The following is a 60,948-nucleotide window of genomic DNA, read 5'->3' on the forward strand; positions in this document are numbered from 1 at the left end:
AGTGGTTCCTTCCGGAGACCTCAATATGTTCTGGTTTTTAAATTATTCTTCTAATACTGTCTCTGAAACTTTCATCGCGGTTGGCAGACTATCGTAAGGTGCATTACCGCTCCTACTAAGCACACCAAATATTTTTCTGACTTCAAGTCTGCCACCACCTTTCACATCCGTAACTTCACGTAGTACAATTAGCATTAAAAATCCCCTGAGCATTGTTAGCTAGCAAACTTCTAGCATTCCGTTGTAAAATAAGAAGAAAAAAAAAACATTAATAACACAAGAGCTACTCAGCAGGCCAGGCGTCATCTATGGAAAAAAGTAAACAGTCAATGTTTTGGGCTGATATTGGGACCGAAAAATAAAGACAAATTAGACATTAATAATCCTTTCCTGATCATTAGCTCCAAACGTCTAGCATTCTATTGCTAGAAAAAAAGGATAATGAAAAACCATTAACAATGCTTTTTTGAAGTCTGAATATTACTTACCACTCATTGTAAAGCACGTTTAATACCTTTTGCAGTTATGTTTTTATCTCTAGATTTTTGCTGCAGTTTTAAACATAATTTTAATTTTTTCTGTCCTACTTTTACTTTGTGCTGTACTATTTACCACATCTGCATGAAAGTAACAGATTTTAGTTTATCAATAATCAACAAACCCTTTGTTATAAAATCATGCACTTTACACACTGACTTTGATCTATGTGTATTCTGGATATTAACAGGTCCCATTGACACAGTCTTCTGTACTTTCTGAAGAGCCTCTGCATATGAAATGCCCATTTCTACCTGAACATACTTCCACAGCTTTCTTACATATAGAACACCCAGCATAAGCAGAACTATGTTTCCCTCCACAATTGCTATATTTTTGCCTAATGTCTTCTCCCTAACTGCCTTAATCATGTTCTCCACTACATCTACAACACCCCTTTTTACCCCGACACACAGCTGCTTCACGACCAAACCTTTGGCACTGAAAACATATCAGAGGGAGTGGCAGATGGACTCGAACCATTTGACTCGTATAACCTGAGTTAACACTTCCTGGCAGCTTTTTCCCATCAAATTTAATCAGCACCAATAAGACATCTCTTCTTACTCCACCAGAAAACTCTTTTAAATGTTTTGCGTCTACAACTTTTCCCCCGACTAAATTATTTTTAACTTTGTCCTTGGATACATCTAGAGGCACTCCTGTAATTACTTCCCAAAGCCAGCGCCATTCAACATAAACAACAGGAATTCTGCAGATGCTGGAAATTCAAGCAACACACATCAAAGTTGCTGGTGAACGCAGCAGGCCAGGCAACATCTGTAGGAAGAGGTGCAGTCGACGTTTCAGGCCGAGACCCTTCGTCAGGACTAACTGAAGGAAGAGTGAGTAAGGTGCTGCCTGGCCTGCTGCGTTCACCAGCAACTTTGATGTGTGTTGCCATTCAACATAATTCCTTGGTGTTACTTTCCTTCCTCCCACAGCTTTTAACCCAAAAGCCTTCCCATGTTGCTTAATATCTTTATAAAACACTAAGATAGGTTTTGGTCCCGCAATACTGTATCTCCTAATGCTTTTTCACATACTTAGTTAATTTAATTGGATTGATATCAGAAACAGGTCCACATTCAAAGCTGAGCACTATCTTAAACTCTTCCTTCTCTTGCTTATATCCTATCTACTGCCTTCATCATTGGATGATAAGGCACTACAGTCCTCAATTCGCTACTTATTTTTCCATTTCCCGGAAACCTGCTGTTCACCTTCTTCCATTTGGCTCCTATCATCCAATACCATCTCCTATTCACTTCCCCCACCTTCTTCGTCACTTCCTGAGATCTGTACTCCCCTTCTTGCCTCAACTTCCAGCCTAGCCTGTGGCAACACCCAAACCAATTCCTCTCTTCCCTGGTCCAGCTCTCAACCTGGTCTTTCAAAATCAAATACATTTATTATCGAAGCATGTATGCAGCATACAACCCTGAAATTTGTCTTCCTCACAGACAGCTATGAAACAAAGGACCATGGAATCATCCCGTTCAAAGACAAACATCACCCCCCCCCCCGCCGTGTCAACCATTTTAACTCCGTACTTTAATTTGCTTTTAATTTTGAAATTCATTTGGACTGTGTCAGGAGGGCAGCTATTTTGTTTTTTAGTAAAACTTTTCATCCAGACGAAAGAACGTATACTTAATCCTGCATTGTCTTTCTTTTGTTTGTGGCATCAAAATTGTCATCTGTAGGTATTGTTTTAGTTCATAAAGGAGAATGCTATCTGAGCAATATTTTGCATTGCTATTATATAAAAGTTTATCCCTAATTATTGGTATAGTGTTTTACCAGCCTTAGTAATTTAATGAATGTTTACATGATATTAATCTTCTCGCCTACTTTAAAATTTTGTTTACTTGTGTTGTGTATAATTTCTGGGTATTTAACATAAGGTTCAGGCACTAATTCAGGCACCACCAGATGAACCTCTTCTATACACTTTCCAAGGCCTCCACATCCTATAATAAGTTAATATTCCATATGTGGCCTAACAAATTTTTATACACCTGCAACAAGACTTTCTGACTTTTATATTCAGCATCAAATAATGAAAGCAGGCATGCCATATGCCTTTTGTACCACCCTATGTACTTGTGTGGCCACTTTCAGGGAGTCATGATATAGGATCCCAAGATGCCTCTGTACATCTTTGTTGTTAAGGAGTCCTGTCATTCACTATATCCTCTCCTCTCCCTACACTCTTGCCTACCTGGATTAAACTCCATCTGCTATTTTGTTGCTTATGTCTGTAATTGATTTATATCTGGCTGAATCCTTCAGAATCATAGAAAAGTACAGCACAGAATCAGACCCTTCAGCCCATCTAGTCCATGTTGAACCATTTAAAATGCTTACTCCCATTGACCTGGAGGGACCATAACCCTTCATACCCCTACCAACCATGTATCTATCCACACTTCTCATAAACATTGAAATCGAGCTTGCATGCACCATTTGCGCTGGTAGCTTGTTCCACACTCTCACAACCCTCCGTGAAGAAGTTTCCCCTCATGTTCCCCTTAAACTTCTCACCTTCACCCTTAACCCATGACTTGTAGATGTAGTCCCACCCAACCTCAGTGGAAAAAGCCTGCTTACATTTACCCTGTCTATACCCCTCTAAAGTTTGTATACCTCTATCAAATCTCCTCTCAATCTTCTATGGTCCGAGCTTTGACAAACTTCTTCAGTTATATTTTTGTCCAAGTTATTTTTATCACAAACAACAGAGGTCCCAACAAGTATCTCTGGTTACAGACCTCCAGTCAGAATAATACCTCTCCACCTTGACCTTCTATCTCATATGGAAAGCCAGTTTTGAATCTAGTCCACCATGGATACCATGCACCTTAATAACTTGGATAATCCTACCTTGAAGGACCTTGTCAAATGTCTTACTGAAGTCCATGTAGACAAATTTTGTTTGACAACATTCATGTAAAATATGGTCCATTCTGAGCAAAGTCATATTAACTATCTCTAATACACCAAATGCTTTTTCAAACACGAGTAATTTCTATTCCTAAGAGTCCTCTCCAGTAGCTTCCCGCCTACCAATGGTTAGAGAGCGTACAAGGACTTTGTCAAAGCTCCAACAATCTCCTCTCTTGTTTGCCTCAACAACATAGATAGATCCCACTAGGACCTGGGCACTTATCCACTCTATTGTTCTTCAGTATTTACAATACCACCTCTTCTTTGATCTCAAGATACCCTACATTATTAGCAATTCCAAAGAGCTGATTGTAGATTTCAGAAAGCATAAAACAAGGGAATACAAACTAATCCTCATAGAGGGATCAGAAGTGAAGAGAGTAAGTAATTTCAAGTTACTGAGTGTCAATACTTCTGAGGACCTAAGCTGGATGCAACATACTGAAGCAGCTATAAAGGAGGGAAGACAGCGGCTACACTTCATTCAGAATTTGAGGAGATTTGGTTTATTTACCAAAAACACCCGAAAACTTCTATAAATGTAGCATGGAGAGCATTTTGACTGGCTGTATCACCATCTGGTATGGGGGGGCAGGGTGCCGGGGGAGGGGCTACTTCACAAGATCGAAGTAAGTTTTGGGAACTTGTAAAATTGGTCAGCTCCATCATGGATACTACCCTGATTCTGATACCCCATAATGATCTCATTATCAGCCATTTCATTCTTTAGTACCTCACTCATATTCTCTGGCTCCAGGCATAAATTTGCTCTTTATTAGATTAGATTAGATTAGATTAGATCCAACTTTATTGTCATTGTGCTGAGTACAGATACAAAGCCAATGAAAAGCAGTTAGCATCTAACCAGAAATGCAAAGAATAGTGTTATTTACAAAATAACTGCGAATGAAAAGTAAGTGCTAGAGCCCACAAATATAGAAGTACTGAGACAGTAAAATATGGGTGCAATACTGCTTAGCGCTGTGATGTGAGGTTCAGCAGGGTCACAGCCTCAGGGAAGAAGCTCTTCCTGTGCCTGCTGGTGCGGGAGCGGAGGCTCCTGTAGCGCCTACTGGATGGGAGGAGAGTAAGAAGTCCATAGTTAAGGTGAGATGCATCCCTGATAATGCTTTTCACCCTGCCCAGGCAGCGTTTATGGTAGATGTTCTCAATGGTGGGCAATTGGGTGCCGATAATCTGCTGGGCAGTTTTCACCACACGCTGGAGTGCTTTGTGCTCCGATACGGGACAATTGCCATACCACACTGAGATGCAGTGAGTATGCTCTCAGTGGTAAAGCGGTAAAAGTCCGTCAGTATCCAGGGACAGAGATGAGCTTTCTTGAGGTTCCACAGGAAATAAAGGCACTGTTGCGCCTTTTTGATCAGGATGGAGGAGTTCAGGGACTAGGTACGACCCTCGGAAATGTGGACACCAAGGGGTTTGAAGCTTGATACACGCTCCACTACAGCTCCATTGATATAGATGGGGATATGAGTGTGGCTCCTAGCATGCCTGAAGTCCACAATGATCTCCTTGGCCTTCTGGGTGTTAAGGGCCAGGTTGCTGTCAGCACATTCACTGATTTGTAGATTGTAGTTATTTCTGGCCACCATGATGAATGTAGCAGAGGGCTGTAAAACTTAATTATGGTTGGAGAAGAGATGAGAAGGAATAAATGCTTTTGGGAGCATGATCTTTCAGAGGAGACCAGCAATAGCATCAGTAACTAGGTCTGTGGCACAACAACTGACTCTGATGCACAGAAGGGGAGGGCTGAGACAAGGAGAACAGTAGTGTTGGAGACAGACAGGCAGCTCTGTGGCTGTGAATGAGACTCTAGGATGGTATGTTGTCTTCCTGGTGCCAGGATCAAGAAAGTCTCCAAGCAGAACATTTCCAAGGGAAGGTTGAGGCAGTTAGAGATGCCAACAACATAGGCGGAAAAGGAGATGCTGTCCTGAGGCGTGAATGTTGAGAGCTTGGCAGACGTTAAACAGAAGGACACCTAATGCCATGTGCTTTTGAGGGTGGGAATGGGAGGATAGAGCAGAAGAATATGTGCCTCAGAAACTAGTGCAAGAGAAAGGGATTCATGTTCATGAATCATTGAGGTCTTTTCTAGGTCAGAAAAGATCCTAATGGAGTACACGATGGAAGAGTTGCACATGAATTGGAGGAGGACCATTTTCCTGAAGCATGCTAGAAATGCTTAGGGGTTTAAACGAGTCTGGCAGGAGTGGGACCCATTGTAGTATGGTAGGCCTTAAGTCAAACACAGAAATCAAAGTGAACAAATTCAGTAGGCAGAACAGAGAGCGAGAAAGATCTGATAGGCTAAGTTGCATTTATTTTAATGCAAGAAGTCTCACAAGTGAGTTTGGGGCATTAGCTTTTGTTATGTTTATTACAGAAACATGGTTGAGGGATAGAAAAGGTTGGCAGCTCTTGCTCTGAGCTAAAGATACCGCCACATTTATTATCTGTCATAAGAGATAAGAGGCTGTTGTGTATTTGATTACTGTTGGATCTGTTGTCCAGACTGAGTTGAATTAAACTGACTTTATTTCTTACATCCTTAACATACCAACAGGCACCAAGACCTCGCCTGGCTGGCGGTGAGAGGGGCCCTCCCAGTCAGAGCCCTCCTGTACGCCCGGAACGTCGTCTCCGCACCCCACTGCCCACGGGAGGACTGCAGTGAGGAGGAGTCTGTGACCCACCTCTTTGCACACTGCCAGTTCGCAAAGAGGGTGTGGAGGAGGATGGACGGGCTAGTGTCACGTTTCATCCCCAGCAGCTGCGTGACAGAGGACTCTCTGATCTACGGGCTGTTCCCGGGGACGCACACGGAGACCAACATCCGGTGCTGCTGGCAGATCATCAACTCGGTGAAAGACGCACTTTGGTCAGCCCGAAACTTGATGATCTACCAGCACATGGAGATGTCCGTGGGAGAATGCTGCCGACTGGCACACTCTCGGCTGCAGGAGTACGTGCTGAGGGACGCACTGAAACTTGGTGCAGCCACCGCAAGGGCCCGGTGGGGAAGGACCACAGTATAGGTTTCTCCACCCGTGGGAGTGGGAGGGGTCGGTGGGCGAGGAGTATACCCCTCAACAATGAGATGCTAAGCTGAACTACTGGAGTGCCACGTGGGTGGCTATAAACACGGGTATTTTACTGAGTATAATGGAAACATATGTAAAGGATGAAAAGTGATTGAATGGTTTATTGTATATATTTATTTTTGAATAAAGTATATTTTGAAATAAAAAAAAAAAAAAAAACATACATAAGGAGCACATGGAGATGTCCGTGGGAGAATGCTGCCGACTGGCACACTCTCGGCTGCAGGAGTACGTGCTGAGGGACGCACTGAAACTTGGTGCAGCCACCGCAAGGGCCCGGTGGGGAAGGACCACAGTATAGGTTTCTCCACCCGTGGGAGTGGGAGGGGTCGGTGGGCGAGGAGTATACCCCTCAACAATGAGATGCTAAGCTGAACTACTGGAGTGCCACGTGGGTGGCTATAAACACGGGTATTTTACTGAGTATAATGGAAACGTATGTAAAGGATGAAAAGTTATTGAATGGTTTACTGTATATATTTATTTTTGAATAAAGTATATTTTGAAATAAAAAAACATACATAAGGAGTAAAAATCTTTATGTTTCGTCACCATCTAATGGGCAATGTGATGTAATTTATAATAAATAGAACAGTCAATGTAGCATAGAAATACACTCAAATCAGCGTGTTAATCAGTTTGATGGCCTGGTGGAAGAAGCTGTCCAGGAGCCTATTGGTCCTGGCTTTTATGCTGTGGTACTGTATGGTAGCAGCTGGAATAGATTGTGGTTGGGGTGACTCAGGTCCCCAATGATCCTTCGGGCCCTTTTTTCACACCTGTCTTTGTAAATGTCCTGAATTCACAACTACAGATGCGCTGGACTGTCCACACCACTCTCTGCAGAATCCTGCGATTAAGGGAGGTACATTTCCCATACCAGGCAGTGATACAGCCAGATAGGATGCTCTCAATTGTGCCCCTGCAGAAAGTTCTTAAGATTTTGTGGCCCATCCCAAACTTCCTCAACCGTCTGAGGTAAAAGAGGTGCTGTTGTACCTTTTTCATCATACAGCTGGTGTGTACAGACCACGCAAGGTCCTCGGTGATGTGGATGCTAAGGAACTTAAAGCTGTTTACCCTCTTAACGCCATTAATGTCAATAGGGGTTAGCCCGTCTCCATTCCTCTAGTAATCCACAACCATCTCCTTTGTTTTTGCGACATTGTGGGAGAGGTTGCTTTCTTGACACCACTGTGTCAGAGAGATGACTTTCTCCCTGGAGGCCACCTTGTTATTATTTGAGATAAGGCCAATCAATGTAGTGTTGTCAGCAAATTTAATTAGCAGATTAGAGCTGTGGGTGGCAACACAGTCATGGGTATACAGGAGGTAAAGGAGGGGACTTAGTACAGAGCCCTGAAGGGCTCCTGCGTTGAGAGTCAGAGGGGTGGAGGTGAGAGAGCCCACTCTTACCACCTGTTGGTGATCTGACAGGAAGTCCAGGATCCAACTGCACAAGGCAGGGTCAAAGCCGAGGTCTCTAAGTTTCCTGTTGAGCCTGGATGGAATTATGGTGTTGAATGCTGAACTGTAGTCCAAGAACAGCATTCTCACATAAGCATCCTTCTTTGTTCTTTGAAAGTCAAGAGTGAGGTACAAACATTGTGGTTGCAGCTATTTTATTATGACAAAGAAATAACAGTAAATTTCAGTGAAGAACTAACAGTAAATTTCAGTGAAGAAATAAATAACAGAGCAGCAGGTAAACAACTCTTAACTATAACCTACTCCCTCTAACAAAGATTCTGACTTATGGTCTTCCTTTAGACTGAAAACTGGTTCAAGATGGACAGGTAAGGGATTATTCGCTGAGAACAACCTGCTAGAGAAGAACAGTCTTAATTTATGCTGCTATATATATTTAAATTAAATAAGTAGTGCAAAAAGAGAAGTAGTGAGGTAGTGTTCATGGGTTCATTGTCCATTCAGAAATCTGATGTCAGAGGGAAAGAAGCTTTATAGACAAACCAATGATTCCACAAGCGTGTAAACAAACATAAAGTTATGCTTTGCATCAACTTAGACTCTATTGCAACATTCCCCCCTCCCCTCCGCCCCCCCCATACACCACTACACACACTCATACACATTAGAGAAGTTGTGTATTTGCTTAGGGAGATCATCAGGGCAGCACTACAAGTGGGTATTCCAGGGAGATTATCTAATGAAGCTATACTATACGAAGGAGTTGATCAATTTGGGGCTATACCCCCATAGTTAGTGAGAATAAAAGAGTTGTAATAGTAGGTGATCTTAACTTCTCCAGTATTGACTGGGATTGCCAAAGTGCTAAGGGATTAGATCAGGCAGTATTTATTACATGTCTAGAAAAGTTTTGTCAAGCCATATGTAGATGCCCTAAACAGAGAGGCGGCAACATTCAGCGTCACGGGAAGTAAGGCTGGGTATGTGACTGTAATTTTATCGGGTTTGAAATGGTTAAGGGAAAAGATGGGACACTACTTAAAGTCTTAAATTGGGACAAGGCTAGTTTTCTTTAGACAGGAACTTGCAAAGGTTAGTTGGAAGAGCTTTATGATAGATGAAGGGATATCTGAAAAGCAGGAACCTTTTAAAAGTGAGATGAGGAGAATTCGGGGCAGATGTGTTCCTGTTAAAATGAAGAGCAAGGCTAGCAGGATTAGGGAGCCCTGAATGATGAAGGATATTGAGACTCTTGTCAGGAAAAAGGTGGAATATGTCCAGTCTGAGCAGCTGCGATCAAGTGAATCTCCTGCCTTGAGGGGCCTAATTGATGTAGAAAGAGATCAGGAAGACAAAAAAAGGGACATGAGATTTCCTTTGCAAATAAGGTAAAGGGGAATCTTAAAAGACTCTATACTGTAAGTATTTTAAGAGCAAACGTGTAACCAGAGAGATAATAGATCTCATTAAACATCAGCGTGGAGCCATGGGGATGTGCGAGATCTTAAATACTGTTCATCTGTATTTACCATGGAGAAGGTTATGGAAGCTAAGGAATTCAGTGATGTCCTGAAACATCAGTATTACTTTAGCGGTTATAGTGATCTTGATGTATAAAGGTGGATAGGTTAGGTTCCTGGGGCCTGCTGAAGTGTATCCCAGGACATTGTGGGAAGCAAGGGAAGAAATTTTTGTATCATCCGAACCATGAATGATGTACAGGAAAACTAGAAAATGGCTAATGTTTTGCCTTTTTGGAAGGGCTGCAAAGACAAGCTGGGGAACTACAGGCCAGTGATAGGTAAGTTACTGGAGGTGATTCTTTGAGACCACAGTAGTAGTTTTGTGTGCATTTCTGGTTGCCACACTATAAGAAAGATGCAATTTAAGTAAAGAGGGTACGGAAAAAACTTAGAAGGATGTAGCTGGGACTGGAGGTCTTGAGTTATATGGAGGGACTGAATAGGCTGAAGGAGATTGAGGGGTGACCTTATGGAGACAATATAAAATTGAGTGGAGCATTAATAAGGTGGGTGGTCACAATATTATTCCCCGACAGGGTTGTCTAAAACCAGAAGCCAGTGAGTTTAAGTTAAGAGGAGAAAGTTTTAAAGAAGACCTGAAGTGCACATTTTTCCAATATGGTGGGTGCATGGAATGAGCATCCAGAGGAGGTGTTAAAGGTGTGTATAATTACAGTATTTAAACAGTTCATGGATAAGAAAGGTTCTGAGGCATATGAGTCAAATTCAGACAAATGGGACAGCTCAGGAAGGCATATTGTCCAGCATAGACAAGGGCATGTTTTCAGGCTACATAACTGTGACTCTTAAGTGTTTGTTCTTCCTTGCCCTGTGAAATGTCCTAACCAGCCACTCATTTCACAGTATCTAGGTATGGGCTTAAGTGCCAGACTATCTGACAATGACTGAATAAAGCAATTCCACTGGTATAAATTTTCATAATCACAAAGTATTCAATTGATGGGAATGGATCAGTGCAGGAAAAAAGCCACAGTTGGCAAATGAATCAAAACTGATCAAAATTAATTTTTATTACAAAACAATGTTTATTATCTACAACATTTGTGCTTCTGTTTATACATCTCCTCCATCACTTTCTTAAGATGCTTTAGTGAGTTCTGCAAAATGCCATGTGAAAAACTCAGCTTGCTGTGATACCAACAACTATGCAAAACAAAACCTGCCTCATGTTAATAAACCCTTAAACTTTAGTGAATATAAATGAAGGCATGATCCCTGAAGCAGGAAGTCTTTTGAAGGCTACAGAATATTGTTTAGTTCAAATAAATTTATAATCAGGTTTCAGAGAACTAAATTAACTCAGCCCTTGATTACATTACTTCAGTTTTAGGTGTCTGACCCAGTGACGGTATTTGTTTGCATTGATATAGAGATCTGAAAATATCACCTAATCCTCTTCCTCTTCTATTACTGCACATTCTGAAACTGAGGCAGTATTATTTCACTAATTCTTTAACACATTTTCACATAAGCTTAGGAGAGGAGCTATGAGAAAATGTTGATCCTTATGAGATGTCAAAGAAGTCTGCGATGAAGGATCTTTGTGATTAGGGGACAGTAAATACAAGGTTTATAGTTTGGCTCGCCTCATAGACTATTCTGCTTTATAGTGATTGGAAGCACATGTGGCAAAGTGTGTGCTTCTGTTTGATATTTCATTAAATGGGCTTTCATTAGTTACATGCAAGGGTATTATAAGACCATAAGATAGAGGAGCAGAAATAGGCCATTTGACCCATCGAGTGTGCTCTGCCATTTCATCATGGCTAATCCATTCCCCTTTCAGCTCTAATCTCCTGCCTTCTTCCTGTACCCCTCCATGTCCTCATTCCCTGACTAATCAAGAATCTATCAACCTCTGCCTTAAATATACCCAATGACCTGGCCTCCACAGCCACCCATCACAGCAAATTCCGCATATTCACCACTCTCTGGTTAAACAAGTTCTTCCTCATCTCCATTCTAATTGGATGTCCCTCTATTCTGAGGCTCTGTCCTCCGGTCTTAGACTCCCCCACCATAAGAAGCATCCTCTCCACATCCACTCTATCGAGGTCTTTCAACATTTGATTATGGAGGGATTGCTAGACTAACTAACCAATTAGTAAAACAATTTTGTAAACAAGTTGCATATTATGCTGTTGTCTTTTGCAGATACTAAAGGATGTGTTCTGTTCCAATGAAGACTGAGAACTGGAAACTACTGCCTGTCATCCTAAATGTCTCACTGTTAACAGCATTGCTCATCACTGGATGGACAGTCATTGATAGTGATCATGTGCTAGTTTTCTCAGGTCTGCAAATTATCCGATTTAGACTCCATTTTCTAGACTAATATGCATTTACACATTTGTATTTGTATGTGTTCAGTAAACGTAAGGAGATACTTTAGTCAGACAGCATCTGTGGATAGAAAACAATAAATATATCAGATCAATGACCTTGTGACAGAACAGGAAAAGTGAATATTTATGCTGTGGCAGGGAAAGGAAAGGGAACAATAGAATGTCTATGATAGCGTGTGGATCAAGGGCGAGGATGTAGCTGAAGCTGTTAATAATGCAATTGTAGATTTGAGCGAGCTGATAGGCACGTGAGGAGAAGAGGTAAGAGGAGAGCCAGAATGGGGAATGGAAGAAATTACCAAGTTAGAGAAATCAATGTTCATGCCATCTGGTTGGAAGCTACATAGACGGAATATGCCATGCTGAACCCACACTAACCTGAGAGCAGTCTCGCTGTGGCAGTAGAGGTCATGGACTGACATGTCAGCAGAATATTGTATCAAATGGTAAGATTATTATTTGGATGTAAAAAGAGTGTATGTTAATTTGAGGCTGTGAAATTATTTCATTTCTGCCCAAGGCCAGTGACAAAACCTTGTATCACACACCAATTGTGATAGGAAAATGGATTCATCAAAATAGGAAAATGAATTTTAAAAATCTATACTTTAATTACATCAATGAATGAAATAAAATACATGATGGACTGGGGTTCCCACAGTGTGCAAAGGACACTTTTCTAATACTGAAGAGTTCGAAAGTGTACAAACTACTGAACAAGCGGGCCAGACCAGTTCTAAAGGTGGTGAAAACTTGGCCTGAGGGGCCAATCTCAGCATTGCAGGACTGGAGAAGCACTGAACATTGAGGAATATGTGGATTCTGTGACCAACTACATAGATGAGTGCACTGAGGATGAGACCATCATGAAACATATCCAACAGAGGGCAAATCAGAAGCCATGGCTTACTTCCGAGGGCCATGCACAGCTGAGGGATTGTGATGGTGCCTTTAGATAGGAGGATGTGACTTCTTTCAGAGAAGCAAGAACTGTGCTTTCCTGCTTCGTCAGGTAGGAGAAACGGGAGCATTCTCAGAGAATATACAACCACTTCTGTGATTCCGGTGACGCAAGACGATATAGCAGGGAATTCTAAGGATTATGGATTACAAGTCTATCCTGCATGTCAGTGACCAGGGTGCCTCACTCCCCGACAGGCTGAATGTCTTTTTACACCCAGTTTGATGCACAGAACCAAGAACGGGGTCAAACCACACAAAGCTGCGGGGTCTGATAATATTCCAGGTTGGGTTCTGAAAAACTGCATAGCTAACAGATATATTCAACATCTCTCTGGACCAGCCCATTGTCCCCTTAGTTTTCAAAAAATGCTTTGAGTGGCTGATCATGGAGCACATTAAAGGCTTACTCCTGGCTACATTGAACCCTTTCTAGCTCACTTATCACTCAACTTGATCCACTGATGATGCAATAGCCTCTACTTTCCATTCTGTCCTGTCCCACCTGGAAAATGGGGTCTCATATGCCAGGCTTCTGTTTTTGGACTTCAGTGTTTAGCACCATCATACTCAGAAAACTGTGGGGAAGCTGTCCTCACAAGGTCTCAACATCTCTCTGTGTAACTGGATCCTGGACGTCTTAACAGAAAGGCCACAGTTGGTCCATGTGGCAGCACCATTTCTAGTCCTATTACGCTGAGCACTGGCACTCCCCAGGGCCACAGGATTCATCTCAAACCATGTCATAAAGTTTACGGATTACACAACAGTGGTTGGCCTCAGCAACAACAATGATGAGTCTGAGTACAGAGAGGAAGTGGAGCAGCTGGTGGACTGGTATGAGAAGAACAACTGGTCTGAACATGGAGAAGACCAAGGATATCATTGTCGGCTTCAGAGAGGTGTAGGTGAACCAACCCCATCGTGAGTACATCGCTCCTCCACAGAGAGAGTTAAGTGCATCAAGTTCCTGGGAGTTCACATCATGGATGACCGCACATAGTCCCTCAACATCACCTATCTGAACAAGGAGATTGAGGCGAAAGATGCTCCTTGACCCCCCCCCCCCACCCCATCTTAACTGAATTTTTCAGGAACACCATTGAGAGCATTCTGACAAGCTGCATCTCCATCTGATATGGGAGCAGCCGAGCATCAGACCAGAAGTTCCTAAAAAGGACAGTGAGAACAGCTGAGAGGATCATAGAGGTCTCCCTACCATCCACTGGGGACATTTATCAGGAGCACTGAGTACGGAGGGCCCTTAGTATTATCAAGGATCCCACCCATCCATCCAGCATTCTCTTTGACTTTCTACCATCAGATAGGAGATTCTGATGCATAAAATGGGGAACAGTTTCTTCCCTCAGGCCATTAGGCTTCTGAACTACCTGCCAGATTGCATTCGAAATCTGTTCTGCACCTTACAATATTTAATTTATGCACTTTACTTTGTTTATTTATGCATAATTAATCTGTAGATTTTATTCTTACTTTCCCAAGTTATTGTGTACTTTACATCCTGGTTCGGAGAATTGTTGACAACACACACAAAATGCTGGAGGAACTCAGCAGACCAGGCAGCGTCTGTGGAAAAGAGTAAATTGCCCACCATTGAGAACATCTACCATAAACACTACCTAGGCAGGGCAATAAGCATTATCAAGGATGCATCTCACCCTAACCATGGACTTTTTACTCTCCTCCCATCCGGTAGGCGCTACAGGAGCCTCTGCCCCCGCACCAGCAGGCACAGGAAGAGCTTCTTCCCTGAGGCTGTGACCCTGCTGAACCTTTCATCACAGCGCTAAGCAGTATTGCATCCGTATTGTAGTGTCTCAGTACTTCTATATTTGTGTGCTGTAGCACTTACTTTTTACTCGCAGTTATTTTGTAAATAACACTATTCTTTGCATTTCTGGTCAGATGCTAACTGCATTTCATTGGCTTTGTATCTGTACTCGGCACAATGACAATAAAGTTGAACCTAACCTAATCTAAACAGTCGACGTTTCTGGTCAAGACCTTACATCAGCAGAAATCTTGTCTCATTTGATGGTATACATGTGTATAGTTAAATGAGAATAAACTTGACTTGACCTGACTTGATATCTGTTTATGGTCCAGCTTTGGAAAGTTGTATGTGTCATAGCTAGAAAGGATGAAGTTGAATATGTGGAAATGTTACAAACCTTAGTGGGTTAGAGTTAGAACAATACTGTTTAGATGCTATGAATAGGATTACATAGCATCTGAAATTGGATAGTTTATTTTTGGTAAGAGCTTATTAAGAGAATATATCCCTACATTGTGTGCATCTGGATGTTGAAGCGTGTAATTATTAATAAGCAGAACATATTAATATCTTGCCAGTATCCAAGGTACACAGAATCAAGGTGGTAAGAATACAGCTTTGATAAGAAACATAAGATAGACAGAAAATGCAGGATGGTGAAGTCCGCTTGTCAAATATCAGAACAACACAGTTCACAAGGCACTTCTTGTTTGACCTTTTGTCATTCTCCTGCAGGAAATGTGAAGAATCATGTGTGGAGCAGGAGGTGGCATGGACTGAAATCTATCACTAACCGAATAGAGCCAAAACAAAGAAATGGGTAAGCAGTTAAATGGATGCAGAGCTTCTGTTACTGTGCATTTGGATGATATTTTTACATTGGATAGTCACATTCACATTAGTCTAAAATGACTTGCCCTTTATTTTGGACCTGTGCCCATAATTCTTGACTTCTAAGTCAGGGGAAGTATCCTCCCTGCTTCTACCTTGTTGAGTCTCCTAAGAATATGATATTTTGCAGTGAGTTCACCCTTCATTTAGAGGAAAAAATGCTTGGCTTTCTCAAATTCTCCTCAGATGACGCATTTGTGCCAAGAACTAGTCTGCTGAATCTTTCTTACACTTCCTTTATGACAAGTACAGATACCTGTCTTTAGGACATGTGTCCTTAATTTACAAAGCTTTTCTTGCTTTCTCTCCAGTGTATTAATTACTGCCAATAATCCATTTTGCACTTCCATCCATGCCATTTTGTCTTCCATAAAATCCTCAATTTTGTGGCTCTGCTCTTTATTTTTATTTGGTGATGGTAGGAGTCAAAGGGTTTTTTCCTAGATTGGAGGCCTATGACTATTTGGATGGGTAAGTTTGAGAAATACGAGTCAAATGTAGGCAAATGGGAACAGCTTAGATCAGCATCTTGGTCAGCATGGACCAGATGGGCGAAATGATCTGTTTCTAGGGTGTACAACTCTGCTTCCATGCCTAACAGTGCTTTACAGGGATCATTGCTTGATCCACTTTAGTTCATCATTTATATTACTAATTTGGATGAGAATAGGGTGGCATGGTAGTGTAGTGGTTAGCAAAATGCTTTACAGTATTAGCGACCCAGGTTCATTTCCTGCCACTGTCTCTAAGGAGTATATATGTTTTCCTCATGATTGAATGGGTTTCCTCTGGGTGCTCTGGTTTCCTCCCACAGTCTGAATGACCAACTAACTGACCAACCAGTACATCTTGGGACTGTGGGAGAAAACCACAGCAGATTATCCAAGGTTACAACTGGATCTTGATCAACTGGGCTAGTGGGCTGAGAAATGGCAGTTTGGTGTATAATCAGATAAATATGAAATGGTACGGTCTTGAGGAGTATTGTAGAACAGAGGGATCTAGGGGTGCAAGTACAAAGTTCACTGACGGTAGCAACATTAGTAAATAGAATGATAAAGAAGGCATGTGGCATGTGTAATGTGTTCTGTCTTGATTCAGCAGGATGAGGTATTTGCAGACAAAGGAGGCACTGTACGTGTGTTAAGGCCATAAGGAATTACTTTATTAGAGTGATATAAAACATGCAGGATAGAAAGAAATGAATGATTAATAAAGTAGTAGTAAAGAAAACAAAAATAATACTTACCTTCCACTTAGTGAGCTGATCTGCACAGCACTAGAGGGAACCACAGATCTGCCAACCTTTGATGCAGCCTTCTTTTTATCTCCTACTCTTAGAACTAGCGCTAGTTGTGACCAGGCCTAAGAGACAATTCCCCCCTTTGCTCAAAGAAATTGCCCCTCTTTATACCCTTCAAGATCCCTTTTTATCTGTCAGAATCTTTAGCTTACACACAACTTAAAAATAGAAACTGCAGGCATCTAAGGAGGAAAACGTTCTTCACTGGTATCTAATCTTAACAATGCTCATTGAAAATGGAGGTAAAATATTGGTCAATTAAGGGAACTGGGGTGTAGTGGAAACAGGCCATTGCCATATTTCAAGCTGACACCATTTTCTTTCAAATTTCCATTTTATTTTAGCAAACACCAAGAAGGAATCAAATGTAACTCTTCCCTTACAGCATGCTTGCTTTCGTCAGTCAGAATGTTGACTACAGCAGCTGAGAAGTCATAATGCGGTTGTACAAGACATTGGGAAAACCGCATTTGGAGTACTGCGTACAGCCATGGGCACCCTTCCATAGGAAAGATGTCATTAAGCTGGAGAGAATGCAAAGAAGATTCGAGGATGTCACCAGGACTTGGAGGGCTTTGGTTATAAGGAGATGCTGGATGGGGTTGGATATTCTTTCCCTGGATAATAGGAGGCTGAGGAGCGACCTTACAGAAATGTATAAAATCTTGAGAGGCATAGATAAGGTGAACAGCAAACTCTTTTCCTTTGGACAGACCAATGCAAAACTAGCAGGTGTAGTGAGAGTGGAAAGATTTTAAAAGGACCTGAGAGGCAACCTTTTCACACAGGTAGCGAATAAGTGGGACAAGTTGCTAGAGGATGTGGTGGAGGCAAAATCAATTTACATGTTAGAGGTGTTTGGACAGGTATGAGGACAGGAAAAGTTGTTGGGGATATGGCTGCAGGTAAATGGGTCTAGCTCAGTTAGGCATGCTGATTATCATGGGTGACATAGGACAAAGAGCCTGTTACCATCTATGACTCCATGTGGGGTTTTTCAGGAAGTGGATGCCCTCCCACATATTCATCTTGAGGGATGAAAAAACCACTCCAGTCTTCAGGGAGAACTCCTCTTGGAAGCAATACAGAGAGTTACTCTAACTTAAACCTATCTCAGTCTACCACTCAGAGCACCCAAAGACTCTGAGCAATACTCAAAGATCGTTGTCCCAGTTATGTGCAAATGCAACACTGCTCTTTTAAAATTATATCTTATTATTTTTCTTAGCTTTATCAAACAATATTGTGCAGATAAAACGTAAACTGCAGAGCCTTGTTCACTCACAATGCTCCTGCAAATTTGTTTGACCACAAGGATGTGGTTGTTAACATGCAGGCAGTGATTTCAGTGTTACAGGATGCTGTTATGTTCAAGGCCGACTACCTGCAGCATGAAATGAGGCATATCATTTTGGAGAAGAGCAACAGCAACAAACTCACTATTCAGATATGGATGACATTTTGACCAGAATGTGTGCTTGGCTCCCATGGATTTATGAACCTGAACGTTCATTGAGAAGACATTGCAGATTGGCAAATTTGATGGAGCACATCAGGAATGATGAGGAAAGGTTATTGGAATTGAATGCTAAAGAGTTTACAAAGGATTGAGAAACCACAACGTAGCTCCCATTGCAACCAAACTATCATGGCACAGAAGCTTTCCTCATTGATTTTATGAAAGTGATAGTTGTCTTCAATTATGACAGTCCTATGTTCTGCAGCACCAGCTTTTGTTATACAGTAGAAAATGCTGTGTTTTATTGTAAAGGCTTTTGTTGGATGTAAAAAAAGAGAGCTGTCCATCTTTCCAACATCTTACCTTAGCTTTGTTCATTAACCACCCAGGAGCAATTACAGGAGGAAGCCTCCACATCAACATGGCCAACTCCATCAACTTCAGTGTCACCGCTACCATCAGCTGAACACCAGTGACAATTCTGTCTCCCATCTGTCTTGCTACTGCCTTAGCTTAAACGTGCCCCTACCACTTGTGTACAAGGATATTACTTAGGAGCAGGAGTAGATACTTTGGCTCCTTAAATTTAATCCATCTTCAAAAAGTCATTGTAAACTGCTTCGATTTATTACCTCAATTCCCTACATACTCGCAGTAACTATTCATCCTCTTACTTATCAAGAACTTGCCTTACTGGAGAAGTTGTTTCCACAGGCCTTTTGAGATATCTAAAGACTCTCAGCCCTTCAACAGAAAACATTTTGCCTCCCCTTGTCTTAAATAAGTGACCCCGTATTGTGGGGAATTAACTGTTAGTTCCACGTTCTTCCATGAAATAGAAGCATCCTCTCCATGTTGCCTTGTCAAAACCCTCTCAGTATTTTATCACTTGGAATGCACATTATATCATTATATTTTTAACAATTAAATTTAAAGTTGATATCATTTCAGATGCTTCAAATGTATTTTTAAGTGTTTAACGATTTGTTTTGACCAGAGTTCTTGTGCTTTGGAATACAGCTTGAGTTTTTGAGTCCAGTGGGAAAAGTCTACTTGCTTTATGTATTTTTGCTTAAGGAAGTATTTTACTTTTATGAACAAAAATAAATGCCTGAATATCCTATCTTGGGTAAGGAGAAGAAAACTCAGGTCTCATCAAGATCCTGTAGAAGTGTAATAAGATATATTTCATTGTCTGAAGTATTATCACTGTGTATTTTTTGTTCCTTCTGATTAAGCAACTGAGTGGCTTTTATTTTCTCTTTTAATTATCAATCTTTGGTGAGTCAGTATATTAAAATTTAACAAATGAATGACAATCTGGAATTATTAAAACATTCTTAATAATAATATTACTCTGAAATAGGACAATAATTCTTTATTTTTTAATTAGTGCTGATATCTATGGGAAAGAAAGAATGGGAGGTGGTAGGATATCATTGTTTTAGCAAACATTAATGGAACAAGTTGAAAACAAAATAAGAAACTGTAGAATTAAAAAGAGTACAGAATAAATTAAAGGGAATAAATTCAAAGTATAAGAGAAAAGGAGCGAGGTAGTGACATTGAGCTATTTTTTCTTTTGGAAGATTGGGCTGAACTGTGCCATTCATGGGTGGTGCAGTTATTGGAGCATCTCACTGAAAAACAAATTGACTCTGTTTCTCTTTTTGTTTCACAGGGATCAACAGATGATCCAAATTTCAGCTGGTGTGGAAAAGCTAAAGGTGGTAGCCCCAGCTCTACATTTTTTGTTCTTTGTCATCTCGATTGTTGCCAATATAAAATACCAAGAAAACCATGAAGATCACAGCTCACTTTTTTCAGGTTTATGATTTCTTCCATGTATTTCAGAAGACTTTGTTTAACTAGTATAATTGTTTTATGAGTTGGTAGTGTGAGTGTGGAATGAGCTGCCAGCACAAGAGGCGGATGCAAGGTCAATTTAAACGTTTGGATAGGTACATGGATGGAGGGGTATGGAGGACTATGGTCTCGGTACAGGTCGATGGGATTAGGCAAATTAATGGTTCGGCACGTGCTAGAAGGGCCAAAGGGCCTGTCTCTGTTCTGTAGTGTTCTATGACTTTGATTATCACAGTATGTGTTTAATGAAATAAATCTATTTGTTAATAATGGTTCATGTCCTGTTAGTTTCACTTTGATAGTAGTTAGATTTGTATCTCATTTCTGATTGAAGCTTTGTCCAACTTTTTCAATCGCAGACATTTGTTTAGCTTTCTAGCAACTTCAATCTTAACAATATCAAAATTAATTCACAATGAGGCCAACACTGGCCACAAAGGAACAGTTGGCACTGTGGCACTGAGGATAGTGCAGTTATCTCCCATTTCTAGTGGCCCTGGTTCCAATCGGACCACCACTCTAGCCTGTGTGCAGTTTGCATGTTCTGTCTGCGATCTAATTTACCCCTCGGTGCTCCTGCTTTCTCCCAAAGACATGATAGTTGTTAGGTTAATCAGCCACTGAAAGTTATTCCTGGTGTAGATGGCTGGGGAGAAGTGGAGTGATAAAAAGGGGCTTTATAGGTGGTAGTGTAAAATTTCGGGGGAAGTGTTTGGGGGAGTAGGATTGATGGTTTGTGGGCATACCAGGCAGAGCCGGCATTGACTGCCCACCTAAAAATCCTAGAGGAAGTGACGAATGGTTAGTCAGTGTTCTTGAACCATCAGGCAGAAACTAAATCTACAACAAGCAATCTACTGAATGAACCCAGCAGCTTAAGTAACATCTTTGAGGGGAAAGGAACTGTCATTTCACGTTGAAAGCCTGAACATGCAGCATCTGAGGCCAAGATCAAACGCTGGTCACTGGAGCTTTGCAAATAATGATTCACCAACTGCACTACACTGTCATTTTTAATTATATTTTGTTATTTCTTTCCTTGCCTGTTTTTCTCCCAAACCAGAAAACCAACATACAGCACTGGTCATACACATTTGACACAATTGAGATGCGATAGGGGTTCACAGTAGACTAGGTCTGTACCCTGAGAGATGATCTCAATGAACTTCAAAGTTCACAGTTTTCAACAGGGCCCAAGCAGGAGTCTAGAAGCACGTCCTACTGTCTACAATAAGAGATGGTCCACTTAGGACTGAAATGAAGAGAAATTTTTTTACTTCAAAAGTATGGCGAATCTTTGGAATTCTATATCCTGAATCACTCTGGGATTTTCATCATGGCGTTCATTCACAAGAAATATGTACATGATGTCCATTTGGATAGCCAATATGCTCTGGCACCAGTCCATTTTCTAATTCATTGGCAAGCACGGTTGTCTAATTGACCTTGTTGGGTCTTCTTTCATCAGTCAAGATAATTGATGACCAATAATAGCAGTGATTAAGTGTTAACATTTACATTGTTGAGCCATTTAAATCTTTTGAACAATTTGCAGAATTCATACGCCATTAATGCTGCTGATTGACCTACAAGAATTCAGGATTGGGGATTCAGTAAAACCTAAATCAAATTTGAAACAAGATTGTTTGACTAATTAAAACATAATTCTGGAATTACTGCTTATCTGTGGAAAGAGAAATAGTTAATGTTTCAGGCCAGTGTAAACATCAGAACACAGTAAACTTTCTTCATATACTGAAATAGGTAAAATTATGCATTAACAATGGACATTATATTTAATGTTTTAAAAATGAATCATCATGTGTCTGAGGAATCTAGGATAAGCAAAATTATAATTCAATGGCTGAGGCTTCAGAAGAGTTGGAGAATTAGAAGGACTATTAATCTAGTGCTTCATCGTTCAATTCCCTAGCAAATGTGACATAGCAAATGTATGTCAGTTCTGAAGATTCCTCAGAGAATATATATTTACATTTATTCTTTTGTTTTCAGGTACTAAAGCTGAAGAGTTCAAAATGGTAAGACTACAATATACTCAATCATCATTGCCCTGTAGGGGAAACTAACATTTCAGATAATTGAGCAAAATTGGGGTGCACGGTAGTATAGTGCTGAGCACAATGCTTTACAAGGTATGAGAACAAGTCAAGTCAAGTCAAGTCAAATTTATTTATATAGCACATTTAAAAACAACCCACGTTGACCAAAGTGCTGTACAGATCAGAGCAGATAGCTAAAATCATGAATACCAAGAAACATAGACATAACCACAAGGCAAGCAGCTTATAGGCACAAAAGAAACAACACAAAGGCCTAGGCACAAGTCAATAATCAGCCGCGTCAGGAGGATTCAAACGCTAGTGAATAGAAGTAAGTTTTGAGCCTGGATTTAAAAGAGTCGATGGAGGGGGCAGATCTGATAGGGAGGGGAATGCTGTTCTACAGTCTAGGGGCTACAGTAGCAAGGGTGCAGTCACCCCTGAGCTTAAGTTTAGATCACGGGACAGCCAGGAGCTCCAAGTTAGCCGAACTGAGGGACCTGGAAGTAGAATAAGGGGTTAGAAGGTCTGTGATATAAAGGGGGGCAGCCCATTTAGGGCTTTATAAACAAACAGGAGAACCTTAAAATCAATTCTGAACTGTACTGGCAGCCAGTGGAGGGAGGCCAGGATAGGAGTAATATGGTCCCTCTTCTGGGCACCTGTCAGGAGCCTGGCTGCGGCATTCTGGACCAGTTGCAGACGGGGCAGGAACGACTGACTAATCCCAGTATACAGGGAATTGGAGTAGTCCAAGTGGGAGAATATAAGGGCGTGGATGACTTTCTTGAGATCTTTGAAAGAGAAACTGCTTGATTTTGGCAATAGTACGAAGCTGGAAAAAACTGGCTTTTACTACTGCAATAACTTGGCTTGTCAAACTTCAAGGTGGAATCAAATATCACACCAAGGGATTTAACATGGGGATTGACAAGGGTGGACAAGTTACCAAGATTGTTGGCAATCACCTTGATGGAGTCGGCGGGGGGGGGGGGAGGGGGGAGGAATAGGACAACTTCAGACTTGCCCTCATTTAGCTGTAAGAAGTTTTGTGCCATCCAGCACTTTATGTCCTCAAGGCAGTTCATGAGTCTGGCTAGATTTGACTGGTCGTTTGGTTTTGGGGGAGATAAAGCTGTGTGCCGTCAGCATAACAGTGGAAAGAAATGTTGTATTTTTGAATGATTTGGCCGACGGGAAGCATATATATAGAGAAAAGAAACCAGCAAATTTCCCTCACAGTTCCAGCAACCCAAGTTCAATTTCTGCTGCTGCTTGTAAGGAGTTTGTATGTTCTCTCTGTGACTGTGTGGGTTTCCTCCGGGTGCTCTGGTTTCCTCCTACAGTCGTAAGAAGCACTGATTGGTAGGTTAATTAGTCATTATAAATTGTCCCATGATTAAGCAAGGATTAAATTGGAGGTTGTTGGGTGGTAGTCTCAAAGGGCTGGAAGGGCCTATTCCCCGCTGTATCTCAATAAATAAAAGAAGTAATAAATAAAATGGCAATTGCTCTCAATTTTATACTGTGCTAGTGTTAATAATGGTTTCCTTTTAAATGAATGGACTAAATTTGTCAATAACTAAATTTGTCAGGGACAAAACTGCCCAGCAATGGTCTTACTTCCTGTCAATTTATAATGTAAGACTACTGTTGCTCCAAATCCACAAGCATGGGGGAAGTGTTAGTGAAGGAGCTGCAGCCTGGAAATTCCATTGTGCTGTGCCGAGTGCTGTGAGATTGTTGTTATGATGTAACTCACTTGTTCAGGGATAGTGTGGCTGCAGAAAAGGAGGAAGTCATGGAGGGATTGTCTACTGAGTCAGTGTGGGTGGAAGTCAGAAACAGGAAGGAGGCAATAACTCTACTGGGGTTCTTTTTATAGACCCCCCAATAATAACAGAGACATCAAGGAGCAGATGGGGAGGCAGATTCTGGAATGGTGCAAGAGTAATAGGGTTGTTGTGATGGGTGATTTTTAACTTTTGTAATATTGACTGGCATCTCCTTAGAGCAAGGGGTTTGGATGGGGTGAACTTTGCTAGCTGTGTTCAGGAAGGCTTCCTGATGCAATAAGTAGATAAGCCAACTAGAGGAGAGGCTATACTTGATCTGGTATTGGGAAATGAACCTAGTCAGGTGTCAAACCTCTCGGTGGAAGAGCATTTTGGAGGCAGTGATCACAACTCTATCTCTTTTACCATAGCACTCGAGAGGGATAGGAGCAGACAATTTAGGAAAATGTTTAATTGGGGTAGAGGGAAATATAATGCTATTAGATAGAAACTTGGGAGCATTAATTGGGAGCAGATGTTCTCAGGAAAATGCACGGCAGAAAGGTAAATGATCAGGGAACATTTGCCTGGTGTTCTGCATAGGTATGTTCCATTGAGGCAGGGAGAGGATGGTAGTGTAAAGGAACCATGGTGTACAAAGGATGTAGAAAACCTAGTTAAGAAGAAAAGAAAAGCTTACGAAAGTTTCAAAAAACTAGGTACCGCTAGAGCTCCAGAAAATTACAAGGTTGCCAGGGAGAAACTTAAGAAAGAAATTTGGAGAGTAGAACTGGCCATGAGAAGGCATTGGTGAGCAGGATTAAGGTAAACCCCAAGGCATTCTGCAAGTATGTGAAGAACAAGAGGATGAGCCATGTGAGAATAAGACCAATCAGGTTCAATAGTGGATAGTGGGAAAAGGACCTTGGCAATTGTGGGAATGACCTACAGCGGACTGAAATGCTTGAGCTTATAGACATTAAGAAAGAGGATGTGCTGGAGATTTTGAAAGGCATTAAGTTAGATAAGTTGCCAGGTCCAGATGAAATGTACCCCAGTCTACTATGGGAAGCAAGAAGGAGATTGCTGAGCCTCTGGCAATGATCCTTGTATCATCAATAGGGATGGGAGAAGTGCCAGAGGATTAGAGGGTTGCAAATGTTGTTCCCTTGTTCAAGAAAGGGAGTAGAGATAACCCAGGAAATTATAGACCAGTGAGTCCTACTTCAGTAGTGGGAAAGTTGTTGGAGAAGATCCTGAGAGGCGGAATTTATGAGCATTTGGAGAGACATAATCTGTTTAGGGATAGTCAGCATGGCTTTGTCAAGGGCAGGTCATGCCTTATGGTCCTGATTGAATTATTTGAGGATGTTTCAAAACACTTTGATGAAGGTAGAGCAGTGGATGTAGTGTATATGGATTTCAGTAAGGCATTTGATAAGATTCCCCATGAAAGGCTCATTCAGAAAGTAAGGAAGTATGGGATCAAAGGAGACCTTGCTTTGTGGATTCAGAATTGGCTTGCCTATAGAGGGCAAAGGGTAGTTGTAGATGGTTTGTATTCTGCATGGAAGCTGGTGACCAGTGGAGTTCCACAGTGATCTGTTCTGGGACCCCTCCTCTTCGTGATTTTTATAAATGACCTGGATGAAGAAGTAGAAAGTATTTCTAGGAAGAGGTACAGTTGATGTGTCAGGCCAAGCCCCTTCGTCAGGACTAACTGAAGGAAGAGTTAGTAAGAGATTTGAAAGTGGGAGGGAGAGGGTGAGATCCAAAATGATAGGAGAAGACAGGAGGGGGAGGGATGGAGCCAAGAGCTGGACAGGTGATTGGCGAAGGGCATATGAGAGGGTCATGGGACAGGAGGTCCGGGGAGAAAGACAAGGGGAGGAGGGAACCAGAGGATGGGCAAGGAGTATAGTCAGAGGGACAGAGGGAGAAAAAGGAGAGTGAGAGAAAGAATGTGTGTATAAAAACAAATAACGGATGGGGTACGAGGGGGAGGTGGGGCATTAGCGGAAGTTAGAGAAGTCAATGTTCATGCCATCAGGTTGGAGGCTACCCAGACGGAATATAAGGTGTTGTTCCTCCAACCTAAGTGTGGCTTCATCTTTACAGTAGAGGAGGCCATGGATAGACATATCAGAATGGGAATGGGATATGGAATTAAAATGTGTGGCCACTGGCAGATCCTGCTTTCTCTGGCGGACAGAGCGTAGATGTTCAGCAAAGCGGTCTCCCAGTCTGCGTCAGGTCTCGCCAATATATAGAAGGCCACATCGGGAGCACCGGATGCAGTATATCACCCCAGCCGACTCACAGGTGAAGTGTCGCCTCACCTGGAAGGACTGTCTGGGGCCCTGAATGGTGGCAAGGGAGGAAGTGTAAGGGCATGTGTAGCACAAGACCATGGATTTGTGCCTTGGAAGGTTTCCAGGGTGCAGGCCTGGGCAAGGTTGTATGGAAGACCAGCAGTTGCCCATGCTGCAAGTCTCCCCTCTCCACGCCACCGATGTTGCCCAAGGGAAAGGCATTAGGACCCATACAGCTTGGGACTGGTGTTGTCGCAGAGCAATGTATGGTTTTGCTCAAGGGCACACACGCTGCCTCAGCCAAGGCTCGAACTAGCGACCTTCAAATCATTAGATGAACGCCTTAACCATTTGGCCGTGCGCCACGAAGAACTCATAAAGCAAACATAATAAATTCCTCAATTCTCAGTTGAACTTGAGATAAGCACACACTGATTTCATCTTCAACTGAAATGAGACAATTTCTATCCTTGCTCTTGATGCTTGTTAAAGAAGAAAAGCTTGCTCACATATGTAAGAAGTTGAAAACTGCAGCAAAATGTTCATTGCTTTCCTATGAATGGCAGGATACTTTTCTTTCACAGAAATCCAAAACATCTCTAGGTGCAGGTCAGTAAATCTTATCATGAATGCATGATTAGACTGCAGCTCATAAAGTCCTTCCTCTTCTCTTAAAGTCCAGTTCTCAGGCTGAGCAGAAAATTCACAGAAAGGGTCCCTCATTCAGTTATACACTTGTTTTGAAAGGGAGGGAAATTACTGTTCAATTTTGTTTTGCAGTTCTTCCAGGTGGTTTTCAATAAGACTCAAGATTTTCTGATATCCTTCCTCACTTTCAAGCCCAAGCAGCTGTGGAAACATTTCAAGATTTCCTTTTGCAACGTGATTTTTTCCAAAGATTCAGTTCCTTTTTAAATCTAAAAATCTTGACGTCAGAACGTTTTCTCCAGGGCCTTGCAGGGACGTGTTCAACTGGATCATGTGATGAAAAATGTTTGTTAAGTAGGCTAGTTTCTGCAGCCATTCTTCATCTTCAAAGCACTTAGCAAAATCTAGCCTACTATTTTCTTGAAAGTACTCCTGCAATTCAGTTTTCAGCTCAAACACCCTGTTGAGAACTCTTCCTCTGCTTAACAACTGGGTTTCTGTATGTAGCAGGAGATTGGTATGCTTCTTGTCCAGGTTTTCACAGTTTTTTAAACATTCTTGAGTGAATGAGTCTTAAAGCTACTAAATAACTTTTTCAAAAGTTTTAATCTGTTTGTTTTGAGATTCCAATAGTTGTTCAAAATAATCAGCACTTTTACGTGTCATATGGCTGTGATTTGTAGTTAAGAGTCTTTTCAATTTTGCTGGAGCTATTGATACATTTGTAAGTTGTTTACCACAGACTGGGCACAATGGAATAGGACAACTTGGACCACCAGTCCATGTAAAACCCATTGATAAGTAGCTTTCATTGTGAGGACCACCGTTTTTTTGTGCCCACTGTTGCGCTGTTGCTGTCTAAGTTGCATGCCATCTTGGTCAATGTCTCCCATCCACTACATAATGTACTGGGTGGGCACAGGAGTACATTCAGCCAGAGACTCATTCCACCGAGATGTAGCACAGAGGGTCATAGGAAGTCATTCCTGCCTGTGGCCATCAAACTTTACAACTCCTCCCTTGGAGGGTCAGACACCCTGAGCCAATAGGCTGGTTCTGGACTTATTTCCTGTCATAATTTACATATTACTATTTAATTATTTATGGTTTTATTACTATTTAATTATTTATGGTGCAACTGTAATGAAAACCAATTTTCCCCGGGATCAATAAAGTATGACTATGACTAGAGCATGAAATGACTCTGAAGATTGTAATTCTTCATCATTAACCCTATCAGAATTACATGTAAGCCTAGGCCTAGAATCCTCCTCTTCCATCTCACACCTCCTCTTCAAAAATCGCCATAGTGGACCATCTTTAGAATGAATATTTGCCTCCAATTTTCTCCTACACTGTTATTTTGTTTGCTCCCATATGTCAGTTGGTGGCACGTAAGGGGAAGTTGTGGGAGGTAATCGGGAGGGAGAGGCTGATGTCAAAGCCCAAGTTGGGTGAGTCCATTCAATGTTTAGAAAACCCATTTCAGCTCCTCAACAGCCTACTGTCTTCCCCTCCATGCAATACAATGCTCACCCATTATCAACAGCTTCCTTATCTTGTGTCAAAAACTGAGAATAGACTCAACCAAATAAACTCGGTCCAACTGTGCACTGCCATACTGGATTGAGATTGCTAATGGGGCTGCTCGGTCACTGCCCCCCACTGCGAGTGCTAGCATTGCAAGTTGCACGAAGTTCAAAAAAACAATGTTTATTTTTTTTTAAATCACAATCTCTCACAGAACCCCGGTTGAGAAACCCTGCCCTAACATGTAGAAGACTGAGAGGAGATTTGATAGCGATATACAAAATTATGAGGGGTATAGATAGGGTAAATGGATGCAGACTTTTTCTACTGAGGTTTGGTGAGACTAGGACTCGAGGTCATGGGTTAAGAGTGAAAGATGAAATGGTTAAGGGAAGTATGAGGGGGAATTTCTTCACTCAGAGGATGGTGAGGGGCGTGTGGAATGAGTTGCTAGTGGAAATAATGGATGTGGGTTTGATTTCAACACGAGAAATTTGGATAAGTACATGGATGGGAAGGATATGTAGGGTGTAGGTTGATAGGACAAGCCAGATTAATATTTTGGCATGGACTAGATGGGCTGAAAGACCAGTTTCTGTGCTGTAGTGTTCTATGACTCTATGACTGCTAGCAATGGAAACACTGCCCTGCTCAGATAGCACATTGGTAGGTGTTGGAAGTCTATGCTACTTGAACACCACTGAATCCAACAGATATTTTAAAACATAACAAAGTTATTTTACAAAATCATCATGAAATACAGTGGATTCTGGTTAATTGGAATTCATCGGGACCAGTACATTTTGGGTCAATTAAGTGGCTGCCCCAATTTCATGGTTTCATGGAAAAGATAAAAAGGTATAACAAAAGACAAACTACTGCTTAACAGAGTAACAAATTATCTGTGAAATACAAAACAAATTACAGCGCTATTAATATTACTATAGTACTGGAAAACTGTATTAGTTCCAAGTTAACAGTAATATCCTCCAGTGCCTGACTGGCCTTTTTTATGAGACCGAGTTGCTAGCTGGACACTCAACTCCGGATGGATGGAAAACATGCGAGGAGCCGGCTAGATTTGAACCTGGGACCGTGCGCTCCAAAGTTCAGTGCTGATGCCACTATACCACTGGCTGAATCCTAATAGCTATTGGCAGAGGAACTCATCCAGTGTACACAGCTCTTTTGACTGGCTATAAATAAACAAAATCAGCACTGACACCTAAAGTTGATAATGGACTGCCTTCATACAATGCTAACGGCAATTACAACATCCAAATCTTAATATTCATTGTAACATTCAAGATGATTGTTGATACCTTCAAATCCGTAATTCCTAACTTGTTGAAATAGTGCAATCGTTATCAGCACTAGGTCAGCAGGTCAGGCAGAGAATTATGGAAAGGAATAAACAATCAATGTTTTGGGCAGAGGTGTTTCATCAGGACTGGATAGGAAGGGAGAAGAAACCAGAATAAGAAGGTGGTGGAGGGGAAGGAGTAAAAGCTGGCAGGTGAGAGTCAAGTAATCCACAGTGTTACAGTTTGTTTAGTTTTAATAATCCATGCATGTATTTTTTTAATTACAGATTTTTTTCCTTCTATTACTGGTTTCTCAAATTCCAGTGACAACAGCTTGTTATCCAGAGGAGTATGATTATGGTGGTATCTGTTGTTCATTGTGTTCTCCAGGTAAGTGATGGCCAGTATTTTATACAGTCATCATCTCAATGCAAACAAATCAATTTCTTTAACTTTCTAAAGTTCCGCAGATAGAATTTCATTAAAGCATATGCCATGAATGAGCCTCATTTCATTAGTAGCTGTCTTTCTACTTTCTGATTTAGTGTAGGTTTTTGTTTAATATTTCTATAAACCAATTAGGTTTCTCATATGTTGCCAATTCTTAGTGGGTTTAATGGTTATATTTTGATTTTATGTCAATAGTAGTTAATTATTTACTTTATATTAAAGTTCAAAGTGAATTTTATTATCAAAGTACATATATGTCACCACATACAGCCCTGAGATTCATTGTCTTGTGGACATACTCAGTGAATCTATGGGATTTACAAAAATATGAGATAATGAGATAAAGAATCCTTAAAGTGAGATCACTAGTTGTAGGAACCTTTCAATGATGGGGCAAGTGAGTGTAGTTAACCCCTTTTTTTTTCAAGAGCCTGATGGTTGAGGGGTAGTAACTGTTCTTGAACTTGGTGGTGCAAGTCCTGAGGTTCTCGTAGCTTCTTCCTGATGGCAGCAGCGAGGAGAGAACTTGGCTGGTGGGAATATCTGATAGTGGATGCTGGTTTCCTACGACAGTGTTTTATGTGGATGTGCTTAATGGTTGGGAGGGCTTTACCAGTGATGTACCGGGCTGAATCCACTACGTTTTATAGGATTAGTGTTTACTGTATTTATTTAATTATAGTTACTTTTCCCAAGCAGTAAGACTGGTCAAGACTTCCACCCACTAACTCCTCATTCATCTTATGTACAACCTAGTGACATTTTATGGACATACCATCAATCTATATACAGTAGCTAAGCTATCTTATGTATTTATATTTATGGTGTTTTATTATTATTCTGTTCTTTATCTTTTTTGTTTTTTGTGCTGCATCAGATCTGAAGTAATAATTATTTTGTTCTCCTTACACTAGTGTACAGGAAGTGACATTAAACAATCTTGAATCTTGAATATAAATGTCTTTGTAGCCCCCCCCCCCCCCCGCCACCCTCAGGGTCGCTCGGCTCGCTGCCGTCTAGGGAAACAGCCTTGGCCCCGCCAAACTGGATAATTCGTTTGTGTGGATGCTGTGTGAGGTACCCCACCCCGCCCAAATAACAGACAATACACCAGATGCAATTAAATGATTTACCGTTTATAGATATTACTGGAACTATATAATTAAAGAGAATAAAATATAAAAGGAAAATAAAAGGCGCCACACTTATCAAAGTTCAATCTCTTCGTGCACAAAACCGTTGGAGCTCAAGGACCTTCTTCTTCACCCTGCGACCCCTCGGACCACCTCGACCGGCCGCCTGGGACCAACAACGGTGGTCGACCAGACGCTCCACACGAGTCCGTCTCCGTCTCCTCGCTGAACGTCCCGCTCGGGGTCCGACCCCGTTAGCGGACTCACAGCACCTCGTCCATCCTTTGTCTCGCTCTCCCGCCTTCTGCCCCAAAACCCCGTGCAAACAGTATCTTCAAATACGCCAAAACCATAACAATCCCAATTGGTTAATAGCACCCTCTTATCAGACTCTAAAGTAAAAACAAACTGTTAGTGCAAACTTTCTCAGTGTTAAAGCACAACAAAGCCGCATTCCCCAGATTAACATAACAAAGACGCTATTTTAATTAGCCTCCGCAGTAACATAAAAATCGAAACCCCCTTACACTCTCCCCCCACCAAATAAAGTCATGTCCTCATGATTTATAAATAACTCCTGCAGACACACAACACACACATACGCAGACACACACACAGTGACAGTGCTCCCCAAACAGTGGACCTTACTCCCGTCCCACGGGCGCTACATAGGTCAACCTATCTGGGAGCTTCTTAACCCTCTGAGACCTCCGTACCCTCTCACCTAAACCCAAAAGGCTCAGACACTACTAGGGATACCTCGGGCCTGCTTGCCAACTCCTCTCCCACTCAGGTCACCACTACAGCTCGGAGCCCCCAGTCCAGTGTCCGGGGCCCCGCCTCTCTTCCTTCCTGATCCTGCTGTAACTCAGACTGCCAACAGCTAGCTCTCCCCACTACACCTGACTCAGTGGGAGAAGGGCCAAAAGTCTCTTCCTCAATCACGGGGAAGTTAGCGAAAGGCAGCATGTACCACATGTGCAGCACATCATCCTTCGAACCCATATCCTTCCTCATTCCCTCGATCGGTAGCTGCTGGTTAAGTTTCTCCAAACTGAAACATTTAGCCGGGGCTACCCCTTCAGCCTCCTGCAGTCGAGACGTCAGCTTCTTCGGGGACTCCTTCAACTCTCGCCACAGCCTCCGCAGTTCTGACTCAGGGTTCCTGGCCATCTCAATCTGGGACGCAGTTACCCCACCAGCTTCTTCCACCCTGACCTGAAAAGCAGCAGTTAAAGAATGTTCAGCCTCCGGTTGTTTCTTCCTGAGGGCGTCTTCCAGGTCAACTTTAAGTTTTTCCACTTCATTTAAACTCGCGATAGTCACCTTCAGGTTCCTTTCAAGCGTCCGCCTCCCTTTTCCGAGATCTGTCCTCCATTTCTTCACCTCCTCGGGAGTGTAGTCAAACTCCCCTCCCTGGGCTCTCGGTTTTCTATTGACCTTAGTCAGAACACTTCCTTGATCTTCCCCAACTTGTAAATCTTCCAATCTGTTCTGAATGGACGTCTTGAGTTTCTGCTGATCCCTTCCAAGGTGGGTCATTGTTTCTTCTCGCTGGATTAATTCATCAGTACATGACCGCAGTGCGGTGCAAATCCTCTCTCTTCCCTGTGTCTCATTCAGATTGACGACCTGGGTTTCCATCCCCCGGTCCATCACCGTCTGTCCCAACTATGTCGGGTCATTTTCCTCACATTGCACCAAACTCCTCCGGCCAAAAACTCCTCCACATTTGACACTTCGCTTCGGTCGCCCGGGGTCAGCCACTCGCCTCGCCTCATAGTCCCCCCAGGCGAATCCAAGCTCTAGGTGGTCATCCACATACGTCAAAACTCCACACACCTTCACTTCCCCCATGGTCTTCCTCATGCCCCGCGGGAAGGATGCAGGGGCTCCGGATATGCCCTTGGGCATCTTTTCGGATCGGAAGAATCCTAGGGAACTAGTAACGGCCGTCTTCAGCTCAACAGCCGCACTCCTCAGGATCTGGCAACATCCACTCCTCAGATGCAGCACATTAAACCACTTCGCATAATCCACACACACACGCTGCCTTCATCTTCCACGGCGCTAGGGTCCAGTTGCCGCGACCTCTCTCTCACTGAGGTGTCTTCAGCGGTCAACTCCCCTCCCTCGTGGTAGTTCAGAGCATCAACTAAGAGGGTCTCACTCTCAGCTACTTTCCCCAAGCCGTACCACCGCTGGGTCTCGTTTAAATTCGGTACCGCCTCAAGGCTGCTACACACGTCCTCAGAAGCAACTCGACACGCTGGGTGCCCAGACAATGCCTCCATGAACTCCACGGTCATTAACTAATCATTGTCTTCTGGATAACTACTGCCACTAGTACCCAAAGTCTCCGGTGCCCTTGCGGTTGTCAAGGATAAATGCTTCAGACACCGGTTGTAAAACGAACTGTCCAACAACTTGATCTGTGCCCCGGGGTCGAGGATAGCTTTAGCATCGCTTCCCTCTATCCATAGCGACACCCTGGGGCGTAGCCCCTCTAAGCCTTCAGGAATAGGGTCTTTTCCTTTCGGAAGTTCATTGGTACATTGCTGGGGACGTGCTTCCCCAGAGACCCCAAGCCGTTCCCCCAGTGGCCCTTCACTAAGTTTCCCGACACCTCTCTGATCAGCTGAACAACTGATCCCCTGAAATGATCCGCCTGGCACTGCAAGCAATTTAGCCGCCCTCCTCGCCAGAGAAGACACACTGAAAACTCCCCCCACCTTTCAAATAACTGACAGCTGTCACTACGGTGTAAGTGAACCTGACAGCTCTAACACCGTCACCAGCCCGCCTACTCAAACTTTAAACTAATCCCTGTCGCTCTCCCTCAACCAAGCACTGCCACTCATCTAACAACTGAGAGATCCGCTCCGCCCACGTCTCGCACGCCTTCGCCCCTCCTGGGGTGGCCACTATCCCAAGTGCCAGGCGGAACCCGCCAGAGCTAGAACATTTATTCGCAGACACTACCTACAAATCAGACCACTCTTCCCTCTCTCTCCCAACCGCTTGGGCAGCTCCGAGTGCCACCTCCAACTCGTCAATGCCAGCCCGAACTCGAACAAAGACCTCACCCACCACGCATACAGCAATCACCAGCAAATAACCCACAGAGACACACATTACAGATTTGAACAGGATACCCACACAGCATACCAGCAGACTCAATCCCGGACAAAGCCCACACAATGTAGCCCCCCTGGCCACCCGCAGGGTCGCTCGGCTCGCTGTCGTCTAGGGAAACAGCCTCGACCCCGCCAAACTGGATAATTCGTTTGTGTGGATGCTGTGTGAGGTACCCCACCCCGCCCAAATAACAGACAATACACCAGATGCAATTAAATGATTTACAGTTTATAGATATTACTGGAACTATATAATTAAAGAGAATAAAATATAAAAGGAAAATAAAAGGCGCCACACTTATCAAAGTTCAATCTCTTCGTGCACAAAACCGTTGGAGCTCAAGGATCTTCTTCTTCACCCTGCGACCCCTCGGACCACCTCGACCGGCCGCCTGGAACCAACAACGGTGGTCGACCAGACGCTCCACACGGGTCCGTCACCGTCTCCTCGCCGAACGTCCCGCTCGGGGTCCGACCCCGTTAGCGGACTCACAGCACCTCGTCCATCCTTTGTCTCGCTCTCCCGCCTTCTGCCCCCAAACCCCGTGCAAACAGTATCTTCAAATACGCCAAAACCATAACAACTATCCCAATTGGTTAATAGCACCCTCTTATCAGACTCTAAAGCAAAAACAAACTGTTCGCGCAAACTTTCTCAGTGTTTAACACAACAAAGCCGCATTCCCCAGATTAACATAACAAAGACGCCACTTTAATTAGCCTCCGCAGTAACATAAAAATCGAAACCCCCTTACACCTTTTTTTGGCATCTATCTATGAATTTGCAACATTTTACCAAATGTACTTTGGAGTATTCATTTTCAGATTTATTGTGTCCGATCAAACAGTGGAAGTTGTGCTCTGGAAGTTTCACATTTTGATGCCTCTAACATTTTTCAAGATTGTACAGACATTTCAGTGGAAGCTGGTCTGTTATAGTGCCTCCTACAATGCAGGGGTGAGCAGAGCAAAATTAACCGCTCTTCAACCCATCAGTGTGAAGAATCCTCAATGAGCAGCATCAGTGATTAAACCAGATATATCTGACAATGTACAAAGGCATCACCATTAACGTAATGCTTGATGCTTCTTGCATATTTTCATGCTTTCTGAATCAGATCTGTGTTCTCTATAAAGTTCAATAGTTCTTTTTAGTTGCCAGCACAACAGAAGTACAACAGGACTCCTAGTTGTGTGTGCTACAAAATAACCTCTCAATTAACATCAGTAATACTGAAGAAGATTGGCTTTAGAAAGGGGGAAGAAGGGTGAACATGTGCCAGTCGACATAGGCAGTGGAGAAATCAGCAATTTTAAATTCCTGGACATTAACATAGAAACATAGAAAATAGGTGCAGGAGTAGGCCATTCGGCCCTTTGAGCCTGCACCGCCATTTATTATGATCATGGCTGATCATCCAACTCAGAACCCTGCACCAGCCTTTCCTCCATACCCCCTGATCCCCGTAGCCACAAGGGCCATATCTAACTCCCTCTTAAATATAGTCAATGAACTGGCCTCAACTGTTTCCTGTGGCAGAGAATTCCACAGATTCACTACTCTCTGTGTGAAGAAATTTTTCCTAATCTCAGTCCTAAAAGGCTTCCCCTTTATCCTCAAACTGTGACCCCTCGTTCTGGACTTCCCCAACATTGGGAACAATCTTCCTGCATCTAGCCTGTCCAATCCCTTTAGGATTTTATACGTTTCAATCAGATCCCCCCTCAATCTTCTAAATTCCAACGAGTACAAGCCTAGTTCATCCAGTCTTTCTTCATATGAAAGTCCTGCCATCCCAGGAATCAATCTGTGAACCTTCTTTGTACTCCCTCTATGGCAAGGATGTCTTTCCTCAGATTAAGGGACCAAAACTGCACACAATACTCCAGGTGTGGTCTCACCAAGGCCTTGTACAACTGCAGTAGTACCTCCCTGCTCCTGTACTCAAGTCCTCTCGCTATAAATGCCAGCATACCATTCACCTTTTTCACCGCCTGCTGTACCTGCATGCCCACTTTCAATGACTGGTGTATAATGACACCCGGTCTCGTTGCACCTCCCCTTTTCCAAATCGGCCACCATTCAGATAATAATCTGTTTTCCTATTTTTGCCACCAAAATGGATAACTTTACATTTATCCACATTAAATTGCATCTGCCATGAATTTGCCCACTCACCCAACCTATCCAAGTCGCCCTGCATCCTCTTAGCATCCTCCTCATAGCTAACACTGCCGCCCAGCTTCGTGTCATCCGCAAACTTGGAGACGCTGCATTTAATTCCCTCATCCAAGTCATTAATATTTATTGTAAACAACTGGGGTCCCAGCACTGAGCCTTGCGGTACCCCACTAGTCACTGCCTGCCATTCTGAAAAGGTCCCGTTTATTCCCACTCTTTGCTTCCTGTCTGCTAACGAATTCTCTATCCACATCAATACCTTACCCCCAATACCGTGTGCTTTAAGTTTGCACACTAATCTCCTGTGTGGGACCTTGTCAAAAGCCTTTTGAAAATCCAAATATACCACATCCGCTGGTTCTTCCCTATCCACTCTACTAGTTACATCCTCAAAAAATTCTGTAAGATTCATCAGACATGATTTTCCTTTCACAAATCCATGCTGACTTTGTCCGATGATTTCACCGCTTTCCAAATGTGCTGTTATCACATCTTTGATAACTGACTCCAGCAGTTTCCCCACCACCGACGTTAGGCTAACCGGTCTATAATTCCCCAATTTCTCTCTCCCTCCTTTTTTAAAAATTGGGGTTACATTAGCCACCCTCCAATCCTCAGGAACTAGTCCAGAATCTAACGAGTTTTGAAAAATTATCACTAATGCATCCACTATTTTTTGGGCTACTTCCTTAAGCACTCTGGGATGCAGACCATCTGGCCCTGGGGGTTTATCTGCCTTTAATCCCTTCAATTTACCTAACACCACTTCCCTACTAACATGTATTTCGCTCAGTTCCTCCATCTCACTGGACCCTCTGTCCCCTACTATTTCTGGAAGATTATTGGATTCAACACACACAAAGTGCTGGATGTACTCAGAAGGTCAGACAGCAGCTATGGAAAAGTGTAAACAGTCAACAATTTGGGTCGAGACACTTCGTCAGGACTGGAAAGGAAGGGGGAAGATGCCCGAGTAAAAGGTGGGGGAGAGGGGAAGGAGGACTAGCCAGAAGGTGATGAGTGAAGCCAGGTGGATGGGAAAAAGTCAAGAGTAGGAGAAGAAAGAATCTAGTAGGAGAGGAGAGTGGACAATAGGAGAAAGGGAAAGAGGAGGGGACCTAGGGGAAAGTAATAGACAGGTGAGAAGAAGTGAGAGGTCAGAGTGGGGAGTAGATGACGATGGGGGGGTGCTGGGTGTTGTGGAATTTGTCCACTGGAAGGAGAAATCAATATTCATGCTACCAGGTTGGAGGGTACCCAGACAGAACATAAGTTTTTGCTCCTCCACCCTGAGGGCGGCCTCATCTTGCATGAGGAGAGGTCATGGGTCAACATGTTAGAACAAGAATGGGAATCGGAGTTAAAACATTTGGCCACTGGGAAGTCCCCCTGCTGGTGGATATCACGGAGGTGCTTGACGAAGCAAAAACGTATTGGATGACCTGTCCTGGCCAGCATGTAGATGCAATCACAAGGGAGACACACCAGCATCTTCACTATCACAGAGGGTCCAGCAGGTTTGGCATATCACTGAACATTTGAACAACTTCTACAGATGTATCCTGATCAGTTACATCATGGTCTAGTTTGGCAATTTAAATGTGCAGGGACATTATAAACTGCAGAGAGTCCTGGATTCTGCCCTATATTTCACTGGCACATTTTTCTTCATCAGGAGAGTCAACATCTATCATCGAAGCTATCTTTTTATAGTTGGACATGTGTTCAGAAGCCTGAAGTCCCACACCACCAGGTTCAAGAACAGCTACTTTCCTTCAGTCATTTGGTTCTTGAACCAACCTGCACAACCACACCACTACCTCAGAATAGCAAAAACTGTAATCATGTTGTGGTACAATGGACTATTTTAGTTCTAGTTATGTTATTACTTGTATAGTTTTGTATAATTTATGTTTAATTTGAGTTTTTCTCATGAATTGTGCCTGTATATGCATGTACTTACTTTTGCATATGACAATTTGTCATATGATATAATTTTTTTCTTGGCTCTCTGCAGAAAAGTGTTTGAAAAAGAAGACCACAATCTTAGCACAAATTTCATGGTCTATAAGGTAGCAATCATTCCTGGGCCTCTGTACCTCCCTCTGCAATTGGATCCTCGACTTCCTAACCGGAAGACCACAGTCTGTGCAGATTGGTGATAACATATCCTCGTCACTGATGATCAACACTAGTGCACCTCAGGGGTGTGTGCTTAGCCCACTGCTCTACTCTCTATATACACATGACTGTGTGGCTAGGCATAGCTCAAATACAATCTATAAATTTACTGACGATACAACCTTTGTTGGTAGGATCTCAGGTGGTGATGAGAGGGCGTATAGGAGTGAGATATGCCATCTAATGGAGTGGTGCCGCAGCAACAACCTGGCATGAAAGAGCTGATTGTGGACTTCAGGAAGGATAAGACAAACGAACACATACCAATCCTCATAGAGGGATCAGAAGTGGAGAGAGTGAGCAGCTTCAAGTTCCTGGACATCAAGATCTCTGAGGACCTAACCTGGTCCCAACATATCAATGTAGTTATAAAGAAGGCAAGACAGCGGCTATACTTTATTAGGAGTTTGAAGAGATTTGGCATGTCAACAAATACACTGAAAAACTTCTATAGATGTACTGTGGAGAGCATTCTGACAGGCTGTATCACTGCCTGGTATGGCGGGGCTACTGCACAGGACCGAAAGAAGCTACGGAGGGTTGTAAATTTAGTCAGCTCCATCTTGGATACTAGCCTACAAAGTACCCAGGACATCTTCAGGGAGTGGTGTCTCAGAAAGGCAGCATCTATTATTAAGGACCTCCAGTACCCAGGGCATGCCCTTTTCTCACTGTTACCATCAGGTAGGAGGTACAGAAGCCTGAAGGCACACGCTCAGCGATTCAGGAACAGCTTCTTCCCCTCTGCCATCCGATTCCTAAATGAACATTGAAACCATGAACACGACCTCACTTTTTTTTTAATATACAGTATTTCTGTTTTTGCATGTTTGTTTAATCTATTTAATATAAGTATACTGTAATTGATTTACTTATTTATTATTATTTTATTTATTTATTATTTTTATATCTCTTCTATATGATGTATTACATTGATCTGCTGCTGCTGCTAAGTTAACAAATTTCACGTCACATGCCGGTGATAATAAACCTGATTCTGATTCCCTGCCTTTCTGTGGTTGGACTATCTGTAGCCAGTTTACCAAAGCATAGGAAATGCCTCCACAGAATTCCCTGAATCAACATCAGTCAACACCAGTGTCCTTCCCCAGGCCAAAACTCTGAACATTAGTCAATTGGTTCTAATAGACAGTCATGTAATTTTCAGGCCCAAATGCCTGACTCCTGAAATAAATTGTTCTGAGCTCTTTCACAGTTAAAAACTACTAGTGGACACACAAAAAGATTCAAAGATTTTGTCAAAACCTCTTTGAATAATTGTAAAGTCTCTAACTAGTGGGAATGCCTGATGTAATGGTCTGGGGTTGATAACAGTCTGCACTATTGTTCCTTTTACCAAAATGCATTATCATACATTTCCCAGCACCCTTTTCCATCTGTCACTTGTTTGCCCATTCTTCCAATTTGTCTAAGCCCTGCTGCAATCACATTGCTTCTTCAACACTACCTACCCCTTCACCTATCTTCGTATTATCCATAAAGTTTTCCACAAAGCCATCAATTCCACTATCTAAATCATTGACAAACAATGTGAAAAATAGCAGTCCCAATACTGACAATGAGATGGCTTTGAGGGATTGAAGTCTGTGCATTGGTAGAAGACAAAAGACCAGTGCAAATGGTAGAATGAGCACACTGCCTCTCAAATTATGACCTACCTGCTCAGTCACACGCATCCTGCCCAGCTTGTAATAGAGTCTGTGAGGCCCACATTAGTTTATCAATTGTCACAGACCAGGAGTGGGTAACCAAATGATCCACTACATTGAAGGACTGCAAATGAGAAAAAAATTCAGTTTCCCTATGCCTCCCCCTAAAAAAATCATGACTTTCTTGAAATGCTGCTATTCCTTTTTTTAAAGAAAAAAGATCTCAAGTGATTTTTTTTTGCAGCAAACTACATTCTAACTGGCTTCCTGATAGCAGAACAAGTATTGTAATTCCATGTCTGCCTTTTCCAATGCACATATTTTGTTTTCTTGCAGGCAGCATTGTAAGCCAACACTGCAGCATAATGAGGGGTACATCGTGTATTCCATGTGCAGCTGGAGAATATATAGAATATCCAAATAGCCTGGAAAATTGTTTTAAGTGTAAAGAGTGTGATCACGGTATGTATTATAATACCGACCGTAAGTATCCTGATTTGATCAAGCCATCATGATCAGGTTTTCCATAAATGTGTTTACTCTTTCTAATCTTATACATGCCATATTTACAAAGTATTATTACTGCTTCTTATTGCTGATATAGAAATCCATGATTCTGTATCAACACACACAAAATGCTGGAGGAACTCAGCAAGTTAGGCAGCATCCGTGGAAATGAATAAATATTCAGGCCGAGATTGTTCTTCAGTACTGAAAAGGAAGGGAGGCAGACACCAGAACAAAAAGGTGTGGGGAGGGGAAGGAGGCTAGCTGGAAGGCAGTAGGTGAAGCCGGGTGGGTGAGAAAAGTAAAGGGCTGGAGAAAAAGGAATCTGATAGGAGAGGAGAGTGGATCATAGGAGTAAGAAAAGGAGGAGAGGGGAGTGAGAAAAGGTAAAAGGCCAGAATAGGGAACAGAAGAAGGGTGGGGGGGAATACCAGAAGGAGAAATTGATATTCATGCCATCAGGCTGGAGGCTACCCAGATGGAATACAAAGTATTGCTCCTCCAACCCGACGATGGCCTCATCTTGGCACAAGAGGAGGCCATGGACTGACATGTTGGAAAGGTTGTGGGAATGGGATCTAAAATGTTTGGCCACTGGTAAGTTCCGCTTTTGTCGGATGGAACGAAGATGCTCAACTATGATCCTGTAACTGTACTGATAGTGAAATTATGATCTGGGATTCACACTAAACTTCACAACATACATCTGAGATAATGAACCTGATTCTGATTCAAATGTATTGTGGGACTTTCTGCCATCAAAATAAAGTTTCAAGACCTAGCTGTAATGTGCTTCAGCATCAGTGAAAAGGTGATCTATATTTCAATTGTTCTAAAACAGCTGTGAGAACCCCATCACTTTGTGAAAGTTACGCAACAGTGAAAAACTCTGTTTGCAAAGTTCACAGGTCAGTCAGTGTTGTTGGTTTTCTTGTATAGATGAGCTTAACTCATTACCACATCTCAGCCTGTCTCTATTTACCCAACAGGCCTGATCCCTGAAACCAATTCTTAAAAAGACATATCATGTAGTGCAGGGTAAGCATTACAGCTAACTGAATGGATCAAATGTAATTGACCTCAAAACATTAATTCTTTCTATTTTCACAGATCAGCTAATAACTGAATATTTACAGGAATTCAGTGTTTATTTTTCAGTTTTCAGTCATATGTCCAAGTTTGCTGCAGATGCAAAGGAGTCAGTATGAGTTGTGAGGAGGATACAGAGAGGCTTTAGGGGATACAGACAGGTTAAATGAATGGCCGATAGTAAAGTGGGAAAAAGTGCTGTCATCCACTTTGATTGGGAAAAAAGGAACATGGAGAATTTTTTTTAAGTGATAGACTGACAAGTGCTGAGAGAGTCTTGGTGAGACTGTACCTCAGATGTTGAGTACTGATCTGGTCTTAGAATGGTGGACATACTGCTGATAGGAGGACAACAATGACTCCCAGGATAAGGATTGTCCAATGAGGAAAGATTAAACAGATTTGGATTTATTCTGTAGAATTTAGAAGATGATTGAGAGAGATATCTCACTGAAATGGCAAAATTCTACAGGACCTGACAGAGTAGAAGCGGGGTCAGCATTTCCACTTGGATCTTGTGGTCACAGAATTAGAGTGAGGGCACGGCAACTTTGGCACAGTAGCTGTTCATGTTCAAGAACAAGAGTGATAGATTTTTGGATTTTGATGGAATTGAGGGATGTGGGGTTAGTGTAAGAAAAGGATGCCGAAGGGAAAAAATTGAATGGCAGAGTGGGCACGAGGTTGAGTATTCAATTACTGCTTCAATTTCATATGCTCTTTTGTCCAAGTTAAAGTAGAAAGGAGTTTGTATTAATTCAGTGTTAACCTCATAAGTGCTTTCTATTTACAGAGCTGGGATTTCAATTTAAAAAACCATGCACTGACACTCACAATGCAGTATGTGAGCCCAGGGGCGGGTATTATTGCATTCAGAACTGTCTGATGGCAGTAAAGCACACAGCATGCCCACCTGGTCAAGGAGTTAAAGAGAAAGGTAGGTACCAAGCAGAAGCAGAAAAAGCATTGTTGTTGTGGTGTTGTCATGACAGCGTTTTAAAATATCTCCATTTACCCTGTCCACACTACTCTGGAGAGTGCTTTAGAAAAGCTCCATTTTTGGGGGATGAAAACGCCATTTCGATGTGGACGGAGGGTCAAAACGAAGAGAAAAAGCTTCGTTTTCAAAATTATCTGGCGTAGTGTGGACATAGCCTTAGAATGGCATTTAGATTTGTTTTTTTAGAAAACTAATTCATCCTGTTACCCATTTTCACCCATTATTGAGCAGTCTTTACTTTGAGTTATTATTGTTCATTTGCTGCTTGGCTGTCTGCACTTCTGAACACACTAAGTCTGAAATTCCTCTAACCCTTGATCTGCTCCAGTTCTCCGTTAATAAAGCAAATATTTTGATATGCCTTTGTAGCATCTTCCTCACACTGTTATTCCAAAGCTTGAGCAGTTTATTCAGCTGTCACAAAGCCCTTGCTGTGCTGAGAGGCCTAGGCGAGGATGGTAAGGACTCAAGTGCGGGAGTACCTGAGACTAGAATCGAGACACGATGAGGTGAGATCAGGGTTCTCGTCTAGATGCTAGACTAGAACCTGATGACACGGAAATCCTCAATGCCATCGCAGACTGAACCAAAGTTGAGCTGACGATTGAGCACCAAACCAGAGTTCAGGTGCTGTTTAAGTATCCAAATCTTGGCACCAAAACATGGCCGGTAATTAACGGAGCAGGTGAGAATCTTTAAAGGAACTGCTCCAGCTATCCATACTCCTGATAATTGGAGTGTCTAAACCCCAGAGCTGGTGCATCACATGCATGCCATAGACCTCACACTGCCCCCATTATTTTCCTTGCTTGCACTCCCCAGTAGCTGAAAATGTTTGTCGTATAGTGATGCCACCCAGCCGGTGCCCCTCAGCTATGTGGAGTACTTCGCCATGTATTCAACCTGAGCCTGAGGCTCCGGAGGGTTCCTGTATTGTGGAAGACGTCCTGCCTCGTCCCTGTGCCGAAGACACCGCGCCCCAGTGCCCTCAGTGACTACAGACCGGTGGCATTGACCTCCCACATCATGAAGACCCTGGAGAGACTTGTTCTGGAGCTGCTCCGGCCTATGGTCAGGCCACACTTAGATCCCCTCCAGTTTGCCTACCAGCCCCGACTAGGAGTTGAGGATGCCATCATCTTCCTGCTGAACCATGTCTACGTCCACCTGGACAAGCCAGCAAGCACTGTGAGGGTCATGTTTTTTGACTTCTCCAGTGTGTTCAACACCATCTGCCCTGCTCTGCTGGGGGAGAAGCTGACAGTGATGCTGGCAGACCACAGTACATGTGCTTGCAACACTGTGTGTCTGACAGAGTGATCAGCAGCACTGGGGTTCCACAGGGAACTGTCTTGTCTCCCTTTCTGTTTACCATTTACACCTCAGACTTCAACTACTGCACAGAGTCTTGTCACCTTCAGAAGTTTTCGGATGACTCTGCCATAGTTGGATGCATCAGCAAGGGAGATGAGGCTGAGTACAGGGCTACGGTACGAAACTTTGTCACATGGTGTGAGCAGAATTATCTGCAGCTTAATGTGAAAAAGCCTAAGGAGCTGGTGGTAGACCTGAGGAGAGCTAAGGTACCGATGACCCCTGTTTCCATCCAGGGGGTCAGTGTGGACATGGTGGAGGATTACAAATACCCGGGGATATGAATTGACAATAAACTGGACTGGTCAAAGGACACTGAGGCTGTCTACAAGAAGGGCCAGAGCCGTCTCTATTTCCTGAGGAGACTGATGTCCTCTAACATCTACCGGACGATGCTGAGGATGTTCTACGAGTCTGTGGTGGCCAGTGCGATCATGTTTGCTGTTGTGTGCTGGGGCAGCAGGCTGAGGGTGGCAGACACCAACAGAATCAACGAACTCATTCGTAAGGCCAGTGATGTTGTGGGGATGGAACTGGACTCTCTCACGGTGGTGTCTGAAAAGAGGATGCTGTCTAAGTTGCATGCCATCTTGGTCAATGTCTCCCATCCACTACATAATGTACTGGGTGGGCACAGGAGTACATTCAGCCAGAGACTCATTCCACCGAGATGCAGCACAGAGCGTCAGGAACTCATTCCTGCCTGTGGCCATCGAACTTTACAACTCCTCCCTTGGAGGGTCAGACACCCTGAGCCAATAGGCTGGTCCTGGACTTATTTCATAATTTACTGGCATAAATTTCATATTACTATTTAACTATTTATTACTATTTCTATTACTAGTTATTATTTATGGAGCAACTGTAATGAAAACCAATTTCCCCGGGGAATAAGGTATGACTATGACTATGACTATAATAGACGCTAGTAACTATTGAAGCCATATGAAGGCATTAATTAATGAAAGCTAGAAGTCAAAACATGTTCAGGTAATCTTGCACCTAAACACCGTGAGGACTATTCAGTGAAGTCTTTGCTGAGTTTGACACCTTTAGTTACAGGTTCTGCAAATGACAGCTCAATAAATACTTAAAGTTGTAGTACCAAAACTACAACTTCATTTTATTCAATGTTAAACATTGTTGTAAAGCAAATAAAATTAACCATTTTTAACTGGAGTGCGTGAATGGTAAGAAATGCTTTCTAACACCAGTTTTACAGGCTCTCTCCTGGTTACTTGGCATAGTCATATATTCTTTTATTTTTCAGGAACAAATTTAAAAGATACAGTGTGTGGGAAATGTCCTATTGGGACTTTTTCAAGCATTAGTTCATCAACTGAAAAGTGTAAGAACTGGACAGTGTAAGTACTTTAAACTCCATGGTCAGAAAGGACATAAGGATCTTTGTCAAAGCTCCAACAATTTCCTCTCTTGTTTGCCTCAATAACATAGGATAAATCCCACTGGGATCTGGGTACTTATCCACTTGTAACAGATTTTTCATAATCAAACTTGGCGCAACTATTGCAGGTGCTTGTACAGATTTTTTTTTCTGTGTCATCCCCAGATGTGAAACGCTTAACCTTAAACAGGTTAAGCCAGGGAGTGCTGAAGCTGATGTGAAGTGTGAAGGAAAGAACACCCAGACAGTTATAGCTTCTGCTATCGGTGTTAGTCTGGGTCTCATTGCGATTCTGGCACTATTTTTGCTCTGCAAATATAAATCACGTATGTAATTAATTTACTCTGCACATCTTCCAATATTTTCTACAACCAAAGTTTCTTAACCAGATTGAAAGTAATCTTCAGATTTTACAATGGAATTTACAATTGCCAGTATTTTTGCCTACACTTCTATTAAGCTCTTCGGAAAATCATTCCCAGTAAATTCTTTGGGATAACATTTCTGCTGTAATTAAGTGGCCTTTACTTCAGGTGCCTCTGGAGAAGGTGGCCTCCAACTTTTAAAGGAGTGGGATGAGATGGAAACGGTGCACACAAGCCCCACACCAGGGAGAACATGGAGGGAGTCCATGTAGGTGAACCCAGCCAGTCTTAACACCAGAGTGTCATTGACAAAGAAGTTCTCAGATTTTCCCTGATGGCCCGATAGGTGCACTTCCTAGAGTCTGGATAAATGCTGGAATTTGGCTGAAGATGCCACATCAGGAAAACTAAGGAAGCAGACTCTGGCAGGTAGGAGGCAGTCAGACAGGTACAGGTGCAGACATGGTTTGGAAGAATCATGATTTGCAGATACACCTAAATATAAAGGAGAATGTAGGATCTGAGGAGTGCAGGTGAAATAGCTGATCAGGGCACACATATGATGGTTGGGGAAATGAAGATACATATGGTGACAGGAGTTTCTGATAGGATTGACCCCAATGAATGTGTTGGGTTGAGTTCCCTGATCTTGGCAATTCATTTGCAAATGTCTCATCACCATATCAGGAAACAATATCAGTTTGCTGTTAACGCACAGTATTGTGATGGAACGTTTGCATTTGAATTGCCAAGATTGGAGAACAACTTAACCCAACCATCAACCACCCAAGCTACACATTTTCTGAATTACTTCCACAAAATGCATGTGTGATTTGGGATTGATGGCTACAGGTGAACCTAGGGGTCAGTGCTGCTGTTCTGATCGGGAGTGGAGAGTGGCAGTGTTTAAATACTTCAGAGTTATAGAAGTGCTTGAGAGAGGAAACTGCAATTTCAATTGGCAATTATGGTAGATGGGTGGAATTAGAGCAACAACCCTGGTTTGAATTCCTCAGAAATTCCTGCAGATCTTGGCAGAAGATTTCTTTATCACCGTGCGTAATTGTAGATTTGAATGACTGCTGTATCTAACCCTTATCATTGGCCATTCAGGCCTGTTAGACCCAAATCTGGTGTTTCCTCAGATTTCAGACATAGCAAACCTTTTGGATATCCCTCAGTGGTTTTGCATATCCCAATATTAACGTTATCTGAACATTGTTTTTCCATCGGACTGTGGCGGGATTTTTCATCAAACTGCAATTAGCGAAAACTAATTGTGGTGGGAAAACTCCGGCTTCAAGCTGCTGAGGTCCTGAGTAAGACAACCTCCCACACACCGTTCTTACTAGATTGAAACTAGAACATTATTTGTTTTTAAAATGCTCATGATTTTGTCTCAAAATATGGCAGAGTAAATTACAACTACGGAAAATGACTTTCAGAATACTTGTATAAGCCTACCTAATTTTTGTTTTTGATAGATTGCAGGGACAGACAACAGAATGCTGTAAGTACATTCTTTACAAGTCATACGTGTTGATTGTATTTCCTGCAGAATTAAGGTTGAAGACATAATGCAACCAGATTGCAGATTAATTGAAATACTGTAGTGTTTTCAATTGTTATTTTAGCTTGAAATGATTCATAAATACACTGGTTCCAAAGTACCTGATAAGTGTTCTAAGTGCTGGATCACTTAAGTACTTAAGTGAAGTGGTTGATGCGTGACAGTGTTCAGTGATTGTATTTTGTTGCAATTGTGATTTTTGTGTTTATCAGCCTACATGCCTTACGTGCTTAATCTGATCCACGGAAGAGCAATGGATTATCACCTCTTACCTCTTCTTACCTGCCTATCACCTCCCCTGTGTCCCCTCCTTCTTCCCTTTCTCCAATGGCCCACTCTCCTCTTTGATCAGATTGCTTCATCTCCAGCCCTTTATCTTTCACACCACCTGACTTCACCTAGCACCTTCTAGCTGGTCCTGTTTCCCCTGCCCCTCCCCCACCTTTTTATTCCCTTGTTTTACCCTTTCTTTTCCAGTCCTGAAGAAGGGTCACAATCCCATTCTTCTGCCTTCTCCTCGTTACCTTTGATGTCCTTATTGATCAAAAACCTATCAACCTCTTCTTTAAATATATCTAATTACTTTGCCTCCACAGCAGCCTGTGGTAATGAATTCCACAGATTCACCACCCTCTGGCTAAAGAAATTCGTCCTCATCTCTGTTCTAAGGGGACATCCTTCAGTACTGAGGCTGTGCCCTCTGTTCTTAGACTCCCACACATCAGAAACATCCTGTTCATGTCCACTCTATCTAGACCTCGCAATATTCAATAGGGTCCAAAAAGAAACCCTCCCCCATTCTACATTGTAAATGCTCCACATACAATAACCTTTTCGTTCCCAGGAACCTCCTGTGGAACCTCTCCAACATTAGCACATCATTGGTTAGATATGGGGCTTAATCTGCCCAATTGGTCAGTCTCCAAGTGCAGTCTGACCAATGTCTCATAAAGCCTCAGTATTACATTCTTTTATGTTCTAATCCTCTCAAAATGAATGCTATCATTGCATTTGCTTCTTTTCCACCAACTCAACTGGCATGTTAGCTTTTAGAGAATCCTACATGGGATCTCCCAAATCCCTTTGCACCTCCGATTTCTGTATTTTTTCACATTGAGAAAATAGTCTTGGCTTTTGTTCCTTCTACCAAAGAACATGACTGTGCACTTCCCTACACTTTAGAGTATGCCAAGATTCAGCATTGTCGGTGTGCCTAAGGATCTACAAAGTGGAGATGATATTTAATCTAGTACATTGAAGGCTGAGGTCACATCAGCATTTGTATACAAGTTGCACCTCAGTGTAACATGGGGAAAAAAGCGATGGTATTTAAGCAGTAAAGAACATTACAAGAGTGGATTCCAGTGCTGATCTTGAGGAAAGCGAATGAGAAACTATTTGAGGTGATACAATGTCGATGCTGTGGGAAGAAGCACAATTCAAGTTTATTGTCATTCAACCGTGCTCATTTCAAATTGAAGTTTATTGTGATTCAACCATGCTAAACAAAACGACAATCTTCTGGGACCAAAGTGCACAGTACATATCTCACATAAAATAAGACTAACACAATAATATTAACAGTTACTAAGAATATTCTGTAGATATACAAGTTGACACAAAGAGAATATGTGACGTATGGTTAAATATACAACAGTATAAAGCTACAGGCGCTGTCAAAAAATATACACTACTGGGTGGTAGCAGGGTGTTCAGAAGTCTCACAGCCTGGGGGAAGAAGCTGTTGCTCAGCCTAACAGTGCTTGTTCTTATACTGCGATACCATCTGCCTAATGGTAGGAGGTCAAAGAGATTGTGGGACAGAAGGGAGGGGTACTTGACAATAGCAAGGACTCTGCCAATGCAACACTTCTAGTATACAATATGTATACAGATCTGGTATACACTTCAGGTGAAATGCAGGGGCAGGGGGATCGGTGGGGAACCAGCACTGCACGGTATGGATGGCTGTACCAGGACTGATGAGGAAGAGTACAGATGATGAAGGTGCAGTGTTGCCTTCAGATAAAGTGTCGTCGAAGTGTCGATATTGACCAGTAGAAGTTGTTGTTTTGAACTGAATTCCAAAATATAGAGTACTGTTCAAAAGTCTTAGGCACATGTATATAGCTAGGGTGCCCAAGGCTTTTGCACAGTGCTGTAGTAATTTTATGTATTGTGCTGTACTGCTGCTGCTAAAAAAAACACAAATTTCATGACATGTGAGTAATGATAAACTTGATTCTGATATGGGTCTCTATTGTGGACAGTGTGGGAAGTGGGCAGGGAGAGGGGAATCATGGTTGGGAAAAGAGGAAGGGAGAGGTGTCTTGGGACTGGATGTGTCTGCATCTGTGCCATCCCCTGTCCTGGGATTCCTTCTCTGCCACCTGTCCCACACCCCTCCTGCAGCACTCCAACCTCGCCATTCCCAACATCCTTTGCTCCCATCCGATTTACAAACTTGCTCTGTGCTCCACATTGATAAATACAGAACTGTGTAAATGTTTTAGGCACCCTTACTATATATATGTGCCTAAGACTTTTACACAGGACTGTAAATGATGAAAATAGGGAATGTAGCCTTGTGACAACGTTCGGTATCTAATGTGAAGATGAAGAGTGTCACAGATGATGATTGGAGAAGAATGTAGAAGTTATTTTACTGTCGGGTGTTTAAGGAGGATGTGAATGTACTTTTGGAACCATAGTAAATATTGCATTAGTCCAGACAGATTTAACAATGTCCATGAGGGAATATTTCTCAAACATAGTTTAGCTGATGAAGAAAGCTTACCGTTCAATAGAGAAGGAGGATTCAGCGAGGTATTTCTTCATCATAGTGTGAGTCAATACAGAACATCATAGGAAAAACACTTTGTTTGCCACAGAGTCTGCAAAATGAGTATATCAGGAGATGACCAGGTGTTTGGACAATTTAAACACCAGCCCAGGTAGACTGAAAAGGCAGGGTGTTGGGACCGGAGGCAAGGGTTGGGTTGATTCTGCTCGCTCTCTCACGATGTTTGCTCCTCTCAGTGGTGCTGAGGCTGTGAGACTGCTCTGGCTACTCTGGGCTTTGTGTCTGTGAGCTTCACGGTGATTTACCCTGCTGTGTGATGAACTGACGCTGAGGCTGTGGGTCTGCTTGGACTGTTCCAGGCTCCATATTTATGGACTCAGTTCCGTTTTGAATGCTGTTGCTTGCTTTTATTGTTTTTCTCTCTCTGCCCATTGGGTGTTGGTCTTTCTTTTAAATTGGATTCTTTTGGGTTGCTTGTTTTGTGGCTGCCTGTAAGCAGAGGAATCTCAAGGTTGTATAATTTATACATTCTTTGATAATAAATGTACTTTGAACTTTGGACTTTGAACAATGACACATTGTTACTTCCAAAGTTACAGGTTTAGTAATTTGTTTATTTGTGCAGGTTTACAGCAGTAATGGATCACTTCCAGTTGTAGTTAACGTCAGGTATCCATCAGAGTAAATGTGCCTCTCAGAAATGGATTGCAGTCGTAGTGTAAACAGGGCAAAGTAAGTATACTCAGATAATTCACACAGCAAATTTAATATTTGTCTGCCATCTGTATCTACACTTAGTGGCTGCTTTATTAGGTACACTTGTACACCTCACTTTAATGCAAATATCTAATCAACCAATCATGTGGCAGCAACGCAATGCATAAAGAAATGCAGACATGGTCAAAAGAATCAGTTGTTTATCAGACTGGGGAAGAAATGTGATCTACTGTAAGTGACTTTAACCATGGAGTGATTGTTGGTGCCAGATGGGGTGATTTGAGTATTTCAGAAACTGCTGATCTCCTAGGGCTTTCATGCACAACTGTCTCTGGAGTTTCCAGAGAACAGTGTGAAAAAAAAAATAGCATCCAGTAAGTGGCAGTTATGTGGGCAAAAACGCCTTAATAATGAGAGAGGTTCGAGCAGAATGGCTAGATTAGTTTAAGCTACTGCGTGGCTATTTACAGCTCCAAAACCAAGTACAAGTTTGTTGATGACACCACTGTTGTAGGCCATGTCAAAGGTGGCGATGAATCAGCATATAGGAGGGAGATTGACAATTTGGCTGAGTGGTGTAATAAAAACAGCTTCTCACTCAATGTCAGTAAGACGAAGGAACTGATTGTAGACTTCAGGAGAGGAAAACCAGAGGTCCATGAGCCAGTACTCATCTGGAGGATCAGAGGTGGAGAGGGTCATTAACTGAGTTCCTAGGTGTCACTATCTCAGAGGACCTGTCCTGGACCCATCATATCAATGTAAATGCAAAGAAAGCACAACAGCGCCTTTGCTTCCTCAGGAGTCTGCAGAGATTCGGCATCTCATTCAATTCCTTGGAAAACTTCTAGAGGTGTGTGGTGAAAAGTGGGTTGACTGGCTGCATTATGGCCTGGTATGGGAATAACAATGTTTTTGAGCAGAAAATCCTACAAAAGGTAGTGGATTCAGCCCAGAATATCACAGATAAAAAACCCTCCCAACCACTGAGCACATCATATGAAACGTTCCCCTATCCATCATCAAAGATCCTCACCACCCAGGCCGCACTGTTTTCTCGCGCTGCCATCAGGTAGAAGGTACAAGTGTCTCGGACTCACACCACCAGGTTCAAGAACAGTTACTACCCCTCAACCATCAGGCCCTTGAACAAAAAGTGATAACTACACTCATTCTGTTTCTGGTGTTCCCACAACCAGTAGTCTCACCATAAGGACTATTTATCTTATTATTATTTCATACCCGTTATTTATTACTGTTTATTTATATTTGTATTTGCATTTGCATAGTTTGTTGTTCATTAATCCTGTATACAGTCTCTGTTCTATAGATTTACCAAGTATGCCCATAGGAAAAAGAATCTCAGGGTTGTAAGTGTGACATGTATATACACGGATAATAATTTTACTTTTAACTTGGAACTTTGGAAGGTGACAGTAATACGTTTGTACAAGTAACCACACGTTACAATAGTGTACAGAAAAGCATCTCTGAACGCACAACACGTTGAACCTTGAAATGGGTGGGCGACAAGAGCAGAAGGCCACGGACACACACTCAGTGACCACTTTATTAGGTAAGGGAAGTACCTAGTAAAGTGGCCACTGAGTCTATTTTCCTGTTGGTGGTTCACGTTGGGATGCGGTAGCCTGTGCCATAATGCAATGTTTCATTTTCCCTCACGTGCATATCTAGTAATTTTTGACCAATAAACCTGATGGAGAAGGCAGTGGTAAGAACATTGATCAGCGCAAACCTTTTCTGCCAGATTCTTTCCCTTAGGAAAAAAATCAGTACATTGCCGATGTGGTTATAATGACTTCATTGTAATTACAGCAAATACCAATGCCCTTGAACAGAAAATTCTAGAAAAAGTAGTGGATATGGCCTAGTCCATCATGTAAAGCCTTTCACATCATTGAACATATCTATATGGAGTATTGTTGCAGGAAAGCAGCATCCACCACCAGGGACTCCCACCACCCAGGTCATGCTCTTTTCTCATTGCTGCCATCAGGAAGAAGGTACAGGAGCCTCAGGACTCACACCACCAGGTTCAAGAACATTTAGTACCTCTCAACTATCAGGCTCTTGAATCAGAGTGGATAACTTCACTCAACTTCAGTTACCCCATCACTGAAATGTTACCACAATCCATGGGCTCACTTTCAAGGACACTTTGTCTCATGTTCTCGATATTTATTGCTTATTAATATAATAATTATTTCTTCCTTTTTGTATTTGCACAGTTTGTTGTCTTTTGCACACAGATTGAACACCCAAATTGGTGCAGTCTTTCATTGATTCTATTATGTCCTGAAGAAGAGTGTCCTTCTATCAGTCCTGAAGAAGGGTCTTGGCCTGAGATGTCGACTGTTTACACTTTTCCATAGATGCTGCCTGACCCGCTGAGTTCCTCCAGCATTTTGTGTGGGCTGCTTTTGATATCCAGCATCTGCAGATTTTCTACTCTCGCTGTTATTCTATTATGGTTTTATTGAGTATGCCTGCAAGAAGATGAATCTCCGGGTTGTATATGGTGACATATGTATGTACTTGGATCATAAAATTACTTTGAAATTTGACATCCACATGCGTTAGTTACAACTGACAGCATCACGTTACATTGAGCTACTTTTTTGAATGTGATGAAGGTTTCTGCATCATGCCACCTATTCATTTTGTGAACAGGCATTTTGTGTGTTTTAATCCAGTTCATCCAATATTTCTTCATACACATTGTTTTTCAATTATACCAATATCCTCAGATCTCCATTGTATCCCCTGCAATAAAATCACATTGTTCCTGATGTGGAAACCACTGGTCAAACTGTGGCCTTACTGCTGTTGTATATGGTTCAAACATTACTTCTCAGCTTTTCATAAATACAAAAGACTGTGCAGATGCTGGAAATTTCAAGTAACACACAAAACACTCAGCAAGTCAGGTAGCATCTATGGAAATGAATAAACAGTCTACATTTTGGACCGAGATCCTTCATCAGGACTGGAAAGGATGGGATAGGATGCCAGAATAAGAAGGTTGTGGAGAGGGGAAGAAATACAAGCTGGCAGGAGATAGGTGAAACTAGGTGGATCTGGGCTCCTTATTAACCTCATTATCAACCTTACTGGTGGATGTCTACTCTACAGTCCCTTTTATCCTCCACATCCCTAAGTATTCTCCCTCCCATTTCTTCCTTTGCCTCATTCAATTTCCCAAATGAAATAATCTTGCATTTCACTCAATTAAGTTTGATTTTTCATTTTTTAATCTAACTAAACCATTCAATAACTTAGATCCATAGAGTAATACATCTTGGAAACAAGCCCTTCGCCCCAATTCCTTCATTCTGACCAAGGTGCCAAACTAACCCTGTTTACCTGTGTTTGCTCCATAGCCCACTAAATTCCTCTCATCCATGTAGTTATCCAAATATCTTTTAAATGTTATTGTTGTATCTGCCTCAATCACTTTTTCTGGTAGCTCATTCCAAATATGTCCCACCCTCAGCATGATGAAGTTGTCCCTCAGGTTCCTTTTCAAATTTTCCACCCCTCACCTTAAACCTATCTCCCCTAGTTTTTACTTCCTTATTCCTGGGGGAAAAGACTGAGTGCATTCACCCTATCTCAAGCTTTTATACAGCACTCTAAGGTCACCCCTCAATCTCCTCTGTTAAAGGAATAAACTCCAACCTTTTCTTGTAACTTGGTCCTTCGAGTCCAGGCAGCATCGTCATAAATCATATCTGCCCCTTTCCAGTTTATTCTTTCCTAAGAGATGGTAACAAAAACTGTATACAACATTCCAAGTGAGATCTTAACATTTTGTACAGCTGCAATAGGATATCCCAACTCCTATATTCAGTGCCCTGACTGATAAAGGCCAGCATGCCAAATGCCTTCTTGACCAACTTGTCTACCTGTGAAGCCTCTTTCAGCCAACAATGTACTTGTACTCCTAGTTCCCTTTATACTGCAACTTGCCAGGGCTTGACCATCCACTGGTCAAGTCCTACTCTGATCTAACTTTCCAATGTTATTTGCCAATTTTTTACCTCGTTAAACAAGATCCTGCTAAAATCTTTGATAATCTTCTTCCCTGTATATGGTGCCACCTATTTCAGTATCATCTGAAAACTGTAGAACTGTAAAACTGCATCTGTAACTATGCTTTGTACATTCACATCCAAATTGTTTATATAAAGGCATCCATTAGTCTTGCGAGACCATCGATCTGCGCCTGGAAAGTCTTCACCCTCCAGGGCGCAGGCCTGGGCAAGGTTGTATGGAAGACCGGCAGTTGCCCATGCTGCAAGTCTCCCCTCTCCATGACACCGATGTTGTCCAAGGGAAGGGCAAGGGCCGATACAGCTTGGCACCAGTGTCGTCGCACAGCACTGTGTGGTTAAGTGCCTTGCTCAAGGATACAACACGCTGCCTTGGCTGGGGCTCGAATTCACAACCTTCAGATCGCTAGTCCAATGCCTTAACCACTTGGCTACGTGCCCACAATTGTTTATATAAGCAATGAACAATAAAGGTCTTCAGCACTGCAGAACCTCTCCATTTTAAAATGAGAATGTTTGCATGTTGCAGTAATCATTCTTGCCTGCATTATCTCCCTTTACTCTATGTAATCTTATACACTCTATTTTGAGATATGTGCAGTTGTTGCTGGTCCCACACCGCCAGGCTCAGGAACAGTTATTACCCTTCAACCATCAGACTCCTGAACCCGTGTGGGACCAGCAACAACTGATTGAATGGCAGAGCAGACTCGATGAGCCGAATGGCCTACTTCTCCTATATCTTATGGTCTTATGGATAACTTCACTTACCTCAGCTGTGAACTGATTTCACAACCTATCAACTCACTTTCAAGGACTCTACAACTCATGTTCTCAGTATTTATTTAATTATTTTTTTCAGTATTTACACAATTTGTCTTCTTTTTGCACATTGGTTGTCCGTCTTTGTGTGTAGTCTCTCTTTGATTCTATTGTTTTTGTTTGTACCTATAAACCATATAGCAATTACAGCATGGAAACAGGCCATCTCGGCCCTTCTAGTCTAGTCTACTGTGACTACCTGCAAGAACATGAATCTCAGAGTAGTATACGTTGAAATATATGTAAATATGCAAATACATGTACATAAATGTAAATAATAAATTTACTTTGAAGTGTGGAAGTACTGTGCATTTCTCTTGTTTTCTTCTGCCCTTGGGCATTGATCTATAAACATTACTTCTAAGTATCAAGGACTGCTGAGTGTTGAAGGTTAACAGTCATATGTCCAATAACGTAATTACCTTACCAGAGCTTTCCATTGCTTCTGACTAATTACCATATGTAAATTGATTGTGGTTTACTACTGAGGTTTACCACTTATAATTTTGGGCTATGTGGTTTTAATTTCATATTCTGTGTTCTCGTTTCAATAAAATAATTAAGCTCTTTATTTTCCTTCTGATTCAGGAAAAGGGAGACAATGTTGATGAGAAATCAATTCAGTTCATGCAAAGTTTAAATAATCAACTGGAATAGATGACCACTTTGGAAGTGGCTGCCTGATGTGGAGAGGGACCTGATGCTGATTGGAAAAGCAATTTAATACCTCTTTCCATCAAATAATAGTACATCAAAAAATCAGCAGCTAAAAGACTAAAAAGTAGACATGAAAGGAAAAAAGTGATTTTCAGTAAGAATTTCTAAATATTGTTGGATCTGACCGTTTAATTCTTAGAAAATACTGTTTAATTGTTTGCACTTATCTGCTTGTATCTATGTAGTTCTTATATGTATATAACAGTTTAATATGCCTCTAACTGCTATAGAAAGTATAATTCTGGAAAGCTCTGGAAGCTTCTTTGTTCTGCATAATTTAGATAAGTGTTTTCTCATTGGTTAACTTGGTACTGCACTATTTCTAATTAGTTAATTCTTATCTATAAATCTGAACGGAATTTTCCTTATCTCTGTGGTATAAAATAGCTAAGCACAAAGCAGCACCGTCCTTAATCTTAATCTCTTCATTAGTAGACCCCTATCACTGTCTGTTCGACTTTCGTCTGTTCTATCAACCCTTAATAAAATGATTGTGAAGCAACAAACTTTTTGCCTCTTTCCTGGCTTGTAAAAGAACCTTGGATCAAAAACATCAGAATCCAGCAATATTTATAAAAAGGAGGATGTCAAAGGTAGCCGTGGAATCTCTACAGAATGAGATAGAACACTGCAGCTGAGACAGGTCCTTCAGTCCATCTAGTCCATGCCATACTATTATTCTGCCTGGTCCCATCAACCTGCACGTGAACCATAGCACTCTGTACCCCTTGCATTCATGTACCCATCTGAATTTCTCTTAAATGTTGAAATCGAACTCGTATCCAGCACTTCCACTGGCAGCTCATTCCACACTCTCACCACTCTCTGAGTGAAGATCCTCCTCATGTTCCCCTTAAACATTTCACCTTCTACCCTTAATCCATGACCTCTACTTCTAGTCTCATCCAAATTCAGTGAAAAAAGCCTGCTTGCATTTACTCTCTGTGCACCTTATACTTTTGATTTCAGAAAACAAAGAAACAATAGATATGTCAAATCAAATTTTTTCCCATATTTAATGTGGACAATTCTGCAAATATCCCAGAGATTAAAGATGGGCCAATCTCAAATAACATTAATTTCAAATAGCACTGCTGTATAAAGAACTCTACACGTTCAGAGCTAAGTGACTACCTCCCAGTAGCTCCGATGCCAATCATCATGAAGTGCTTTGAATGGCTGGTAATGGCCATCAGAAACTCCATTCCTACCACACTAGACTCACCAATATGCTTACTGACAGAACCACTCTACGACAGCTGCCATAGCATCTGTCATACACCTAGCCCCAACACACCTAGAAAGCAAGGACACATGTCAGAATGCTGATTCTGGGTTTCAGTTTGGCATTCAATGCTGTTGTCCCACAGACCTTGATGAACAAACTCCTACTTCTCAATTCACTCGCTTGGGCACATTGGAGTGAAAGAGATGATTAGTAGATTCTCCCAATGATGGTGAAATCCAAAGTTCAGGGCACAAGCTTGACCAATGTTTGAGGGATGTATGACATGCCAGGAAACAAATCCTGGAGCAGTGGAAAAACTACCACAATTAAATGCTTCTGCCCCACCTGGTCCATTTTTCCACTTACAGGTAGACTCTATTACTTCATCAAAGTGTCAGGTAATACTGGCAATAATGGGCAAGTATTCAAGATGGCTCAAAGCTACTCCAGCAAGGAAAGTTACTGCCACACACACAGCAAAAACTCTGAAGAAGAACTACATTCCTAAATGGGGATTGTCATGTCACATTGACTCTGACCAAGTGTTACCTACCCCGTAACTGGGTTGCCAAACCAGCAGAAATGGATCACTCAGTTGGAGTCTGGATTACTAGAACTAAGAAAGTTTTATTAAAGAAACAAGCAACACAGTACTCTAATCAAAAGGATAATGAATGCAACAGTTCAGCAATGATAAACGTACATGTACACAGAATTAAGATAACAGGATCAATCAAGCTCTATCATTGTCTAGGGGTAAATGACCAGTTTCAAAGTGACGCAAAGTTCAGTTCAATTTAGTTCAGTTCAGTTCGCAGTAATCGCTGCTGTGGCGATGGACAGTTGGGGGAAGGAGAGAGAGAGCAAAACGAATGAATATTCAACACAGCTTCCACACAGACCTTTGCAGTCAGCTTTCGGGCGAGTCCTTTGTGATGTCATCTGAGGTCACCGACCGTGACCCCTCCGTTTCCAGATGCGATCGTTTCCCTGCGGTGAACCTGGCACCCAGGCAAGGGTGGACACACACCAGGTTCCCGCCGATCATGCCTTTCCACCCTGTGCGTTTATGGCCCGGTACTTCCCACCGACTTGTGAGAGACGCACCGCTTCCAGGGTCTTGTTACCTTGGGTGTCGTGTGTGTCCTGCCTTAGCAAACCTGTCTCTTTTTATCCCCCTGCTGGGGTATCGCCTGTCCATCACTTCAAACAGTTCAGGGTTCAAAGGGGGAGCCGCTCTTGACAGCTCTCCTTCCTTCATTAACATCTCCAAATGCTGCTCCATTGTTTTCCTTATCTCTCTCTCTCTCCTGAAGACAGGTGGCAGACCAACTGCTGATTCCACTGGTACCAGCACAGGACAGCTACATCTTAATCTATGTGTATTCTTGTCACACTTCCCCCCTTTAAGGATTTTTACCAGGGGGTAAAAATTACAAACATGAATATATTATTTGGTACACACAAATATACATCTTTATCAGCTATTTGGCTAATACAGCGAGTTTGAAGTTGTCAACACCTTGACAGACAGTCAACAATCACATTTTCTGTCCCTTTTATATGTGTTATTAATAATCCCTTAGACCAGGCTCCAACTTAGCAAACTTCATAGTGGCCAGAAACACTGATGAATTGTGATCAATGTAACCTCTCATTGAGTGTCGTCCCGGACCACAATAACAAGGGTCGTCCCATTCCGACTTAGTTTTCTCTCGCAAGGGCTTAGTAGGAGGGGGAGGGGTAGTGACCGCAGAGTTATTGCAAAACTTCCTACAGTACCCCACCATCTCCAAGAGCCTTCTGAGGGCCCTCTTGTCTGTCGGGGTTGGGATGTCAGAGATAGCCCGCACTTTAGCTTGCATCGCTGCCAGCTGCCCCTGTGTCACCACAATTCCTAGATAAGTGACCTTCGTGTGGCCGAACTCATTTTTTTCAAGGTTCACTATCAAGCTGGCTTCAGACAGCCGTATTAAATTGCCAATACACACCTCTGTGTTTGTCAGCCCTTTAGTCACTGAATTACTCATTCTGTACGGATGTTGCTTGCTAGGCTAATCTAGTCTAGACAGACACCAGTCACCGTCCCAGTTCTTTGCATCGCCTCTGGACAATCAAACACACGGGTGCGAGTCGTTTAATTACTTCTCCTAAAGAGTCGCTTTGTTCGGGGATTAAGGGAGTGACCTTATCAGCAGAGCTGGCCAAAACAATAGCCTTCTCCCATCTGGTCGATACCATACTCATCTTTTCAAAATGGTTTTTTTCTCTTATCGGGGGGACCCTAGCTTCATTGATTTCCGCGCTAACACCGACTAGGTTTGTTAGCATATCAAAAGCCTGTGACCGCCTCAGTTCGCGTCGGTCATAATCAATAACATTCTTCCTCCGGTGCAGCCGGTAAACCTCTTTCATGATTCCACCAACTGTTCCCTCCAGCGCCGCAAAATGTCCACTGGGGGGTACCTTGTGGGCCAGGTTAAAAATCTCATCCCCGTAACTCTTTTGCACCACCCTCCATTCCTCATCTGCGGGTACGGTACTTGGTTTCCCTTTCTTCCTTAGCACTTCCTCTTCCACCAAAACCATCAGCCCCTCATCCCACTCCTGTGCCTGCACAAATTCTTTCCTGGCTAATGCTACATCTGTCCCAGCTCCCTCACTACCGCTTGCCTCACTACACTCCTT

General features: G+C 42.4%; 1 protein-coding gene across 1 annotated transcript; it reads left to right on the forward strand.

The window, feature by feature from the left end:
* The first annotated feature begins 20,142 nt into the window (after positions 1-20,142).
* Positions 20,143-50,821, forward strand: LOC140188436 (tumor necrosis factor receptor superfamily member 5-like). Its single transcript, XM_072244696.1, has 9 exons — positions 20,143-20,163; positions 22,215-22,247; positions 30,125-30,227; positions 40,927-41,052; positions 42,980-43,123; positions 45,831-45,924; positions 46,131-46,291; positions 47,815-47,840; positions 50,792-50,821. The coding sequence occupies exons 1-9, from the start codon at positions 20,143-20,145 to the stop codon at positions 50,819-50,821; spliced, it is 738 nt and encodes a 245-aa protein (XP_072100797.1).
* The last annotated feature ends 10,127 nt before the right edge of the window (positions 50,822-60,948 follow it).

This window comes from Mobula birostris, chromosome 27 (assembly GCF_030028105.1).
Source record: "Mobula birostris isolate sMobBir1 chromosome 27, sMobBir1.hap1, whole genome shotgun sequence".
Taxonomy (NCBI): domain Eukaryota; kingdom Metazoa; phylum Chordata; class Chondrichthyes; order Myliobatiformes; family Myliobatidae; genus Mobula; species Mobula birostris.

Coding starts and splice junctions, on each gene's coding strand:
- LOC140188436 (XM_072244696.1), top strand. CDS start 20,143: ATGAAGATCACAGCTCACTTT. Junction 22,248..30,124: donor AAGCTGAAGAGTTCAAAATG/GTAAGACTACAA, acceptor TTTTAATTACAG/ATTTTTTTCCTTCTATTACT. Junction 30,228..40,926: donor TTGTTCATTGTGTTCTCCAG/GTAAGTGATGGC, acceptor GTTTTCTTGCAG/GCAGCATTGTAAGCCAACAC.